At 33.3% G+C, this 72,089-nt stretch overlaps 8 protein-coding genes across 8 annotated transcripts; 5 read left to right on the plus strand and 3 right to left on the minus strand.

Annotated features, from left to right (window-relative positions):
• The first annotated feature begins 3,631 nt into the window (after positions 1–3,631).
• LOC115698841 (vascular-related unknown protein 1) lies at positions 3,632–5,050 on the plus strand. Its single transcript, XM_030626038.2, has 3 exons — positions 3,632–4,302; positions 4,469–4,543; positions 4,675–5,050. Exons 1-3 carry the CDS (start codon positions 3,889–3,891, stop codon positions 4,831–4,833), a joined length of 648 nt encoding a protein of 215 aa, XP_030481898.2. The 5' UTR covers positions 3,632–3,888; the 3' UTR covers positions 4,834–5,050.
• Positions 5,051–17,367: 12,317 nt separating this feature from the next.
• On the minus strand, positions 17,368–18,010 carry LOC115700261 (uncharacterized). Its single transcript, XM_030627829.2, has one exon. It carries the CDS (start codon positions 17,967–17,969, stop codon positions 17,379–17,381), a length of 591 nt encoding a protein of 196 aa, XP_030483689.2. The 5' UTR covers positions 17,970–18,010; the 3' UTR covers positions 17,368–17,378.
• Positions 18,011–28,630: 10,620 nt separating this feature from the next.
• LOC133030621 (uncharacterized) lies at positions 28,631–31,867 on the plus strand. The gene is made up of 3 exons (XM_061103420.1): positions 28,631–30,813; positions 30,955–31,045; positions 31,121–31,867. Exons 1-3 carry the CDS (start codon positions 28,631–28,633, stop codon positions 31,865–31,867), a joined length of 3,021 nt encoding a protein of 1,006 aa, XP_060959403.1.
• A 4,851-nt stretch (positions 31,868–36,718) lies between these two features.
• On the plus strand, positions 36,719–42,026 carry LOC115701240 (syntaxin-132). The gene is made up of 13 exons (XM_030628988.2): positions 36,719–37,029; positions 37,797–37,910; positions 38,143–38,199; positions 38,564–38,612; positions 38,883–38,971; positions 39,052–39,125; positions 39,227–39,269; positions 39,337–39,397; positions 39,552–39,577; positions 39,654–39,731; positions 39,812–39,892; positions 39,989–40,054; positions 41,618–42,026. The coding sequence occupies exons 1-13, from the start codon at positions 37,012–37,014 to the stop codon at positions 41,777–41,779; spliced, it is 918 nt and encodes a 305-aa protein (XP_030484848.1). The 5' UTR covers positions 36,719–37,011; the 3' UTR covers positions 41,780–42,026.
• A 2,489-nt stretch (positions 42,027–44,515) lies between these two features.
• On the minus strand, positions 44,516–47,132 carry LOC115699407 (UDP-N-acetylglucosamine diphosphorylase 2). Its single transcript, XM_030626798.2, has 3 exons — positions 46,897–47,132; positions 46,397–46,513; positions 44,516–46,267 (listed from the first exon to the last, which is right to left on the minus strand). The coding sequence occupies exon 3, from the start codon at positions 46,219–46,221 to the stop codon at positions 44,746–44,748; it is 1,476 nt and encodes a 491-aa protein (XP_030482658.1). The 5' UTR covers positions 46,222–46,267; positions 46,397–46,513; positions 46,897–47,132; the 3' UTR covers positions 44,516–44,745.
• A 6,686-nt stretch (positions 47,133–53,818) lies between these two features.
• On the minus strand, positions 53,819–55,745 carry LOC115700262 (peroxidase 27). The gene is made up of 4 exons (XM_030627830.2): positions 55,476–55,745; positions 55,153–55,341; positions 54,863–55,028; positions 53,819–54,763 (listed from the first exon to the last, which is right to left on the minus strand). Exons 1-4 carry the CDS (start codon positions 55,695–55,697, stop codon positions 54,357–54,359), a joined length of 984 nt encoding a protein of 327 aa, XP_030483690.1. The 5' UTR covers positions 55,698–55,745; the 3' UTR covers positions 53,819–54,356.
• A 5,884-nt stretch (positions 55,746–61,629) lies between these two features.
• LOC115700264 (uncharacterized) lies at positions 61,630–62,790 on the plus strand. Its single transcript, XM_030627831.2, has one exon. The coding sequence runs from the start codon at positions 61,808–61,810 to the stop codon at positions 62,594–62,596; it is 789 nt and encodes a 262-aa protein (XP_030483691.1). The 5' UTR covers positions 61,630–61,807; the 3' UTR covers positions 62,597–62,790.
• A 5,535-nt stretch (positions 62,791–68,325) lies between these two features.
• LOC115700565 (protein translation factor SUI1 homolog 1) lies at positions 68,326–70,584 on the plus strand. The gene is made up of 5 exons (XM_030628140.2): positions 68,326–68,536; positions 69,434–69,540; positions 69,649–69,854; positions 70,090–70,143; positions 70,240–70,584. Exons 2-5 carry the CDS (start codon positions 69,504–69,506, stop codon positions 70,282–70,284), a joined length of 342 nt encoding a protein of 113 aa, XP_030484000.1. The 5' UTR covers positions 68,326–68,536; positions 69,434–69,503; the 3' UTR covers positions 70,285–70,584.
• The last annotated feature ends 1,505 nt before the right edge of the window (positions 70,585–72,089 follow it).

Raw genomic sequence — 72,089 nt, forward strand, 5'->3', positions numbered from 1 at the left:
ATGGCGATGAGTGAATTCAAAAAGTTCTTGATGACTGTATGTTAGACGACTTGGGGTATATATGAAGGGCCGAGTTTCACCTTGGTCAATGAAAGACAAGGCATTTCACATGTCCAAGAACGGCTAGATCGATTTGTTTGCAATCAAGCTTGGTCTGAGTTGTATCCTTTAGTTCGAGTGTGCCATGGTGAGTTTCTTCGTTCTAATCATCATCCTATAATTACGAAACTTGAGAATGTTGTTGTACAGAATCTTGAGTGAGGTAAGCGGCAATTCTGGTTCGAACCTCATTGGCTTAAAGAAGAGGATTGTCGATCTATTGTGGTTGAGGCTTGGAAAAGATGTACGTTAGATGGGGTCGAATCAGTGGTACATTGTCTGGTTTGAACTTCGGGAGTCGCTTGATTACTGTGTAAATTGTCTTTCAACTTGGAATAAGCAAAGGTTTGGGTCTTTATCTAAGCAAGTTGTAGAAACGCAAAAGGAGATAGACAAACTCTTGAGTGCTAATGCCCTTGAGGTTCGAATGGATGAAGTGAAGGCTCTAGAACTTAAATTGGATGACCTTATGAATAGGGAGGAACTTTATTGGAAGCAGAGATCAAGATCAGAAGGGATGATGGCCGGTGATAGAAATACAAAATACTTTCATGACAAAGTAACGACGAGGAAGAAGAAAAATGCTATAACTGAGATTATGACAAAAATTGGCCATAAACTGTGTGTTGAGGATGAGATTTTTAGTGAAGTGGAGCGGTATTTTACAGATATTTTTCAAACAGCCAATCCGACAAATGAGAAAATCTAATGTGAAACTTGTTAAAATTTTGGTGGTCAATAATGAGCGTCTAATGGCACCATTCACTCAAGAAGATATTCACCAGGCTGTTAAGGTCGTTGGTGCCACAAAAGCTCTGCGACCAAACGAATATCATGCTTTCTTTTTCTAGAGATTTTGGGATATTGTGGGAGAAAGGGTTAGCCAAGTATGCCTTGTAATCTTAAATGAAGGAGCTTCGGTGCGATAGTTTAATAAGCCAAACGTGGTGTTGATACCAAAAGTACAAAAACCAAGATTGGTTAAAGAGTATCGACCTATTGCTTTGTGTAATGTAATGTATAAAATTTGCCAAAGTGCTATCACTGAGGATGAAGTGTTCTTCGCCCCCTCATATCATACGTGACAATATTATGGTCAGTTTTGAGCTACTTCACTCATTATTTAAAAGAAATAACGGGAGAAGGGGATTTATGGCACTCAAGCTTGACATGAGTAAAACATATGACCGAGTGGAATGGGGGTTCTCAGCCAGTATGATGCGATAATTTAGCTTTACTGAGGGTTGTGTTAGGGTTATCATGGACTGTGTGATGACCCCAGAGTAGACTTTCTTAATCAATGGGCACCCTAAAGGCCGAGTGATTCTGACAAGAGGGTTACGATAGGGATGTCCTTTATCTCCTTATTTATTTCTCTTTTATGCCGAATCTTTGTCTTCATTATTCTTCCTTGTAGAAGCCAGATCTGAACTGATGGGGTTTTGGTGCTTTAGATCAGGACCACGTGTTACACACTTGTTCTTTGAAGACGATAGCCTTGTGTTTGGTAGGGCTAATAGAGGTGATACTAAAACTATAAAGCGTATCCTTTTAACTTATGAGGCTGCCTCGATGTAGAAGATTAATTTTGAGAAGTTTGTTATCACTTTTAGTCTGAATGTGCAATAGGTGGATCGAGATGTGGTTTTGAGAGTTTTAAGGTTGACATCAGTGGCCACGCATGACAAGTACCTGGGATTACCTACGATGATTAGTAGAAACAAATAGCGGGCATTGGGAATCTGTGAAAAGGTTAGGAAGCGTGTGCGGGGATGGAATCAGAATTTCTTTTCAACTGGAGAAGTACTTATCAAATCTATTCTTCAAGATATTCCAACTTATATGATGAGCGTCTTTAAGCTTCCGAAGAAAACTTGTGAAAAATTAAAGTCAATTGTAAGACAATTCTAGCGGGGTTCAGCTGGAGATCAAAGGAAGATTCCTTGGGTGAAATGGGAAACAGTTTGTCAACCTAAGGTGATGGGTGGGCTTGGTTTTCAAAATTTTCAACTTTTTAATCAAGCTCTTTTGGCCAAGCAAGTTTGGAGATTATTTCTATATCCAATTCATTGCTACTTGTGTTTTGAAACATAAATATTTCCCAAATTGCTCTATCAATGAGGCCACGAAAAAAGTTGGTTCGTCTCATCTTTGGTTGAGTTTGATTTGGGGAATGGAATTGCTTAAGTGTGGGCTTTAGAGATCTATTTGAGATAGAACACAAGTTAGGGCTTTCAAGAAACCATGGCTCCTGCGACCGAGGTCTTTTCAGCAAATTACAAGGAGGATTACTAGTGATTGTCGGGTGAGTGAATTTATTCTTCCATCTGGTACTTGGGACGTGGGGAAGCTTCAATAGGTTTTTTTTGCCAATAGATGTGGACGTAATTCTATCTATTCCATTAGCGAGGGGTGAGGTAGAAGACAGTTGGTGTTGGCACTACGATAAAGATGGGGTTTATACTGTCAAAAGTGGCTACTCATTGGCCTTGTCACTCGAGGTTAAGAATGAAAATGTAGATTCATCCAGGATAACTCGTTGGTTGAATAGAGTATGCAATCTCAATCTGCCACCAAAGGTGAAAGTGTTTGTTTGGCGCATGTACTGTTTGGCTTAGCTAGTAGCAACACAACTTATCTCTTGGAAAGTTTGGGTACCTCTATTTTTCTGTTCTGGTTTGATTCTAGTGTGGCGTCGGTTGGGGGTGTGGTCGATGCTCCGTCGATGTGCATATGGGCCAGTGCAGGAAATTCTCCTATTACTCTTTGACAGGCTATCCCGTGAGGTTTTTGAATTAATGATCACAATCCTTTGGTGGTTGTGGTATGATAGGAACTCAGTATGATTTGCAACAAGCGGTCAAGATTGGATATTATTCTAGACTTAGCCAATAACCATCTGACATAGTTTAAGGAATATGCTAGGTGAGGTTTTCATTTGGATCTGGGCCTTGCATGTGAATCCAATTGTAAACCGAGCTACTCGATGAATACTACCTCCTCCTGAATCCTTTGCTCTAGCGACGGATGCTTCGGTGATTAATCCGGGCAACCTCTGCTACTAGTTTAGAAGACTATATTTGGACAGAAGCTTGTCCTCGGTTTTTAAGTTCTTCTATAACAACAAATTTATCTTAATAAATTTTACATTTCTTTCTGAAAAAAAATGTATCTCATTTTGACTCGTTAGGTGTATAGGTATTTGACATTTGAGACATTTACCTCTTAATCAATAAACTTTGCGGGGCAAAGAAAAATTATACCTCTTAATCAATAAAATTGTTTTCCGTTTTTCTTTCTCCTTAAAAAAATCCTACTTATTGTGGCTATGGGGAAGCATATAATGTTGGAATTGACTCATTTATTGTAATTAGTTGAAAGGTGAGAGTCCATCATATAGAAACGAGCTCTCTCTCTCTCTCTCTCTCTCTCTCTCTCTCTAAGTGTCGTGTTAAATCCCATTCGGAACCACAAAGGTCAACCCTTCTATGCATTATATTACTCTTTTTCATAATGAATATGTTTTTGTATTTTCTTTTATAAAATTGCACGTTCTCTCTCTCTCTCTCTCTCTCTCTCTCTCATATCAAATTTTAAAGCCTTAGTTTTCTTGTGGCCCCTACTTTCAGATTCTAATAATATTATGAATATGGGGTAGGTTTTGCTCTTTTTGATCTCCCTTCTTTGGTCTTCTATTTCAGTTATAAAACAACTACTCTCTTTAGAAAAACCCTCTCTCTAGTTTTCTCTTTCTTCATCATATATTTTCTTCTTCCTTCTTAATTTGATATGGAGAAATATAATAGCAACTCATCTTCTATGACCAAACCAATTAATTCCTCTCCTAATTCAGAATATTACAGTGAAGAGAGTGGTTGGACAGCTTATTTTCAAGATTTCTCCAACAACAACAACAACAATAATAATATTGATCATAAAAATGATGATGATGATGAAGAAGGGAGTTTGATCTCATATGGCTCTTCCTTGGTCTCTGATGCTGCTTCTTATGCTGCATGGAAAATCTCCAACCAAAGAGATCATCACAATCTTCAATTCCCAGCAGGGACCAACCCGTCCATCGCTGCCGGAGGATCCCGGCCGCCGCCCAAGAAGCTGACTTTTAAGAGAACAAGAACCAAAGTAATTTCTTCAGATGATTCTTTAGAAGATACTGCTAGTTCCCCAGTCAATAGTCCCAAGGTCATCAATTAACATTATATATCATATATTAATTTTCTTTTCTTTTATATCTTACAACGTTTACTATTTTACAAACAATTTTAATTTTTGTGCTGATTTATTTATTTGTGTGTTTTTCTTATTTAAATATATATATATAATAAATATACATGACATATTTAATTAGGTTGGTGATCTGAAACGGGCGATTGATATGAAAAACAAACACGCGGGTGATCATTTTCTTGAGAACAATTCTCTGGTAATTATTCTTACCTATGAAAAGAAAATAAAACAACGATTTTATTTATGTATAGTTTAATTGAGCTTTTTAATTATATAACTGATCTTTTAATTTGGTTCGTGTGTGGAATTAATAATATTTGTTCGTAGGGTAAAAGAGGTGGTACGTTAGAGTACTATTCAGAAATGCAGGGATCAGAAGAAAGGAGTGTAGTGGATTTCAATGAACCAATTAATGAGTGTATAGACTTAAAGAAAAGAGGGTTATGTTTGGTTCCCATGTCCATGTTAGTGAATTATCTTGGTTAATTGATTTTTGTTTATATATATATATATTAATTAACTCCAATATGTAGAATATACTTCTGTTTGTGTTCCATACAGTACACGCGCCTTTCCTTACGACAATGTACAAATTAAACATAAATTAAGGAGTTATCTTCCTTTTCCTGTTAATATGTTCCAATTAATTTTGTTTGTAATATGTTTCATTCTCATCAATTATAATTTAATGTAAATTAATTAATTAACTACTATGTATTGTCCTAACATTTTTTTTTGGCTCTATTTATGTTGTCTAATCAGTAGACAGTAACTACATAAATAAGAAGGCAAGATATAACAATGCATGTGAATGTCATTATCATAATTGACAGCGGTTATGTTATTATATATAAATTATTAATGTTAATTATATATTGTTTTATTATGTATAGATCGATCGGTTGAAATTAAACATAATTATAAACGAGCGAAAAGATCATGATGATCTCTCTCATATGTATCTATATAAACATACGCATCTATACATATACATACAAACATATATAAATATATCTTCTATACGTGTAAACCTAGACATCCTCCTTTCTAATCACGACGAATTATTCAATATTTATTGTAGTAGTATATTCATATAAATAAATAGTATAGGACTAGGTCTGTTAGATAACAAAGTCATTATTGGTTCATGAATTTGGAAAACAAAGAAGGTATATATATATATATATATATATATAATAAAGAGCATCTCGGAGTCTTTATTAGGTACTAAAAATCAAGAATTATAAAAGTTGATGCTGGCTGCGGAAACATTCTCCTTGAAATTAGTTGTTTTTCAAACCCTAAGCTAGCTTTGCATAATATTATATTTATATAAATGAAACAACATGTTAATGAAAAAGAAAAAAAAAAGGTTCGTAGTAAGTGGGAAGGAACTAATTTAATAACCAATAATGCCAGCCAATTACTACTTTATAATTAAACAAAAAAACATGTATTGTATTATACAAGTAAATGTTTGGTTATACATTGATCGATACAATTAATATTATATATGCAAACGGCCAGGGTTCAATAATTAGATTTCAAATTTGTAAATAAGGATGAAGTAGGTTTCTTAATTGGCACCCCTTGAGAGTATATACAATTTTTGTCACAAATAATAAATAAATAATTATTTAAAGCATTTAATTAATTAAGTAATGGAAAAGTAGCTAGATTGATGGGTTTGAATAATATTATTAATTCATCTCCAACCTCTTGCAGACCATTCAATCCCAAAAAAGAACTACTCAGAAAGGGCATGAATTGAAGACCCCTCCATGTGCAAGAGCATTTAAGTCAGGTGGTGTAGTACAGAGGAGTTTTTCTTCTTTCTCTATATATTTATTTGAGAAACATTCATAAATTTTATTTCTCTAATATTAATTTAGTAATTTTTATATTAATATATAATATCTTATTAATACTACTTGTTCTGTGAACCACATTCCCTCTAGGCCCTCTTGATTATTATTATTTAATTCCATCATTCTGATTCTCTATCTAATTGAATAATATTACAAAATAATATGAAGATACATATTCCTATTTTGTATGTTGTTCTTTTAATTATTATTAGTTGAAAATTAACGGCGAACCAAATTTTCTTGATGTAATAGTCACAACGGCCACAGATATTAATTATTACTCGTACGTATACTTTCATAATATATATATATATATAAATATATATATATATATATTGACGGAGGCCGTTATATTACACTCAAAAGAAAAAAACACACGGAGGCCGTTATTGAGTTAGGGGCTATAGCCCTCCAACAAAGAATTATCTATTTTTGTATATATTAAATATATGTAAAAATTAAATTACATAATAATTAGCAACACAAAATTTTTTCTTCACAATTAGGACTTCCACTTTGAAAACTCTTCCTCGGCCACTGTGTATACATAAATATATATACATTAAGAACAAAAAATAAAGTATATATTAATGCAATTATTTTATTTATTTTCGATAGAAGCTATTTATAATTTTGTTTACTTTTCATTTTTTGTTTTTCGGATTATGTACAAGAAAATGTGTTATTATACTACTAAATATCATTATTTAATGTTGAATCAAAGTATATAATGCCTGAAAGGTGTTTGAACTACTCCCAAACTTGGCCTTTATAAAATATAAAATATAGAAGAAAGAAGAACACTTTACCCTAATAAAAAGGTTCTGTCACTAGAAACTTATCAGCTAGCAAGTTTTTCTTTTATATCATTTTTTTCCTATATAAGTTTTTTTGCAGCATTAATGGTGCAGTAAATGTCGACAGGGCGAAAAATAATATTTACTAATATTTAATAAAAAAAAACTTAGAATAAATGTTATATAATAATGTCTGCAAAATTTAATCAGTATTATATATACATACATAGAACCAAAAAATAAATAAATTAATAAATAACACCTTTATAATTTTTTTTTAGAACTTGCCGGCCACTCGTTACTCGACATATTATTTATTATTTCCAAAAAAATATAATTATTAATTTTTACCTCCATTGAGATATATAAGTATAAATAATATAATATATATAATTATATATATATATATATATAAATGTTTATTCCATGAAACATCCCTGAACTCATTGTCATGTTCTGAAAAAAATTATCCAATAGTTCTGAATATAAATTACATGCTTTGTATGTAAAACCTTGAAGTCTTAATCATACATATCTAGCTAGCTAGGAAGAGATTAATTTGTACTATTGGGGACATTTTGATTAATTCATCAAATCAATATGGAAGTACTTGAATCTTTCATAGTTAGATTAGACATATGGATAATATAAGGAAATCGTTTAAATATTTTACTTTTTAATTGTATAATTAATTTGGATAAAAACACAGGCGCCATGCATGATAATGATAACCATTTGGGACATTATCCAATTGACAAGACAAAACCATTTAGCTTTAAATCGATTAACAACTAATGTTAGGTGGTCAATCACATACTTAACGACCTAATGATTTGATTTAAAACTTTGGGAGTATTATATATGTATTAATTTAGAGTATTTAATTAAAGGCCAAACTCAATTCAATTAATAAGTACTAGTAGCTCTTTCTTGTTATAATAGAAGTATAAGTCGGCAAAGTGGATTAATTAATATTTAATTATAAATATAGTAGAAGGGGAACTCTTGTTTGCTCTTTCAAAATAAAAATTGCCAAAATATATAATTTTTTTAAGGATATATTATAGTAATAAGTTTTTTTTTTTTTTTACTTCCTATTAATTATAGATATTAAACTTAAAGATAATCTCATTGTAAAGTGACGTAACTACTCTAGACTCCATCATTTGATTGGAAAAGGAAAAAAGTGACTTATTCTAAGCTGTAGTTTGATTAGATTTTTGAACTCTTAATATCATTAACTCATGTTATTATAGCTTTCTATGACTTAACTTCTTAATTTTCTAGCTATTAGTGGGGCCAGTAAACGAAGATATATATTAGATTAACGATTTGCGGGTGCAATTTTTATACGGCGACTGATTTTTTTTTAGATTTATTAGGTATTTGTTATCTGTCTTTTCAGCTGTATATGCCTTTTGCATGTAATTCAAAATGGTAAAACCGCAACATATGAGTTGCATATGCATTACAGATGGAAAACGAGGTTTCTTGGTTAGAAGAAATTCCTCATTGTTTAATAACCAGTTTATTGTTTGTCTCTCACAATTATTTTGGACTATATGTTTTGCAAAAATTATTAATTGGATCCTTTGTTTTGTTAAATGACAAAATTGATTCTATATCTTTCAAAATGGTAAACATATAAAATCTTGAGCTCAATTTTCAATATTTTTATTTTTTTTTAATATAACTAACTTTAAGATAATTTCTAATGCGAACAAATAAATAATAAAACGTAACAAGTTTTGTCATAATATCTCTAGATCAATTATTAAGTTTTATTTTGACAAAAAATCAATTCAGGGTCCTATTTGTACTATTTTAGAAAATATATAGTCCATAATTTTGTCATTTAACAAAACAGAGAGTCCAATTAGTAATTTTAGTAAAACACAAGATCCAAAACGGTATTTAACCATTGTTTGTATTAAGCAAAATTTAATTTATTAGGATAATGTGGTAGTTGAATATGAGAGAGGGCAATTCCAAAGATTCAATCCTTTTATACATTTGTTATATTTTTATGTTATTTTTACCAGCCTTAATTTGTAAAAATCTCATATTATTTTTATTTAGAGTTGTTTTGACAGATTCATTAGCTAAGACAATTGCGTTAAGCAATTATATATAACATAAAGTGTTTCAATCCTTATACCCAAAGATTCAAAAATCATCCTATACATTTGTTATATATTTTAACAGCTTTGTAAAATTAAAATCTCATTCTGATCTCTAGAGGTGTTTCACAGATTATATTAAGCAACAAATATTCGTAAAATTGTTTGAACCGATATGTAATAATAAACATTACAAACGCCAAAATATATTTATTTTTTATTTATTTTATTTTTGTATGAAAATATATTTATTTATTAAGAACATGTACTTTTTTTTTTGAGAATCTATTAAGAACATGTACTTGACTAAGTTATTATCAATGTATAATAAAAAAATAGAAATAAATATTCGGACAAAACAAATATAACAAATTTTATGTGTGGAATTTGTTTTTCTTCGAACGTAATCTATATATATATATATAACCTAACAAAGTTTATCGATCATGGCATGACTTGTCATTTTTGAAAATTCTGCAGTCCTTTCTAGCTTAGTCGTTACTTATATAATGAATGGTCCTTTTTCAAAGTAGTATACTTTGACGAAAGGATTATTTTGTATTAAATACTTTCTGTCCAACAAAATTTATGCACTTGTAGGAATCGTCAATCGATGCTGTAGTTTCTCTTTTTTTATTAACATTAACACCATCGGGAGAATGCAAAAATTAATTTATATTTAGTACTAATAATAGTTTTGTAATATTTTTTCACCATTTTTTTTTTTATCATGCTTCAATACATTGTAAATCTTGATTTAAAATGTAATATGTGATTTAATACTTATTTAATAATTTATTAAAAATATAAATAATAATAATCATACAATGGTAAATATAAAATTTAATAATAAAATAATATAAATTATAAAAGTCATTTAATACAAATAAGCATATTGCTAATTAGATTTTTATAATAAAATATTAAAAATGGTATAATAGTAATTATAAAATCATATCATTTATTGTGATATAAATTTTAGCTATATTGTGATCTAAATTTAAATCACTTTTTATTATGTGAGATATTTGCATCACAAATTGACATATTATTTATTAGAGTAAACTTTTAACAAAATATATAAATTATATTTTATATTTTTATATCATGTACATTTCTATTAAAGCTTTAAATACATTAACCATAAGATAGAGTAAAACTCTACCAAGGCAATATTAATTATTATTAACATCCAATAATGAATCAATGATAGGTGCACATTCACATTTCACATATTTAAATTGCACAATGACGTGGTATGTATGTATTTTATTAAAGAGTATTGTTTTTTTTTTTTTTTGGTACAAAGTATTGTTATTAAGTATATTAGTGGTACTCATTATTTTTTATAGGTGGCGCCCACAATTAGTTAGTAATATTATTTGAGTTATTTTCTTAAGTTATATAAAACTCGATACTCATTTAGAAGAATAATAATATATCTATAACACCGATGAATGTGCTAAGCATGAGCAGACCCACATAAAAGCAAGAAGGGTAGTTATCCCACTAAAAAAATAAAAATATATATGTATTTTAATTAATTATATTATATAATTATAATTAAAAGTGATAAATATAAAAATAATAGTTTTGCCATAAAGGGTTTAAATATTCCTGATAAAAATTTCTTTACATTAAATATTTAGTTTACTTTTGACTCCCCTCACAAAAAAATAGAAAAAAAACAGCACATATACTTCTTTCTTAATTTTTAGTCTCAGGTCTGCCACTACTAAGCACTAATTAACAATATCCTTTTAGTAATTCTTTTTATTAAACTACTCAAAAAAAAAAAAATATGTAAGATATATATATACGAGCGTTTAAGTCTTATATTATTATTATTATTATTATTATTATTATTACCCCTTGAACTTTGACATGTATCAAATCATGCCCCCTGAACGTTTAAGGTCGTTAAAAATGCTCCTGAAGTATTGAGATTGTTAGATTTAAAGACTTTTGTCTAATTTCATTCAATTTTACTACTTCGGTGATTGTTTATATATTAAATTATGCTCTCCAGACTTTGATATCTACCAAATCATGCCCCTCAAACTTTGACATGTACTAAATTATGGCGCCTGGACTTTCATCCATGTTAGACTTTTTTACTAAAATTAAAAAAAAGTTCTTATTAAATCCAACAATCTAAATAGTTCAAGGAGCATTTTCAACGAATTTAAAAGTTGAGGGGGCATGATTTGGTACATGTCAAAGTTTAGGGATAAAAATCCTAATTAGCCTTATTATTATTATTATTATTATTATTATTATTATTATTATTATTATTATTATTATTATTATTATTATTATTATTATTATTATTATTATTATTATTATTATTATTATTATTATTATTATTATTATGTGTATGTGTTTTTTAAGATGTGTGCTATATTATTGTGTACATTTTAGTGTTTAATAAGTTGTAACTATTATTTTTTATTTTTTAGGATAACTATTATTATTTTATATACTTATATATATAAAAAATTTGTTTGAAAGAGCTTAGCATATTTTTACAAGTACTCATGACCCTCTAACTAAAGGGAAATAAAAAAAAAAAAATTACTGCGTGATTGTCGCATAAAACCATATAAATTTGGCTTTAAAACACATTAACTATAATGTATACATATACGTGAAGTGAAAGAATAAAAATACATATATTTATTATATATTATGTTCATACGCAGCATTTGAAAATTGTAAAAATCATTCCACAGATTTCCATCTAATGATGGGGAGAATTATCAATGATTGTCATGTGCGAGCAGTTGAAAATTAAGCCTAAATATTATTATTATTATTATTATTATTATTATTATTATTATTATTATTATTATTAATTTATCTGGATTCTAATTGGTTTTTTTTTGACTTTAAACCAAACATGTTTCCTAGTGTGGTGTCCCGTGATGCGAAAACAATGTCTCATTGTTTTTTCTTTTATGTCCCGTGACTAGGAATGAGTGAAGAATGTACATAATTGATTAAACCTCCTAATTTCTTAATTCATTTCTTGCAAATTTATATACCTTTATCTAGGGCTACGACCATATTCGTCCCGTGAATCTACTTGCTTTAATTTTCATCAAATAATTTATATAAGTTGCTTTTATCACACACATTCAGTTTATCACTATATATATATATGTATATTATTTACTCATCTTTTGTATTTCCCTGCCGCTCCAACAACTCTACTCTTCATTAAATAAGGTTTCACTCAAAGAGGAAATCCATTAAACTAATGGCCGTATCTTATCATCATATATATGTGGATACATACATGTACATACACACATAAAATGTACAATATGTTTAGTAAGAAAAAGAGAGGAAATACGCTAGCGTGGGACGGCTGGCAATTAAGAATGACAAAATATTTGAAGTCCATGTTCAATAATTGCACCACGAAAATTTATAGAGGTAAATTAATACACATTATATTATAAGGTTGAGATGCGAATAAGTGTACTCAGTTTAGTCAGACTAAGATGTATGCATGATTCTCTCTCTTTACTCTTTACCCTAGAAACTAGAAAGAACATTGATGTGGTTAGATATCTATGTCTCGAGTCAACAATTATAATTTATTTGGTGTACATTTTTAATAATGGACATCCTCAAATTAATTTATATGGTCTTCCCTATAATAATAATAATAATAATAATAATAATAATAATAATAATAATAATTTATATGGTTTTGACTTTGTTTCTTTTTAATATTTGGTTTTAACTTTTTTTTTTAGGATAAATACCATTTTGAACCCTGTATTTTGCAAAAGTTACAGATTGGACTCTGTGTTTTGTTAAATGATAAAATGGACCCTGTATTTTCTAAAATAATAAAAATAGGACCCTGAGCTTAATTTTTGACAACTTTTTTTTTATTACAACCAACTTGAAGACAATGCTTAATACGAACAGATACAAAAAATATAAACAGTTTTGTCATAGCACTTTTAGATCGGATTATAATTAAACTTTATTTTGACAAAAAATCAATTCAGGGTCTTATTTGTACTATTTTAGAAAATACAGGGTCCATTTTGTCATTTAACAAAACACAGGGTCCAATTGGTAACTTTTGTAAAACAGAGGGTCCAAAATAGTATTTACCCTTTTTTTATTATTATTTTAATAAATTATAAAAGTTAATTAACGACATCTTTTTTATTAAAGACACGGCCAGGATTAAAATTAAAAAAACGAGTTAAATAATGAGCTGCCTAATTTACAAATCGTTTGATAAAAAAAATTAAAATGAAATCACAAAAAGATTGCAACATCACAATTAACCTTTAGAACATAAATGTTCTGTTTCATTCACCACTAAGAAGATACTAGTGGACACTGTTGCAGCAGGTTCATTCAACCTTGTACGTAGCTTGAGCACGTAACTAATGTGTAAGGTACATAATTGTACTACTAACAACTCCCAATTAGTCGCTAAGAACTTGTTATTCCTAACCACTAACAATAATTTAATGACGAGCCATCGAAGAATAAAGAGGAACCACGAATAATGAAACAAAATCATGTCACAAGAACAAGACTAATTATAGTAGAAAAATCGAATTGCAATAGCAAAACACAATCCTGAGCAAGCCGCACCTAAGCCCTAGGAAGGCTGGCGGGCCTAGCCAGAGAAAAAAGACAATCTCGGTCGATAGCTATAAATTTAGGAACGAGAAACTCTAATTTTTCTCCATATTATTAACCCTTGAGAGAGAGAGAGTTTTAAATGTTTCCTAATTTTTTTTTTCTCTTTTTTAAAATGAGAAAACCTATAATACACTTCTCTTTTAATCTTTTTATAGTATATATACATTTTTTGGTCCCACAAACAAATATTTCTAGCCTCCCAAATATATTACACTAAAGCATTTATACTTTACACATAAATTTACCCAGAATTTAGTAAGATTGGCTCTTTTAGTCCTCTTTAAACACACTTCAAGAGATCTATGTTTTGTCTGAAAACAAAGCTATCTGAAAATAACATCAGCCATCCTATTGCAATATCTGCAATTAAAAAAATATAATTGTGGTTCCTCTTAACAAAACAAACAGAAATCCTCTGTTAAGACTCTAAAACGAACCATTCGATCTCTAGTATGTAATCTTTGAAGACTTTTTTTTTTTATTTAAGCGCTTATATATTACAACCATGTTATGTAATCTTTGAAGACAAGCCAACCATATTATGAACTTGTATTTTGGATAACTATAGCGATTCCAAATATACTTAAACTACACATTAGGTAAGGATCATTTCGGCCAAAGCTTCAAACAAAGTTGAAAGATAATGTATTTTCTGCAAAACTCAATCAACTCTATTTTATATTTAATGATATTTTTGACCTTAAAAATCTTTTTCAAGTAACAGTTACTCCTGGTGGAGCATTATAACTCCACTAATCCTCATTTTTAAGATAAACTTAATTAGTGTATCCATCTCACCCACAAACAATCTTTATTTGAAGCAATGTCCCACAAATACCTACCCAAAGCACCAATATTTTATTGCTTATTGCTAATGCTCAAACCTCCCAAGTCTTTTGGTAAACATAGCTGATTCCAAGCAATAAGTCAGGAGCATCTGAAGTATAAGCACTTTTTCAGAAGAAAGTTATACAAATACTACTAGTCTATTTTAAAAATATATTTCAGAATAATTAGTAATTGTGCCTAATAAGTATGAATAGCCATCAAAACAGAGTTATATTAGTTAGAGTGCATAGCCCAACATATATAAGAGATGTGTCTAGAGCTCCACACGATAATTCTAGCAATCATCTTCTGATCAATGATATGGTATCACACTCTAATTTTGAATTTTTTAAGTAAATTGAGATTCTGAGATGCTTAAAAGGGACACTGCTTTTAATAAAACCTAATTAAGCTCTCCAAAATAAACTACTCATCCACCTTAGTCAAGCCCAAACAATAAACAGACATCTTATTCTTGTTAGCCTATAAACCAGAAGTAGAGTGATCAATTATGTTAATTTTTTTCTTTTTGTTTTTTTTTAAGAAATCAATAATGTCAAATGAATATACAAAAATTTAAAGTTATGGTTATATTTGTTTAATCTTTGTTTAAGAAAAAATATATGGATTTGAGATTGGATATTCATACAACAAATTTTTTTACTTTTAGTCACAACAAACCTTGTGACTAAAAGTAAAAAAAATTGTGACTAATTATAAATTATTATTTCTATGTTATGACTAAAAAGTCTGTGGCTAAAGGTATAGTCATAAAAATTATAATTATTGTGACTAAATGTATTTTTAGTCAAAATCAATATATTTTTAGTCACAATACTTGTTGTGACTAAAACTAAATTAGTGACAACTTGTAACTAAATACTATGTTATTTTACCAATAACATTTTGCTGTGGCTAAAAGTCACATTTAGTCACAAAAAAATAAAATGTTATGACTAAAAAATTATGACTAAAAGTAGCAGCTTTTTGTAGTGCCATTATATAACATTAATTAGCATATTCATAATTCACTGTTATAAAAACCTCTTTTTATGTCCATCAAAGTTGACTAGATAAGTTTTTCCGATCTATTTTGCGTTGGACATATTATTCAGGGACATAAAAGTGGTATTTTTCTATTCCAATATTGATGGACGTGATATTGGGACCCACAATGAGAACCCTTTTCTAGTCCAGTTTTGTTGAACATGTCTCAATTTTTTTTTTTTAAAAAAAAATACTAAATTATAAATAATTTAAATCAATAATATGAAATAATTTATATATTTTCAAAATAGCAAATTACAAAAATATTTTTAATTCTACCAATCATAATATCATTATTATAATTATTATTTGATGGAAACAAAAAAATTCAAACATGTTACAAAGAAGAATACCAATCACTATCAGTCTATCATTATAGTGCACATCCCCCGAAATATTATCCAGCTTTAGCTCCCATGAACAACAATTAACAAGGTCCCATTTTACGACATTATGAGCACAAAAATTATAATCTTTAGGAATAAAACTAAAATTAAAGCGAGTAAACTTAGAAAAAAAAAAGCTTTTAATGTTCAAAACACAAGCATAGATTTCCCACAACTCAGATAATTCTTTCAAACAATCAATAACAATTTTAGAGTCACCCTCCACAAATATCATTGTTAAACAACGCTATTACAAAAATGCATTTTTGCTTTAATTTTAAAGTGACACATTAAGAATTTGTGTCGGTTGGTAAAACTGACGTAATATCTCTAGATGCAAATAGTCTTATTTTTTGCTTCACTTGCTAGCTGAAGCAAAAACTTTTGTACTTCAATTGAGAACCGATGCATATAGTACAACACTATTGGCGTTATTTCTAAGCTCAAGTAAAAATTTTTGCTTCAAACTATAACTGACGCTAATTAATTTATTGCGTCAGTTGCAGTTTGACGCATATGTACACAAAAATATGTGTTCTTTCTACTTTTTGTGTTGGTTACAAAATAATGCATAGTTGTAGGTAAGAGAAAATTGCAGAGTTTTCCTTGCAAATTTCTCTATAATTTTCTCCACCTAAATTTTTAGATTTTAGAATTAATTTGTATAACAATATATTTTTATGCACTAACATTAAAGTTTGTAGTATAATAACAATGACAATTTTCATGTAACCAAAAAAAATTAATATAACTATAAAGTATACCACTAAAACTAATATAGCCAAAAGTAGCGATCAAAAAAGTTGTATCCTACACGTCATAACAAAAAAAATATATAACTATATCCTACATGTATCATAAAAAAAAGTAAAGTAATAACCATGTACTCATTCCTTCAATATATTAGACTTCACAAAAATTGACCATTCATCTCATATTTTGTTTATCTCATGATTGTTGTAAGATTGCTCACTGTCAAACTGTAAAACTAAAGATCGTACATCCTTATGACAGGCATCTTTTTCCGCTGGTAATCGTGTTTGCCAGTGTTTCGTCTCGCCATCAAAGGTTATAGCTTTTTCTGTATTGATAAATCTTAATTTTAGTCATAACAAATATTTGTGACACTAAAAGTAAAGTAAGAAAAAAAATATACTTATACATATAAATCTATCATTAAAAATAGTATTCCTTTATTACTCAAGAGTTTGTAGCTAAATAATATTAATTAAACAAAATATGGAAAAAAAATCTCATTTTCTTCCTATAGATACTATATATGAAGAAAAAAAAAAATATCTAACACTACAATTTGATTTTGGAGTTGCACGTAGTTTGGATATCTCTATCATTAATGTTAAACGAGATATTACAAGAGCTAAATGTTGTAGCATGCATCCTAAGAATCTTAAACAAAATCACTTTTCCATGCAAACTAGATGTGGACGTCAAATGCAAGCTTCCAGAAACGACGTCGTCCACAAAATTGGGATTGGATATTAATTTTCCCATCATAAAATCTGCAGAAGAAGTCATATTAACTTTGCCACGTGCAGGGACGAGGTTATGCTGTATTTGAGCTTCAGCAACAACGTCTCCATGGTAATAAACATAAGCTATGGCGTTGTTGAACTTAAAGCTTCCGTAGTTCTTTCGATTGTCGATTGTTATGATCACATCTATACTAACATTCAATGATGTTATATTTGGTGAGAAAGAGTTGTTAATGTCTTCGAAATGGGTAGATATTTCGGCCTCTCTTGGCTTGAAGACAGTGAGGCACAAGGCGGTGAACACGGCCCCGGTGATCAGAATCGAGGCCACCGCTGCCATGCAGCAGATTATGAGGCATCGGCTGCCGCTACGCCTGGAGGTACCAGTGGGTTTAGATTTCATGGTTGATGTTGATGAAGGTCTTTTCAGAATATTTGTGAAGACAAAATATGTAAATCATATAATAACTGATAAGGTTATCTAGCTTTATTGGGTGGTAGGGAGATCAGGTATATGAGATGGGTTTATAAAGAGGTTGTTATATAACATAACTATTGGTACAGATAATTACTTGTACGTATTAATTTGGTAGAATAGGCTTCCATATTTAATTGAAAATGTCCTTTGAAAACTATATTAGAGTTCATGAAAAATTATTTTTAGCGGTCTTTATATAATAATGATTTGATAGTATATTAACATTTGATATTCGATGATTTGGCTTAAAAGGAGTACTGTTGATCGAATAAGAAGGCAAGTTAGAAATTATTAAATAGTGTCATTATAGTGGAAAGCACGTGTAATTAATTAAGTTTGAAGATGGAGACTACAAATATATCATATAATTTTGAAGGTTGATTTGTTTCGTTATGTTTATTATCATATATATTAATTAACGTGTTCTCTGATTTTAATAGATAAAGTTACAAAATTAATATCGCATTTTATTTTGGGTAGTATTTTATTATTATTATTATTATTATTATTATTATTATTTTGGTGAGGAATGATATATTAATTGTTTAAATTATATATAAACACAAATTATGAAATTAGATCAGAGAGTACCGATTTATGTAGAGTTTAAGAATTTTTTATTTATAATAAGTTTGAATATATCGTAGTAATGTAGAAAGTTCACATGTGGCTAAGTTAGTTGGGTGTTGTGGTTCTGGTTGTTCTGTTATTTATGTTTGTTTGATTAACTAAAATTTATTTTCTGTTATATTATCAAGATAGCTTGGTATTGAATAGTTAGTTATGTGTAGTGAGTTGTCCAAGTTATTATTGAATGAGTTTGTTTGTAATCTCGGCTACTAAAAGTATTATACACTTTTGTAACTAATTCAATTCATTAAATACAATTGATTGTTCTCTCTTTTTCTTATTTTTGCTCTTATGAGCTAATATGGTATCAGAGCCGCCACTGTTGTGAGCTCCCGCTCCTTCTCCTTCTCCTTTCTCTTCTCGTTGTTCTGGTCTGTTTGTTGTTCATGGAACGTGGTGGAGGAGCCCAGACTTGAGGTGGAGGAGTACAGACTCAAAGAAATCGTGAATCTAAAAATACTTATAATGATTCGAACATGTTCTATGTTTTTGGTGAAAATTCACGATCGATTAACGCCAACGATCTCTTGAATCCATATTTTCTTTCCAATGGTGATAATCCAGGCGTTGTTCTTGTTCCGAAAATTCTCAAAGGTAGTGAGAATAGTATACCTGAAGAAGAGCAATGTTGATTGATCTGGTTGCTCAAAACAAGGTTAAATTCATCAATGGGAAGCTCCCTCAATCCAATGACGATCATGAAGATTATGATAACTGGTGCAGATGCAAGAACATTGTTATCTCTTAGATTCTACATGCCATTTTTGATGAAATTACAAATAGCATAATGTATCATGACAATGCAACTAAAATTTGGACAGAGTTACATGAGCAATTCAATGAGAAGAATGATCACTACTAGAAACTGGACATTTTATCCCACTTTTTATACTTAAAAAAATAAAAAGTGGGATAAAAACTATGTTGATAGTTTTTACCCCACTTTTGTATAAGGCACAAGGGCCATGTTTGGTTTAGCACTAAAAAAATAAAAAATTACAGTAAAAAAAAGTTAAAGATTGCTTTTTTACTCACTAGCCAAACACGCCCCTGATAGGTCTTTTATCACACTTTGGAGCAAGGGCCTTATTTGACTGATCACCAAAAAATCAAAATTTCACCCTTTTTTAACCCCTTTACGGTTTTATTTTAGGTCTGATATATTTTCTCACATATGTTCTCTCTCTTCCGCCACTCCTTCTCCTTCCTCTCCGCTTTTATATCTTCGTCCGGCAGCCAAGTAACTTTTTCTCGCGATGAACGACTAATGGAGTTCATATTTGAGCTCCACATCCTCCGAAACATTCAAGTATTGTTCCATCACGTTCTTTATTTTTATTTTTTTGGAAAAATAAATTTGTTCTTCGTATATTCTGGATCTCTATCATTCTCTCTTTTCTTAGGTGGACGGAGGTTGGAGGTTTGTGGCAGTTCGTTAACCACAGTGCTTCTGAGTTTGTGGCGTCGACTGCAGTCCGTGGTGATTCTCGACAGTGGTTCGTGGTTGTTGAGTGTTTGTGGTTTTTATTGTAGTCATGCTTATTTTGGGTTTTATTGTACTAATTTTGTATATGTTATATACGAAAAAAATTGTAAAGTAATGATTTTTTTTTTATCTGAAAAACATATGAATAAATATTGTAAAACAGGGATTGATAATAAGATTTAGGTCTGATTATTTTTTGTTATATTTTTTTATTATATTTTTTGATTATAAGAACCGAGATAAAAGGAGTTTTTTTTATATAAAAAGAGGCCTTTTATCCCGATTTACATAAAAACTGAGATAAAAAGATGTTTTTTTATCCAGGTTTCTATAAGATCTATTATCCCACTGGCATATATCCCAATTTTTATTTTAGCAAAATCTGGGATAAAAAGCTCTTTTTACTGTAGTGGATCCACTGATCTTTGAGGCTAAAAAAGACTATGCAGAGTCTTACTCAAGGATCAAACAGTGTCACTACTTATTACACTTGTTTAAAGGCCCTATGGGATCAGATCAGAGAGTATAGACCATAACCTGTTTGTACTTGTGGTGCTGCGAAAGTGATTCAAGAATATCAAGAGGAGGATCGATTGCTGGAATTCTTAGTTGGATTGAATGATTCTTATAGATTTGTTAGATCTCAAATCTTAATGTGTGATCCTCTTCCAAGGGTGAACAAAGCCTATGTTGTTGTTGTCCAAGAAGAAAGGCAGAGAGGATTGACTAATGGATTCAATGGTTCATCAAATATGGACAAATCATCATCGAGCAACTCTGGACAATTAGCTGGAGCTATTCAACCTTTTTGATCAAAGTACAATGTACACATTATTGAATGAATGGTCACACTATTGATAGGTGTTATAAACTTCACGACTATCTTCCTGGTCACAAGCTTCATGGAAAGTTTCCTAATCGAGATGCTAAGGGGCCTCTAGGGAAGTCTACTACTGTAAATTTCATAGGAATGGATGAAGGAAAATCAGAGATGCCAATGGAGAGAGATCTAATTTCTAGTCTATCAATTGAACAATGTCAGAAACGTATGGCCTTACTTGCTCATAAAACAACAAAAAACAATACACCTAATGTCCATGATGAACAACATGTGGTTTTTCATTTTTCTGGTAAGAATTCTTTTGCTCATAACACCAATTGGATCATTGATACAGGAGCCACACATCATGTGTGTCCTGATATTTCTTTATTTAAAAACACCTACATTAATTGATTCTAATCTAAAAACTATTCTCTTGCCTAATGGTTTACACACTAAAATTTCTTGTCTAGGAACAATTGTTTTAATACTAGATCTAATTCTTGAAGATGTTTTTTATGTTCCTTCTTTCAAATGCAATTTATTATCTATTAATTCTTTCAGAACCACAACTAATTGCACTTTCTTATTTTCTCATATATAGAAAATGTGTCATTCAGGATACTTTGAAGACCAAGGTGATTGGGATGGGTAGAAAATTTGGCAATCTATATTACCTGAATTGTAATCAGATGAGTAATAAACACCTAGTTTTTGTTTCTTCTTCTATTTTTGATTCTAAAGTTTCAATGAAACAGCTTGGCACTATAGATTGGGTCGTCCTTCTTGTGTAAAAACTCATCCTTTGAATAAAACTTTAAAGTTTCATGTTGATTCTAATTCCTTCTTTCATTGCTCCATTTGTCATTATGCTAAACAAATAAAATTTCCCTTTACATCTAATCACAATGTTGTTGAAAACTGTTTTGATCTAATTCATGTTGATATTTGGGGTCCATACAATACCATGGAAACTAAGGGATACAGGTACTTTATTACCATTATTGATGATTGTTCTAGGTATACCTGAGTCAATCTTATCAAACAAAAGTCTGATGCACAATTTGTTATACCCCAATTCACATAAAATTAGTTCAAAATTAGTTCAATAAAACCATTAAAGGAGTAAGGTTTGATAATGCTAAGGAGTTGTTCAAAGACTTGTTAAGTGAGCTTGGGACCATACATTATCACTCGTGTCCATAGACCTCAACAAAACTTTATTGTTGCGAGAAAACACCAACATTTACTCAATGTTGCTCAAGCTTTGCTATTCCAATCCTATGTTCCAATCGTTTATTGGGGAGATTGTATTGCTACAAAAACCTATCAGATTAGTAGAACACCTACACCAAACATAAAGAACAAGTCACCTTTTGATATCCTCTGCTCTAAACCACCTGCCTATGAACATTTAAAAGCTTTTGGATGTCTTGCATATGCTTCCACTTTGAGTCAATCAGATCTAAGTTTTCTCCTAGGTCTTTCCCTTGCATTTTTCTTAGATACCCTACTAGTATGAAAGCATACAAGCTGCTTGATTTAAACACCAATATAATTTTTAATTCTAGAGATGTCTACTTTTATAAACATATTTTCCTTTTTTTCATACGGGGTCTTTCTCCTACTTATGATTTTTTTTTTCTCTAAATTACCTCGTACAACAACTCTTCCAAATTCTCTTACAATAGCTCCTCAACATCTTAAAACTAATTATGATGAATCTAGTTCTTCTGATATGTCTAATTCTGATGTGCTAATTCTTCTTCTTCTCATAACAGATCAATGAGACAAGTTTCTAAACCATCCTACCTGAATGATTATCACTGCTATTTAGCCACTAATAACCATATTGTTTCTTCTCAGGCTTCTCTGGTTACTACTCACATTATCTCGGGTTCTTGGGTACCACAGGTTGTCCCCTGCACTCAGAGTTACGGTCCTAGCTATTTCAAGTCATTTTGAACCAAATTTTCCAGTCAAGCTCAAGGCATTCTAGGATGGGACAATACAATGGACACAAAAATAGAGGCTCTTAAGACAAACCAGACTTGGATTTCATTGCTTGAAGATTAGCATGTCATTAGTTCAAAATGGGTCTATAAGATCAAGTTTAATGTTGATGGGAGTGTAAAGATTTGAAGCTAGGTTGGTTGCCAAGGGTTACAACCTATAGGAGGGGATCAATTACACACAAATACCTTTGCACCAGTAACTAAATTGGTTACTACTAAGTTGGTTTTATCTCTTCCAGCAATCAAAGGTTAGCATCTGCACCAGCTAGATCTCAACAATGCTTTTCTATATGGTGATCTCCTTGAAGATGTGTATATGTCTCTACCTCAAGGGTATAGACCTAAGGGGGAGTTGCCACCAAATGTAGTTTGTAAATTACAAAAATCATTGTATGGATTGAAGCAAGCTTCAAGGCAATGGTTTGCTAAATTCTCAAGTGCTCTAACTAAGGAAGGTTTCCATCATTCAACCACAGACCATTCTCTATTCATCAAACACTTCAATGAAAGTTTTATTTTTCTACTGGTTTATGTGGATGATGTCAACCTAGCTAGCAATAATCTACATGAGCTCGAGGCTCTAAAGATCAAGTTACGTGCTCAATTTCAACTGAAAAGCTTAGGAAAGTTGAAGTATTTCTTAGGACTTAAAGTGGCCAGATCAGAGAAAGGGATTTTTGTTTCTTAAAGACCCTATTCCTTGTAATTATTTGAAGATCTTGGTTATCTTGGATGCAAATCTATGAATACACCAATGGAAGCTAACCTCAAACTTGGACAAGATGAGAAAGATAAGCTTGTTGATCCAATTTTGTACAGAAGAATTGTTGGAAAACTTCAAAACTTAACAATTATAAGATCAAACATTTCTTACTCAGTTAGCAAACTGAGCCAATTCTTGTCTACCCCTCGAGTCACTCAAGCTTGGGGAATCTTTGAAATGCCTAATTCCTTGCTGAGTCGATTATTGAAGCACAAATATTTTTCCAACAATAATTTCTTAGAGGCAAATGTGGGATATTTTCCTTCGTTAACATGGCAAGGCATTTGTTGGGAGAGAAAGATGTTAATCAAAGGACTTCGATACAAAATTGGAAATGGTTTTAAGGTGAATTGTGCTTTGGACCTTAGATACTTGGACATCATAACATTCAACCTCTTTCCTACTCAAGCCCGCCATCTTTAATAGTTACAAATCTCATTAGTGAGACAAAAATATGGGATGTAAACTTGTTACATTCGTACTTCACTTCCATAAGTGTTGACATGATTTTATCCATTCCCTTAAGTATCTTTCAATCACAGGATCAGCTCATTTGACATCATAGTACTTCTGGCATTTATTCGGTCAAATCAGGGTTCCATTTAATTGATGAATTGGCAGAAGCATATGACTCTTCGATATCCAAAACTTACCATACATGGTGGGAAAATTTCTAGGCATTAAATTTGCCACCTAATATTAAAATATTTGCTTGGAGAGTCATTCAAGATGCTCTACCAGTTGTTGCCGCTCTTCGCAAAAAGAAAATAATAGATTCAACAACTTTTTTATTATGTACACATGCTTGAAAATTAATTGGGCATGCCTTATTTACATGTAGAAATGCTAAGAAGGTGTGGAAAAACACAAATTTTACCATCGATATCACTTTGCTCAACAAATGTACATAGGTGATTATATTTTCCATCTATCATCTTTGCACTCGAAAGAGGATCTAGAGCTTATTATATGTACTATGTGGACTATTTGAACTTTAAAAAAATAAAGTCTACCATGGTAACAAGGGTCGATATGGCTCTAACATTGCTGCGTACGCAAACACATATTTGGAGACCTATACGTCAGCCAAAAATTTCCAATTCACTATTGTAGGAATTCTGACTTCCAGCATATATCTTTCACCTCCACCAGCTGCTACTGTTGGATTCAATGGGGAGAAAGAGAAGGGTCCGTGGAAGCCACCTGACCACCTTAGTTTAAAAATAAATGTCAATGTCGTGGTGAATACTGAGACAAAGGTGCAAGGCGTTGGAGCAATAGAACGTGATCACTTTGGAAAAGTAATTGCTGCCTTATCAAAGCCTTTACAAGGTTACTTCAAAAGTGATGAGATGGAAGGAAAAGCTCTTTTCCACAGCATCAATTGGGCACACCAACTTCAACTCCCCATTACTCATATTGAAACTGATACTATGAGAGTTTCATTGGCTCTTTTAACCACATCTATTGATTTATCTAATTTTTTAGATTTAATTTTAAATGTTTGCTGTCTTTTATCTTTTTCCCTAGAGTTATTATTTCTCATGTTCGTAGGAATGCTAATCAAGCTGCCTATGAACTGGCTAAATATGCTCTATAATTGAATATAGGTTGATAATAGATATTTGTAGGATGGGAGAAATTCTTCATCCTATTTTTACTATTATTGTAAATGACTTCTAATAATTTTTTTTAAAAAAAAAAAAATATTTAAAATTTAAATAATATTAAAAAAAAGGGCTAATATAGGAATTAAAAAAATAATCACACGAAGAGTACTAAATTGGTAGTTTTTGGAAATAGGGGTACTTATTAATTATTATTCAAAATGAAACTCTACTACAAAAGTTAGAATTCGCGACGGTCCTAAAAATATTTTTTTTGGGGACTGTCGCTTAAAAAATTCAGTAACTGTTTAAAACTGTCAGGAAAAATTAGTATTCCCGACGGTTTATAATAGTAATTATAGGAATAGGCGACAATTTTAATTGGAATTCGTAAAATTTATTGGGCCCTCATAGGCGACGGTTTTAAACCGCCGGGTATAAAAGCCCAACAAAAACTCGTTACCTACCACTACAACAAATAAACCCAATAGCGGCGGAGTTATTAGCGGCGGGCCCTCTCCGCCGCTAATAAGAGGGGTATTAGCGGCGGAGGGTGGGGTCCGCCGCTAATAGTTGGCCATTTTTTTTTTTGAATAGCATTAGCGGCGGGCAGTCCGCCGCAATTGCTCCGCCGCTAATACTAATAGCGGCGGGCCCGCCGCTATTGGTCCGCCGCTATTAGTATTAGCGGCGGAGCCCGCCGCTAATACTCCGCCGCTAATAAATGGGCGGGATAATTCCCGCTCATGTATTTCAAACTATTAGCGGCGGACTATTAGCGGCGGGGGTCCGCCGCTAATAGTATTTTTTTTTTTTTTTAATTTTAATACTATTAGCGGCGGACCCCCGCCGCTAATAGTTCGCCGCTATACATATTATAAATACCCCCATCAGCCCCACTTCTCCAATTTTTCTTTCCATTTCAAAATTCAAAACCCTTTAACCCCTCTTCCCCCCAAATGCGACCCTTCCCCACCATCAGCCCCACCCCGAAGCACCCCACTCGGCGCACCACCACCCCGGCGCACCACCATCCCGACGCACCAACAGTACATCCCCACGCACTCCCGACGCTTTTTAGTATGTTTTTTTTTTTTTAATCTTATAATCTGGGTATTTGTATTTGTATGCATATTGTAATCTTATAGTTTTAGGTTTTAGATTTGTATTTGTATGCACATTTTGATTTATAATCTGGGTATATATTTATGTTTAGATCAGATTTTTTTTGTTTTTGTGATAGATCTGTATATGTATATTGTGTATTTGGGTGTATAATTAATAATATGTGTATATGTATATATTGTTTGGGTATTAATTTTTTATTTTTTGTATATATATATTTTATTTATATATATTTATGTGAGTATTTATTATTTTATTTATTTATATATTAACTGTATATATATTTCTGTATATATATATTTATTTATATATGTATATTTTTATATATATATATATTAATTGATATATATTTTCTGTGTATTTATATAATTTATTTAAGTATTTATTATTTTATTTATTTATATATTAACTATATATATATATTCACTGTATATATATATATATTTTATGTTTTATTTGGGGATTAATATATTTTATTTGTATATTAATTGTTTTATATTTGTATATATTTTCACTGTATATATATATATTAATGAGATATATTTTTAAAATGTAATGTATTTTTTTTTGTATATTATATATATAATATATGTTTTTTATGTTTATATATATGTAAATTTAATATATGTAATTTTAGTGAGTGTATATACTAAATAAATATATTTTGTAAAATTTATATATTTATTTTATTGTTGTAATTTTTTTTACTTTTTTAATTTATTTGTTGGAATTAAAAGTATTTATTTTTGTTATTTTTGTTGTTATATTATAATTTTTATTTGATTTAATTTATTTTATCGGGTATGTTTAATATCTAGTATTATCATAATAAAATTAGGATAGTTAAAAAATTATTTGGTATAATTTTAGGTGTTAAGTTTTGTAATTTATTATTTTTTAAATAAAGAAAAATAAAAATAATGAAAAAAATTAAAAAAGTATAATATTACATAAAAATTTGAATATTGTAAATTAAAAAGTTAAATAAAAATAATTTTTTTAATTTTAATAAAAATTGTAATTAAATTATTAAATTTTTATGTAAGTTTTTAAGAAAAAATATGTTAATGGAAATTTATGTATTTTTAAGGTGGTAAAAATTAATTATTTTATATTTATTTTAATTTAGAAAATAAATTTATTTTTATATAAATGATAAATAATTCGAAAATTTAAAAATTAAAAATTTAAAATTTAGTAATTTAATGAATTTTTATAGTGTAATATGTAAAATGAATTTTTTTGTAATATAATTAGTTTAAATTTTGATAACTAATTTTAAGTTTTAAAAAATAATAATTCATTTAAAATTTAATTATTTTATATTTATTTAAATTTAGAAAATAAATTTATTTTTTTATGAATAATAAAAATAACACAAAAATTTAAAAATTAATAATAATAAAGAACAATAATAATTCATATTTATAATTATATTTAAAAATATATCATAAAATTTGTACTCATAAAATTTCATAAGACTTTACAAAAATTCAAAAATTAATAATAAAGAACAATAATAATTCATATTTATAATTATATTTAAAAATATATCATAAAATTTGTATTCATAAAATTTCATAAGACTTTACAAAAATTTAAAAATTAATAATAAAGAACAATAATAATTCATATTTATAATTATATTTAAAAAAATATATCATAACTTTTGTACTCATAAAATTTCATAAGACTTTACAAAAATTTAAAAATTAATAGTAAAGAACAATAATAATTCATATTTATAATTATATTTAAAAATATATCATAAAATTTGTACTCATAAAATTTCATAAGACTTTACAAAAATTTAAATATTTAATACTTCATTTGTCGTCGAAATTGTAGATGGCGACAATCGATACGTCTTGGACCAAAATCAGAAATCGTGGTTGCCATGAATTTTGGAATGGTCTACAAGCCTTTTTAGCAATGGCATCAGAACATAAGGATTGTAATGGACGAATACGATGTCCTTGTGTGAGATGTATAAATAGTAGGTTTGAAAAAATAGACAGGGTTAGAGCACACGTATTTGATCGAGGTTTTATGCAAGGATATGAGAAATGGATTTATCACGGGGAGCCTGAGGATGCCGTCGTTGATGTAGCGATTCTTAGATGTTGAATCAGAGGATGAAATGATTCCTATTTTAGAAGACTTCTTTCCCTCGACAACTGAGGAACCACAAGGAGAAGATGAACAACGAACCACAAACCCACAATTTGATGACTTATTTGAGGAAATTGAAGCTGAATTGTATCCCGGTTGTGATTGGATTTCATCTCTTAACTTTTTAGCAAAGCTATTGCATTTAAAAGTTAGGGAAAAAATTCCTAATAACATCTTTGAAGAATTATTGAAGCTTTTAAAGTTTGCGTTTCCGAAGGAAAATAATATTCCATCAACTTACTACGAGGCAAAAAAGAGATTGAAGAAATTAGGCTTGGGTTATGATAATATCGATGTCTGTTTGTATAATTGTTGCTTATTTTATAAGGAAAATGCATCTAAGGAGGCTTGTCCAGTTTGCGGAACTAGTCGTTGGGTTACTTCCAAGAACTGGAAAGGAAAAAAAGTTCCTTGCAAAGTCATGCGATACTTTCCGTTAACACCTCGACTTAAAAGATTATATAGTTCGAGGATTACAGCGAAAAGCATGATATGGCATCATACTGGAAAATCAAAAGATGATGGGGTGTTGCGACACCCGGTCGATGGTTTAGCTTGGAAAGACTTTGATGCAAAACATCCCGAGTTTGCAAGGGACCCAAGAAATGTTCGACTTGGGTTAGCTGCTGATGGATTTAATCCATTTGGCAACATGAGTCTTGCATACAGCATGTGGCCAGTGGTGTTGGCTAACTATAATCTACCACCTTGGTTATGTATGAAAGATAATTATTTTTTGCTCTCTACCCTAATTCCTGGTGCAAAATCTCCAGGTAAAGATATGGATATATTTTTAAGACCTTTGGTGGATGAATTAAAGGAGTTGTGGAATAATGGGGTAGCAACGGGAGATAGTTCGACCAACTCGATGTTCACCATGCGTGCTGCGCTTTTGTGGACAGTGAATGATTTTCCTGCTCGTAGTAGCTTGTCTGGGTGGAGTGTTCAAGGTTACAAAGCTTGCCCTACTTGTAATGAAGACACGACGTCCATTCGAGTGATCGGGAAGACATCATATGTTGGTCATCGAAGGTTCTTGCCAAGTAACCATGCAATGAGAAGGGATACTCGATTTGATGGTAAAGTTGAAAGAAGACCTCCTCCAAGACGATTTACTTGTGAAGAAATATTATCACAAGTTAATGCTCTCGAACCCCAAATTCCCGGACATCATGAAAATTTTGGGGGCGTGAAACGTAGAAGAGTTGCAGAAAATTGTAATTGGAGGAAAAAAAGTATTTTCTACGAGTTGGAGTATTGGAGCACGAATATTTTAAAACACAACATTGATGTGATGCATGTTGAGAAGAATGTGTGTGATAGTCTCCTAGGAACCATCTTGGATAATGATAAATCAAAGGACACAACCAATGCGCGCCATGATTTAAAGAAGATGGGTATTAGGGAATCGTTGTGGATTTATGAAGATGGGAATGGGAGGCTAATGAAACCGCATGCTCCTTATGTTTTGACTCGTGAGAAAAGACAACTTTTTTGTCAGTTTGTTAAAGGAATAAAGTTTCCCGATGGCTTCTGTTCAAATTTAAAGAGCAAAGTTTCTCCAGATGAGTCTAACATTATTGGGTTAAAATCCCACGATTGTCATGTCATTATGCAGCGAGTACTAGCGGTTGGTGTCCGTAAATTTCTACCTCGTGACACTGCAACAACTATTACTCAGCTGTGTAATTTTTTTCGACAGTTATGCTCTAGAACTCTAAATGTAAAAGATATGGAGGATGCTCAAAATAATTTAATTCTGTTATTGTGCAAGATGGAATTGATTTTTCCTCCAGCTTTTTTTAACATAATGATACACTTGGTATTGCATTTGCCTGAAGAAGCGATATTGGGTGGCCCGGTCTTTATGAGATGGATGTATCCTTTTGAAAGGTACATGAAAAAATTGAAGAATTATGTGGGAAATAAGGCACGTCCTGAAGGGTCAATTGCAGAAGGTTATGTTGCTGATGAGGCAGTAACCTTTTGTTCAATGTACTTTAAAGGGTGTGAAACAAGATTTAATCGGCTTGATCGAAATGAAGATGCGCCTTCTGTTTGTCGCTATCTCTCAGTTTTTAATTCTCAATCTCGTCCTTTAACTAGCGGACTTATCAAGCCTCTTGATCATATCAGTCGTGAAAAAGCTAAGTGATACATTCTTCAAAATTCTCCTGAAATCCAAGCTTACTTAGAGTAAGTTTGTTACATTTTTATAAATTATTTTATTAAATTTTTAGTTTTTATTTTCTATCTCCCTCTATCGTATCTTGACATTATCATACTTTACAGTGAACATTTGGACAAGATCAGGCATGAATATCCTAATGGTAATCACGATGTCTTGCATAGGCAAACTTTCCGTCTGTGGTTTCATAAGAAGGTATAACGACAAAATTGTAAAGTTTTAATTCAATCATTTATATTCCTCTCATATTAATACATTTTATGTATTTAGATATATGAGTTGCACAAGCTTGGAACTTTACAAAATGGTGATGAGTTACTCGCTCTCGCTTCCGGGTCCGATTACTTAGCAACATTTTACGAAGGTTGTGTAGTGAATGGTGTTCGATTTATTGCATCAAAGCGAGACCAAAAGCGGAAGACACAAAATAGTGGTGTTACTGTTGCTGGAACTGAAGGGTTTAATTATTACGGCACACTTGAAGATGTAATCACTATATCTTATACTGGTGCATATACAGTGTCATTGTTTGAATGTAAATTGTATAACACTAATCCATTAAGAAAGAAGACAATCACTGAAAATAATATAACTAGTATAAATACTCGTGGATATTGGTATCAAGATGAACCGTATATCCTTGCTAACCAGGCGAAGCAAGTTTTCTATCTTGAAGATCCACTCAGAGGTCGCGATTGGAAGGTTGTTGAAGATATTAGCCATCGACAAATTTGGGACATTACTGACAACGAAGATGAGACTGATGTAGATGTTGTTAGTGATTCTAACTCTGCCAATTTTGTGTTGACGGTTGATCTTGGAGAGTTGATTATGCAATCGAATGAACCTCCAGTAATTGTTGAATCATCCGATCAGTTAGTGGATTCTGAGATAGAGAATAATGAACTTGATGAAAATTATGTTGCTGAAGAAGTAGATGATTTACTAGTTGAACATGTGGAGGATGAAAATGTAAACTTAGTGAATGATGGAAATGATAGTGATTCTTCAGTGTAACTTTTATTTTGTAAACATTTGTTACTTAAATTTTTTACAATTAAAGGACTATTTTATTTCTTTCGCATTAACATTTGTGTGATATTTCAATTATGTGTTTCACATTTGTGAATTCTTACATTTTTTTCCGTCTTCAAAGTAAAGTAAAATGTCAGCTACGTTAGCGACATACCACGGTGGGGATGGTGATGGCAGGGATCCCCCTGATCCTTCTAGGGTACCGTCGTCTTGCGAAGCAGGTTTCATATTTTTTCAAATCTACAATTGTTCTGAATATAAATAGTGAATGTATGATTTACTAATAAAATTATTTTTCCCTCGAATATATATAGTTCCATCTCCGGTCAGAAAGGGTCGTGGGGTTGCCGCAAACGCTAATCTCGAAAAAAAAAGGGGAGATGCTGGTAAGCCCTTACCGGTGGAGGTAGATCTTGAAACAGGCAAAGTTGTTGGCACTGAAGCAAGCAATTATGTTCGATTTCTTGGCCAACAAGTAAGCATATTGTGCCCGGGTGGTCATCTAAATTTTTCTGATGTACCCCAACAATACAAGGATCAAGTGCTCAATCGAATTAGAGTGAGTGATTTTTAATTATTAAAAGTTGTAATAATTTTATGTCCTCATTTATAAATTAACGTAACTTTAAATTACTTTTATTACATAGTACTACTTTGATATCGATGGGAATCCCCATCGAGACCTACTTATGGGGACTTTATATTCGGTGATGGCGGAGCGGTATAGTGAGCGAAAGACACTCAGACACAAGCATTTCAAACAACATTACAAAAAACCAGAAGATTGGGACACAGTGCTCAAATTCCCCCCTGACTACTTGAATACCGAGACTTGGAAACCGGTTTGCGAATTGTTCGTTAGCGAGGCATTTTTGAATCGTTCAACTAAAAATAAATCGAATCGGCAACTAATGAAATATCCAACAACGCAAGGCACAAAATCGTTGGCGTCCATACGCCACGGAATGGTATGTATTAATTCTTTAATTGTTAAATGTTTCATAAAAAAAAATTCTTTAATAGTTAATAATATTTCTTTCTTATAATAAACTAATTTAATTGTTTATATTTGTATAGGGGGTCCTCCTGGAGAGCATGTAGTTGAAGCATGGAAGGAGATCCATGTGAAAAAACCGTCTGGAACTTTCGTTAATGAATTAGCTGCAAAAGATTATGTAAGTGATTAAAATGATTTATTATTAAAATTTATATTTTATATTAATTACATATTCTAATAATTTTGATTTAAATAGGAGGAACTGATCAAGGAGCTTGATAGGAAGCGGCGGAACGACAATCCCGCAGCGATGCGGGGCCCGAATCCGAATACGATGCGGTTATCAGTTTGACGTTATGGAAACAGTTCTAGGCCAAAGATCTGACTATCAAAGAGGCGTGGGTAAAAGGCTCAAGGGCAAAGGAAAGAAACCAATCCCTCAAACTCAATCAACGGTGCCTCCCCAACCAACTACTGAAATGATGAGCACTGTGGCAGATATATTCTCAGCTATGCGTGCCACTTGGGGGGGTAATTTGACGCCTGAACAACGTGCCCAAATATTTAACCCACGTTTTGACAATTTCATTCAAACGTATAGTCAGTCGCAGTCGCCTGGTGGTTCGTCTTCTCAGAGTCATGCCGCTCCTCCGGAACAGCAACAACAACCTCCTTCGCAACCACAATTTCAGCCTTCCTCGCAACAACAATTCCAAAATTTGTCACAGCAGCAATTTGAAATTTTTTTGCGGAAGAACCCCAATCTTTTCCTCGGCGGTTCCTCGGCGGCAAAGAATAACGGTGCGCTCCGCCAATGGGAAATCAGTTCTTATACCGAACACCGTCAGAGTCTCCTCCGCTCGGCTCAAACTTTGCTGATTTTGGATTATTTGGGAGTTCATCGCAGGAGAACCAATTTTTTTCAACTCCTATTTTCAACCAAGCTGAGCTCGGTAATTTAACGCTGGGTTTATCATCAGACCAAGCGTATGTGCCTTCTCCGCCACGGGCTTCGGGGACTCGTACCGAAAATAATCCAGATCAAGACTTCATAATTAGAGACTTGAATGAAGATGTTAATGAATAATTTATTTATGTTTTGTAATAATTTAGTTTAATTTTGAGATAATATTTTATTAGGATTAATATGTTAAAGTTAATTACTTTGGAGACAATTTTAAATTATTAATAAATTTTATTAAATTGTTTTAATTATATTAATTAGATTTATTTATTAAATATTCGTATAAATAATTAATTATTTATTTATATATAAGATTAATATATATTTATTATTATTTATTATTTATAAATATTTGTTATTTTTTTTTATTCTAATGGGTATTAGCGGCGGAGCCTGTTTTTGGCCGCTAATACTATTAATAGCGGCCAAGCAATAGCGGCGGACCAATAGCGGCCGAGGTCCGCCGCTATTATCCTTTAGCGGCTAGGAATGATACTAACCGCCGCTATTAGTGATAAATGTTGTAGTGTACTTCTCGCCACATTTTCCTCGTGTCCACCTACTTCTTTTCTATTTTCCACATGCCCACCTATTTCTTCTCCATTTCTCACACCCTAAAACGAAAATCTTAACTCTCCAAAACCCCATCCACGCATCCGCACCATCGCCCTCCTCTCTCGCCGTCTTCCTCCCTCTCTCGATCTCCTTTTCTTCTCGTCTCTCTTGTCCATCGATCTCCACCCACCCCTCCTCCCGTCGGTCTCCCTCTCCTCTCCGTAGAATACGTCGGACCACCACCACCTCCCGTTGGTGTCCCTCTCATCTCCGTCTCATACGTCGGATCACCACCACCTCCCGTCCGTCTCCCTCTCTCTCTTTCTCTCTCTCCGAGCTCGATATAAATACATTTATTTATATATATTTTATTTATTATATATATTTATTTTGTTATTGTATAAATTTAATATGTTTTAAAGTTAGTTGTTATTGTAATAAAATTAATTAGTTGTATTATTTTAATTTAAGTAAAATTATAAAACTAATGCGGGAAAAAAATGGGAGAAAATACAAATTTTTTTGCCATTAACGGCAAAAAATTTTGTATTTTTTTTCTTTTTGTTTTTACATTCCCAACGGTTTAAAACCGTCGCCAATAACATGGTATAGGCGACAGTTTTAAACTGTCAGGAAGTCAACATTAGCGACAGTTTATAACCGTCGCCTATTTTTCCCATTTTACGATGGTCGTATAGGCGACGGTTATAGAAACCGACAGGAATATTTTAAACGACTATTTAAAAACATCATAAAAAACCATTTTTGTAATAGTTAAAGTCGTGTATATGTATTTTGAGAAAATACAAGATTGCAAACGAGTATTTATTCTAATAATGAAAGTAATAATTGAAATTCGCTAGCTTGACGTCCTTACATTTGAGCTTTGATCAAATAATTATTATAAAATTAATTTATATAATAGATCAAAAATTTATAAAAATTACAAAAATACATTAACATAGAAAAAATTTATTTTTATTTATTGAAATTTTCTTATTTAAAAAAATTTCTCTGCAGTCAAAATAATAAATTGTTCTTTTATATAATTTATTTATAGTTGTATTTTACTTATTATGAGATTTTTTTTTCTGATTGTTTTAAGTTGTTTTATAGTTTATTTATAGTTGATTTATAATTGTCGTGAGTTTGATTTCTCGTTATTTTTAGTTGTTTTATTTTTTATTTTTTAGTGAGCAAAGTGTATTTATATAATTTTAAAACTTTATAAGTGTATATTTGTAATTAAAAATTGGAAAATTACCCCATATACTATTTTTTAAACTTTTTTTTTTTTTTTAAATTTACGGTTTGGGTTTCTAATGTGGTTGCAGCGCTAGTTGCAATAGGGATTTTCATACGATTTTTTGTTGCAATTTAGGTTGCAGCGCTAGTTGCAATAGGAGTTTCTATGTACAATTCCGTAAAAATGCAAAAAAAAAAAAAAAAAAAAAAACTGTTTTGAAGTGTAAAAATGAAAAAGTTTCTTAAAAATTTTAAGTCATAAAATTATAAATAAAAAATAATATTTTAAAAAATATCCCTTATTATAGAGGAAATTACATTGTAGACCTACTTTACTTTATTTGTTTTAATTTTTACCTTTATTTCTATATTCTTTAAAATATACCCACTTTATGATGTCCCATTATACCCCTTAAGTTAATGAAATATAATATGAAGATATTTTTAATTAATAAATGCTAAAAAAAGGTATTCCTCAACTTTTTCCCCTCTTATTTTTCTCAAAAAAAAAAAAAAAAAAAACTTTTCCCCCTCTTATAATATAAGTTAATAATACATGAAAATTGACCCAATCCTAAACTGAACAAGAAAAGTAAAATAAAACATGAGGAAATTACACTCTATACTTTTTTTATATTGTTCTCTTTTATTTTTATCTTTTTTTAAAAATCTATCATTTTTACCTCTTTTTTTAAACATTGTACCAATTTTGCCCCTGTCACTTCAAGATACTCTCCATGTGACTCTCTTATGTCAGGTATTTTGGGTACAATACATATAAAAAGAGGTATGTTTCAAATAAATATAAAATTAGAGGCAAATTTGGTTAATTGATTAATAAAAGAGGCATTTTTCAACTTACCCCATAAAACATTGCTTTTGAACAAATTTCAATTTATTTAAAAAAAAAAAAGAACAATGTCAATTTTTCTTTTGCTAGGGAACAAATTATTATTTTGAACATAGAAAATAAAATACGAAGAAAGTGTCATTATGTAACTTACCTAAGACGTAACGGAATAACGGAAGAGAATATTTGACTAATCAAAACAAAAAACCAGAGAGATAAGAGAAGAAAATTCAAAAAAAAAAAAAAAAATTAATAAGTAATAAACTTTGTGTTTAATTCGTGCCTAACGGCCATTGTAGAATGTACAACTACGTGGGCTGTCTATCTGTCGTTTCGGCTTTAGGCCATTTCGCCGGCCAACTAAAAGTCTAAAACAACACACTCTGCTCTCTATTACTATTCTTAATCAAAATTAACAAACATATTATCATATAATACAATCCGTAAAATCTTACAGTTTTAATAATTGACTCTCTTTTTGGGTTTCTTTTCTTTGTTCTTACCATCACTGCAACATGAACGATCTCCTTACGGTAATTTTGGTTTCAATTCAATCTCCTTTACATGTGTTTTTCTATGGTAATTTGAATTTAAGTGCTCATCATGTACAAAATTCAGTCTCTTGGGAAAACTTAATTATTTCCTATATTTGAACTTGTCCTCCGTCACAATTGGGTGGTGGGTTATATTTTTAACTGGGGTTTCTGCTTTGACTGTGACCATGAATTCTGATGATTTGTATGTGAAAAATTGAGCCTTTACTGGAACCCCCACTTCTGATATGAGATTAAAGTTTTAATTTTTTTTTTGGCTGGAACTGTTAAAATTTTAATTTAATGACTCGAGATATCAGATGGAGTTAAAGTTCTTATGATGGTCCGTGTAAGTTTCAGTGTTGGGGTTTCTGACATTTTAGACCAAATTTAATATAACTGACACACTGAGAAGAATCGTATCATGGATATTCTTTGGTCCCACAAAACATTTTAAACTGAAGCATATATAGTTCTGTAAAAAGAAATTTGGCAGCTAAACTGATTCTGCTTTGCAAGTTTATGCTCATCTTTTGTATGTAACAATGTTCAAATCAATGAATTCTCTTTCTTCTTTCTTTTTTTAGAAGGGGAATGTATTCTAATTAGTTCACCTGAAATTAATTTAGTTTTGATAAGCTGCATAATGTTGGTTTTTACTTTCTAGTGGCCTTCTTATTGGATGAAAAGTGTGATTGTAATTTTTCAGCTAAATTGTTATGTTTTTTTTTATTTTTTTTTTTTTTTGTAATTTTGCTTTGCTTTAGGATTCCTTCGTTTCTGATGCCAAAGGCCAGCCTTCTGGAGAAAATGATATAGAAATGGGGAGGCAAGTTCAACGGAACAATGCTGATATTGGAATGGAGACTTTCAATAAACAGGTCTTTCTTGCTCCTATTCATATCGTTTTTTTTAACAACCCTGTTCATATCGTTTTGTTCAGCTATTTTTCTCATTATTGAAAAAAAAACTTACGTAAAATAAATTGTGGGACATGGTTCTGTGAAAGAGCTAAACTACATATTTATGTCTGTGTAACATTGAGCTTTCTAATAAATTTCCTTTCCTTTTTGTTACACAAGCAGATCCTTAAATTTGTTTCTGTGATTGTAGATACAAGAGGTTGAGAAATTAGTGGACAAGCTCTCTGAGCTGCTTAAGAAGCTTAAGGTCAGCAAATTTTTATCAAAGGTTGTATGGTTAAGATTGACATTTTTACAAAATACAGTTAGTTTTGGGGTGATCTTTTAAAGTATATGGTTGTCTCTTTATGAGTAGTGATTTCCACATTCCTAATTATCTTGGAATTTGAGTAAAGCATCATATATGATCATAGTTAACTAATTAGCATTCAACATAGGAATTCTCCATACTGTTTATGGCCATAGTAACATATTGATCTAATTCAAGGCAGGAGTCCAAAATTATATTGCCCTTGAAAGGAAAAAAAATGCCCTTAAAATTATTGTCTTAGATAGTTGACATCAGTTAAAACTTCAGATTAAACCAAAGAGGGTCTTCATGTTTTCTACAGGATGCTAATGAGGACTCAAAATCTGTGACGAAAGCATCTGCAATGAAAGGTAATTAACTATAGGTTTAAAAGTAAGCATAAATTGAAATCACATCACATTGCTGTTTCAGACAAGTTGCATTATGTCAACTTGTACTTAGGTGGACATGCATTCCTTCTATGTTTTTGAGCATGTTATTCCTTTAAGAACTGATTATAGTTTCAATTACCTAACAAATCTATTTCTATCATTCAGAAATCTATCAATTTTGTTCTGTTTCAGAACATTTTGTCAATTGAGTTTTGGTTGCTAATTTGTTCAATGACTCCCATGTCTCAGCAATTAAAAAGCGTATGGAGAAAGAAATTGATGAAGTGTTACAGATCGCGCGCAATGTGAAAGGAAAACTAGAGTTGATAAACAAAGATGTAAATCTCTCATTCTTGGTTTGGTTCAAGAATAGTTAGCCTATTGTTATGTTTTAAATGATGCTCTATTTTTTCTCCAGAACTTATTTAATAGACAGAAGCCTGGATGTGAGAAAGGAACAGGTGTTGACAGAGCAAGGATGAATATGACAAAGTTCAGAAACAGTGAAATTTTTAATATTCTCAACAATTTATCATTAAGCTATTTTGTTTTAGGACAAGTTTGGCTAATGTATAATAGTTTTTGGATGGCAGTGCTTTGACAAAAAAGTTCAGGGATATAATGTCTGAGTTTCAGGTATATCTATACTTATGCTATGATGACTTGGTTTCCACTTTATTCTTAGTAGTGAATTATTTTTCAGACCCTCAGACAAAGAATACAAGATGAATATCGTGAGGTTGTGGAGAGAAGGGTTATGACAGGTTTGAATGTCTCAATCTACAAATTACAGCCCCTGAAATTGTAGATTCATATGACTAGTTAATGAATCTGTAAAAATAGTTGAATTCTGTCATGGTTTGATCATATTTGTACTAATCACGCTGTTTTTCTTTTTGTGTGATTGTGATTGTTCAGTTACAGGTACCAGACCAGATGAAGAGGTGAGCCAAAATCCTAATGAGAATTTAAATTTAAACTTGAATGTTATTGTAGTAACAATTTTAGTATCTTTATTAGACAATTGACAACCTCATAGAAACTGGAAACAGCGAGGAAATATTTCAGAAGGCAATTCAAGAATCAGGACGAGGACAGGTTCTGTTATTCTTTGAAACATCAATTTTTTACTAAAATTTGGAACTTTCTCTGACTCGCCAATGTCATTTTTTCTGTAGGTGCTAAACACTTTAGAAGAAATTCAGGAGAGGCATCACACAGTGAAAGAAATAGAGAGAAAGCTTCTTGATTTGCACCAGGTACAACTTGCTTACCATGAAATAAAAGGTTTAATTTTAGAACTAACTAACTGTTGAAAGTAAGCTGTCACAACTTAATTTCTCCCCATTCTTCAGGTCTACATTGACATGGCAGTCCTAGTTGAAGCTCAAGGAGCGGATATCGATAACATCGAGAATCAGGTTTGCTTATATGTGTGATTAGCATGTGGGGGTTTGCGTGTGTTGCGTGAATGTGTGTTGATGGGGATGTTATCCAGGTTAGAAACGCAGTTGATCATCTCCAAAGAGGGAACAGTGCACTTAAAAATGCTAAGAAACTCCAGAAAAAGTCTTGAAAATTGATGTGCATTGTCATTATCATTCTCTTAGTAATAATAGCTATTACAGTCGTAGGGGTCCTCCGACCATGGAAGAATGATAAGGGTACTTGAGTGTTTGTCCTTTGACCATATTTAGCAGTAACAAAGTTACAGGGGATTTAGTTGGCAAACGATAGGCTTTTTATTTACCTCTATTAGAAGTGTCATGTGTGATTACTTGGCTACCGTTTCACCCTTTCTTTTGTGAAGTTTGGTTTATGGGTTGGGTGATGGTGTGTCTTGTAGATTTGGAAATATCTCACAATTATCCTCAAAAAGTCATGAAGTGAAGGATAACTATATTTTGGGTTTCAACCATATATGTTTGCGTATATGTACATAAAGACATGAGTTAAGCACACAATGTAATGTTGTTTGCCCATGATTATGCACGTAAATGACTTTCTTTTCCTTTCATCCCAATTAGAAAGAAATTAAAATTCCCAAAATGTTAACTCACCCGAAAGTTTTTTTTTGAAAAAATGAAACTTAGTACCATGTACATACTTATACTCGTGTTTGTTGGCATTTAAGTTTTTTCGCTGTTTTGGGCTAGAGAGTAAGGAAAGCTCACCTTTTAACCCCTTATCAGAGTAGATGTTAGGTTTAAAGCTCACTCAATTATTCGGGTTAAGTTGAAGACCTATGCAAATAACCTGTCTTTTTTACAAGAAGACAATTTTTCTACTTATTCCTACCCATATAGTGATGGCATTAGCTTCAGTCCAAACGTTCCTCACAACCAAGCGTCAAGCCCGTGCTTTAAGTTTTACATGTTTGCATCCAAAATATACATCAAAACATGACACGGTGATGTAACACTTTTTTTTTTAAAAAAAAAAATAGTAATGTAATTGTTTTAAAAAACTGTTACTCTTTCTTTACGTAATATTATGTACACCGAAATCATGCACCAAAACATCACGCACAATCATGTCACTGTGTGTAATTTTTTTGTGTTTGGTGCAGATATTATGTATCATTCATAATTTACTCATGAGGATAAATAGTGTTGCACCACTTTTTTATAGAGGGTTTTTCAGCAATTGATTGGGCTGGCAGTGCCACTGTCTTCAGTGGGCTAGTTGTTTTGAGTTTAGGACCAAAAATGTGTAGGCCCATAACACTGAGACTAGCCCAAGTGCTTCCAGTATGAATTTTCATGAGAATGCAGTCGTGCACTATGTATCAGTATTGTCACTGAATTTACCAAGCTTTATTGATACACTTTTCTTTAATTGAATTTATCTACTTTAGTTACTTGTAGACTAACTTATATGCATCATAAAATCTAGAAAACTTTTTAATTTTCTTTTTGATCTTTGGATTATATAATGATTAGCATTTTTCAATGGTATATTGAGTTTCAACGTGATGTACACAGGTCACAAACGCAGTGGACCATGTAAGGTCAGGTACAGAAGCTCTACAAACAGCTAAGAGCTTACAGAAGAGGTCAAGAAAATGCATGATAATTGCCATTATATTGCTTCTGGTTATTGCTATCATCATTGTCTTGTCTATTTTGAAACCATGGTCCAAATGAAATATAACTAAAAAGACAGCACGCCCATCATCCCCTTCTGCAAGGTGCACTTGTTTATCTCTACATTTTCCCATTCAAACTTTGGATTACGAAGATAACTTTCTTTTCCTATATTTTTTTTACCTTGTATATCTTTGGAGTGAAGAGGTTGATTTCCTCTTTCCTGTATACTGTAGTAGATTTTGATACACAATAATAATTAATGAATAATATACTAGGCATAGTGCCTGCCTAGTGCTTTGAAGGAGCTCTTTGGACCTTTTCTTTTCACTATGCTATGAGCAACAAATCATATGTTACTTGAACTTACATGATTTTCGATTTAGAAGGAAAGCATCCCATTATGTGGCTGTGTTTTATGTACTAAAATTAAAATTTAATGTAATTCGAACTTAGTTTGATATGTGTAGACATAATTATTAAAACCTTCTGATAAACTGATAATTGATGTATGAACGTAATACGTTCCCATTGGAACCAAAAAAATCCTACCCTAATTGAAATAAGTTAAAACTAGGCAATGTCTCCCCACAAAATGAAAAGAGCTAAAGAACCCAAGAATCAATAACAGTGAATATGATCGCACTACTAGTACTATACATCGGTCTCATACTCACTCACTCTCTCTCTCTCTCTCTCTCTCTCTCTCTCTCTCTCTCTCTCTCTCTCTCTCTCTCTCTCTCCATTTTTTCCTCTTCAATCTCTCTCACACACATTACACAATGTCCGGTTTGGGTTACTCCTATGTTGTAATAATAATGAGTTCAACCAACTACAACCACAACATCTCGAATCAACTAAACCAATGACTGTCTATTTCAATATCCTATTTGGGGAACTCCACGGTTGTCAAAATTATGATAGCAATCACAGATTCAATATCTACTGCCACTGCAAGGGTCAAAACCCCAATAACTTCCTCCAGTACGTGTACATTTGCTGGATCAACTATCTTTGAATTTACTTTCAAGAGTAGACAGGGCCCCAAACCCAAGTCCTCAACCTAATAAAATATGGATTCCAGCTACTTGTGTATAAGAGTTTATTACGTTTCCCAGTTGTCTTAGAGTCAATGTTCTTAACACTGTTTCTGAGTGTAACACTTCACCTGCCCCGTTCATAACTAGCAATGAATTTCAAATAGCTCGCTACCATTTTGAGGGAGAGTACTAACATTCATTTTCACACGTTATATTTGGGAAGTTTAGTGAGATAAAAGAGTGCTTAGCTTTAGCACTATTCACTGCAAGTTATATCTTTTATCTCCTAGTCCTTTTAACATTATTTATTATCCAAAAGAGATGAAAGTTTATCTGTCTAATTGGAAATAGTGGTTTTAGAAGAAATAAGAAAAACTGTACTCCCTACCTTTTGTTGAAGCTATTGAATCTGTTACATAGTCACATTCACTTAGTCATAATCATATCCCCATTTAACAAAACTCAACTACTTAGTCTATTTTAGTATAAAATCCACCTTGAGTAATCACTAATCACAGTCAGAAAGAGACACTTAATTTCCACATAATAGATGACATTAATAAAGGTGAGATGGATCAGGAGAGTCTCAATCTAGATCTGATCTCAAAAAGAAAAGGAAAAAAAAATGAAAAAAATTCAATTTGGATATGCTAGGCCATATGATAACAAACATGAATCGTGGCATGTTCTTCTTTGAGTCTAACAGACTGCACAATGATGTAACATGTTACCATTCTTTGGCAACTATTTTCAGCAGAGTAGTTTTTTTTTTTTTTGCTTTAAACTTTCAGTAAAGTACTTGGTATGACTTGAATACACCAGTAATTACGAGTAATCGAAATTTTATGCTTTTTCTAAATCACTAATTCCGTAACCACATATTAAAATAGAAAGACAAGAGAAAACCCAAAGCATAAATATTTAAGGAATAATGGGTATTAAAAGGAAAATTTTATTTATGTTTGTTTTTAAAAGGATAAAGGTAAGGAATAGGGATCCTATGAATGTTATGAAGTATATTGCTATAATTTAGTTGTTACTAGCCAAAGGGTACTCCCTTTGGCTAGTTCTAGTATTTTATAGGGAGATCTAGTTGCTTAGTCTTGGTGGTTGGTTGAATCTATTCAGTTTGAATAGTTTTCTAATTAAAGTTTTATTCTGTTTTTTGATATTTTTTTAGGTGGAACTTCAGTATTATATTGAGTTGGGAGCGTTGTTAGAAGATGTTATAGCTTTATTGTCTAAATTTCCGGGGGCAGTTTTGTCCCATGGGGCTCGCTCTTAGATTTTAGCGGCCTATGGTTGGCAAAGCATGCTCTGCGGTTAGACGATGAGCTATCCTGGTTCGAGGAGGTTCCAGCGCCGGTGGCGGACGTGGGCGTCGTAAATTCATGAGTGATTTTAATCACTTTGTCAAAAAAAAAAAAAAAAATACTGACGATGTATGAGTAAAAAAAAGGAAATAATTATGCAGACATGTATGATGATTATACTATATAATGCATGCAATGATACATGAAAATTACACTGGCACATACATAGAAAAAACACAGTTAATGTTACATGTTCCAGCTACTACCAATAAAGGTCCAAATCATAACTAAATGCAATTAATCAACTCAACCGTTTAAGCCACTGATAACCCCAAACTAGATTATTAACATACATTTAAAGAAATGTATAATGATTAGCAAAAGGATTTATCATATTTGCTGAGTTTTATCATAGGAAAAGAGAATTCTATATTCTTTAGTTCTTTAAAAAAAAAGTATGGCTCTTTATTAATTATGAAGGCATCAAATTGCACATCACATATTATTAGAATTGAATCATGCCCAAAATATCCCAAGACCAATATTCACACACCAGTAAATCATATCCTAATTATTTCATCTCCGAACATATATGAGATAAACAAACTTAACTCACCCTAACTTGCGTTAAAACAGAGTTGACACAGACAAGAGATTGCATGGACTTATCTATTTAGAAAGTTATTTCACAAGGGGCATGAAAGGTTCTACCACGGCATATGGCTTCAAGGTTCTCTCCTGCATATGAACACAGCGCGGAAACCTCCACACCGGTGGCATATAAAGGCACGGAGTGTGTCAAGAATCCACCTGCAGCCACCACCCAACGGGAATGAAGCCGGAGAACAAGAAGCCTAGCACTGTCCGGAGTGTCAAAACTCGAGCCATTTGCATTTTTCACAGGCGCAAATTCTTCATCACGGAGTACCTCGAAAAGGGCAGTAGAGGGAGCATATGGGAATGCATCAAAGATGAACTGCTCTAGTTTATAACCAGTGGTGTGACCATGAATTGAAGGGACTTTCTTCTCAGCCAGATGATAAATACTGTCCTTCTCAAGGCCATTCGCCACTTGGTGGAGGAAATCAAGAGTAAACATGTGTAAACAAACGTTGCTCCAACAAAAACGAAGGCGCCCTGTTTCTTGGTTGATAGCAGAAGCCAAATTAGAATCCAATTCACTGTATTCAACCACAGTTAGAGGCCCTCCTTTACCTCTACGTACAAAGACACCGACTTTCTCTTGTGGGTAAGCCTTACGTACAACTTTTGCAGCTGCTGCCACACCTTTCTCAATGAAATAGCCCAAGAAAGTTGGGTCAGCTACGCGAACCAGCGCATTATCGACACCATAGCAATCCAAGTACTTGACTCCTTTGGTGGACATGTCTTCCATTAAGTTAGACGATTTAAGAGCTGAGTATACTCCTCCATTCCCATCTGGGGCCTCCGCTACTTTGTACGGACTCTCCATTATAAACCTACCATCTTTTGAAATACAAGGAATAGTGCCTTGTTGAAAGAAGGTAACTTGTTCTGGTTCAAGCCCAAAATACTTATGAAACTCGAAAAACTTTCGTGTGTCCTCATCTGTGAATGGACTTGTCATAATATACCAATGTATTATCACTGAATTACCAGTTGTTGAGGAAGCCGAATCATTTTTGGATTGTTCAGCTAATCTCTGGACACGTAGAATCCTCTCAGCTTGAAGCTGAAACAGAGATTTTCCAGAAGGAAGGCCAATGTTGAAGCAACCTTTTGGATCAGAACTCCCAAGCCTAGTTCCCTGCCCACCTGACAATAACAAAACAGCCAATTTCCCTTCTGAGATTGCTTTCAAACCCATCTTCCACCATCTTGCTTTGTCCTCAGGCCGCCGCTCCTCCACCGACGAAACGCTACCCTCAGGTACCGGCTCAATCGCCGCCGTCGGTAAGCTATGAGATTGAAGCGAGCACCGTATGATCCGATCAATCCTAGAAAGATCTAGACTTTCCATGTCTTTAACAAGGAGAAGACGTTCTTCAGGGGAAAGCTCATCCCAGAGTGCAAATGCATCTTCCTGGCCATAGTCCTTGAGTCTCTCTAGAAGAGCCTGAGGTGGTTGCTGTGACAATGGCGAAGCCTCCGCCATTGATTCACTCATCTTAATTTTCTTCCTCTCTCGAAATTTCTAAATCTTTTGTTTCTCTCTGTAGGAGAGTGATATCAAATGAGAAAGTTTATCACAGCTCATATAAAGACTCCAACAACAGACAGTAGTTGATGAGATGAAGACATAGAATCAAACTAGAGTAACTGCCTGTTCCACTTGAACTTACCTAAATGCCCTTCCTTTACTATTTTAAATTACTTTAATTTGCTCTTCTTTGGTTGTTCAATTCTAATTTCAATTCAATCACCCATCCTTGAAAGCTCAATCTCACCAAAATTATTTTCTGCATAAAGAAAAAAAGTACTTACAAGATGTCAAATTTTCTTAGCATGAGAACAGAATTTAGACACTTTTCCCACCCAAAAGAAGAAGAAGAAAAAAAAAAAAACAATTAAACTAATTGATAATGAACTCGTGCCTAATCTTCTTTATTTAGGGAAAAGGTATTTTTGTACACTTTTAATCAATGATGGTAATTAAGCTATCATTACTCGTTATTTATTTTACAATAATAGCAACGGATGATTAAATTTAGAGAAGCTGTAACTCTTTCTAGACATAATCTAGGTTGGACCATACGAGTTATTGACCATATATAGGGAAGGGTTTTATTTTAAAAGTAATATTAAAGTTCTAGGCAAGGTTGAATTTTTAGAGTTGACGAACCTGTGAAACATGGTGATCGACAAGAGTGGGAGAGGGAGAGGAGACTTAAAGTTCCACCGGCTCAACAAAAAAAAAATGTCAATATAGAAACTGAGTAAGTAGGCTAAGCACAAAGACTTTGTATATGAAAGGAAAAGCAGACTCGTGTAATACGCTTCGGACATATTCAATCTCTTCCTCTATGTAAAGTGTTAATTCTCCTTTTTTTTTTCTTTTTCTCGTCGTCCAGGCCCATTTTCTATGTATGGACTCAAAGCCAAGAATACTGTCCAAGTCAGTTAGAATGGGCATTCATAGTTGTTTCCTTAATTTCACCTTATTCATTTCTTTTTTTTTTTAGATATTTTTTTTTTCTTATTTAAAGAACTTAAACACTTTCATCTTGAGAAATACTGAAAGGAAGTGTCACTTTCTCACATCACTATTAATGTAATTAAATATAAATCTCATATAATTTAATTTAATAATTATTGTAAAATATCGTTAATTAATTATAAAGCGTTACTTTTAAGTGGTGCTAAGTGTCACGGGCTCACCTTTTTAGGCAGCGGAATACCCGTGCGGCACCTTGACTTCTCTAAGCCAAGGTCAGCCTTCCAACCATCCGAGTAACAATGGGCTCATTTTTCGCGAGGCCGTGTGCCTCGTGCACACTTCCGTCTCTCGAACAACTCCCGCCGAGTCATGCTCGCAAGCATCCATGAGTGCATTCATGCATCGAGGCTCTCTAGCCAAGATACTCGCACTATCCATAGGTTCCCACCATGGTAAGACAAATCCCAACACTGACGCTCACCTTGTCACTCGTGACCAAGGTAGCATGTGTGGCAAGATGCCAACACCAAGTCAACGTGCCAACGCCTCTATCATGCCCCATTCGATACTGTCCGAATAGTCTCTCTCTCGTCGCCCAAGGACTCCCATACGTCCATGGACCAATCCTCAAGGCGCCATGCCTCCACGCATGTTGGCAGGCCCTCAAGACAAGCCACCAAACTAGTTGCATACGTTAGACCTCTGTCCCTTTCCAACATGGTGCATCCGTCCCGTGCGCGTATGCAAACTAGCCCACGAATAACTACCCGTGTCATCTCGTGTTGAGACTCGTGGTCTAGGCGCTCCACGACGTCTCTTGGAGGATCTAGGCTACGTCTCGTGCAAGCGGCATACCGGCAAGCCAAGGGAAACGTACCATTGAACCTCTGGCGGCATTCTTCGACGCACTACCGGGTCGGCCCGATAATGTCCATGAGTACTCCAACTCATGGAGACATATGAGTCCCCTCGTGGTCCTCATATGCCCGCCCTACTAGTCCCCACTGGCTAGTAGTAGCTCATTTAGCACCAAGGTGCAAGGGGTGGTGGAGAGCTGACACCAGGGTACCCCCTTAAAGAGCATTCTGAGCTTTTAGCCTTCTACCAAGAACATAGATGATTTTTGCTCTGTAGACATATGGGAAGCACCATATACCAAATCACCTAGTTTCGCCAAACCGATTGCACCATTCTATTTGTAGACCCAAATAAATGGTGAATACCAAGTCCCGTCCCATTCCGGACAATATTGAAGATATTTACGAAAATGCCACTACATACAGACTAAGCATCAGCATGCCACCTGCATGCACCACAACATGCGCCACCACTTGACCACCACTTGGCCAAATTGTGGGCATCTCTTAGCTTGTAACGTGCCATCATAGACTGCACATAACATTCTCCCCCACTTCAACATGTCGATGCCCTCATCGACGGACCGCAGGCAAATCCTCCTGATCTCGACTCCTAAGCTTACCCCAAGCTTCTCCCAAATCCTAAGTCTGCACTTGTCCCCCTACCTCCGTAGAACCACCCTCTTGGTGATGATCTCGCACGCCCACTCTTGGACTTGATCAAAGACCTTGTGCCACTGTCGCTATTCAGATCCACCCATGGAGTAGCGCCTCTGCACTAGAATACTTCCCCCAACATGAACTCCTCTGAGTCCATCACAGCGTCCCTCCAGTCAACCAAGTAGCCCTTGCAACACTGACCCTGAAGCTACCACCTCCTCTGATTGCAGCTCACTTGCCAATCGTTCAATGCATACTCCTTTTGACACGGACTAAGTATGGTGCACCCCTCGGGGTGAGGTTCGCAAACCAACTGTTCCCAACGGCACCTACAAAACGCGCTTCCACTGAAGCCAAGTCCCTCTGGACAAGTCCCTTCAGAAACTACACACGCCAACTCTATGGCGCACCATCCTCCTGATGGCAATCGAGCAAGACACTCTCATCGCAGGATAAAGTTTGGTGTGTCCCACCTGGACGAGGCTCGCAAGCCAACTGCACCCAATGCAGCACCAAGTGCACTCTTGCACCCAATTTCTTCGCGAAGTTCACAACATTGGCCCTCCGGCCCAACCGCATATCCACGGCTTCATGCAAAGGTCCCACTGACCCACTGCATACTTGCTCTTCTGAGCACCTGCTTGTGTCGGCTCCCAAAATTGTGTCACAAGTTTATCTCCCAAAATCAGCCCTGCATCCTCTGATGACTCGCTAATTTTCGATGAACTTGATGACACCCAGTCTTACTCTTAAGACTTGAAGTCATCCCAATCCGCTATCTCCCATCGGCATATGTTCTCTGAACCATTCGGCTTACAGTGTCCCATACAACACCAGTGTTCCCATAAACACAAAACATGCCCATAACATGCCGCAAACTAGCTCAGTCTTGATCTCAGTCTACGCCCTTGCATATTGTCTATCTGCAGCTTGCAGTAATCATGCAAGTCTTCACCCTGAACAAACCATCTGTTGTAGTGTTTCCCTCTGGATTCACACACCAAAACTGAACAAGTACCCTGATTCTTCAAACACGTGAATTAGTGGGCTCCCCCACTTCAACTTGGGAAGAACTTCTCTCTAAGAGGAATACCTCTCAAGGTACAGCTCGCAAGCTAACCGCATACTCGCATACGGTTCCTCCACTCCACATTTCACTTTGATGAAGATGTTGAACTAATGCCTCGATCATTCTGACTCTTCGCCCCTCGACATTTCATTGTTGCCTTAGTACCCTAGTCCTGCTGACTTTTGCCTTAGGCCAACATTGCCATGGTGTTATCTTAGTACCTGAGTCCTGCAGACTTTCACTCTAGATAACTGGCTCTGCCTGTGTCCTGAGTCTTCTTGACTTTACATCCTGAACAACAATCAATCTCCATGATACTCATCTCGATGCTTGTAATGAATAACTAGTCTTGTTGAGTGAACCGTGAAGGTCTCTCCCCCATTTCATCTGTTGGCGTCCTCGATAACATGCCCACAGGCAAATGCCTGACCGCCCCAACTCTTCATGCAAACCATGTCATCTAAAAGTGCATCTCGCAGGATGTAACTCTCGAGTCAACTATCTCATTAGCACTCCTGTCAATTTCCACATGCATGCACTAACTTCCCACTCAACCATCCAACTGATTCACACTTGCATCACGTCCTTCTGGCTCCCACGGTATACTAAGTTCCAATGATGTAGCCCTCTGGCCATCATGCAAACTCTAGTACCCTTCTCAGCCCTGCTGGCTTTCTTGATGCCTTTATTCCACAACTCCGCATCTCTATCGATGTCTTTGTGTGACTTACGCCCTATGGCGATTTAACAAGCCAACACTTTCCACTCAACTGCCTCGGCGCTTCCATATGGATCAAATAAAACTCGCATGCGAACACCTCCAAGTACAACCATCCTCTGACGATTGCGGCCTCTGCCTGCCTTGGTCTCCATGTGCGTTCCTCTCGACACACAATGTAGCAACTGAAGCATTCCATGTCTGTCCCCATCTGAACCATCTCGGTTATCAACTCTCGACCTCTGTCGTGACTAACAAGAATCTGACGGTCCCTGCACTACTTCCACAATCCTGCCAGCAAGCTTCCTTTTCAACAAAAGCGCCTCCTGCGGCTTACAATGTCACTCAGGCAAACTTGGCCTAGTGTACCAAGCATACAACATGGACTATCCCCTCAACCTTGTCCTATGCCAACGAGTTTCAAACATTTTGTTGCGCCCCTCTACAGTTGCATGTGGTAGTTGTCTTTCTAGCATCCCTGAACTTGACTCGAAGCAACCATCCATGTCTCCTCTTTAGGATGTCCAGTATTCCCATGAAGAGAAGCAACCAAGTCTTAACTCCATCTCAGCCTACTGATCTTCTTTAAAAGACTAACTGGCTCAACGACGTCTTGTTCCAACATTCGAACCATCTCGATCCGTCCACACGCCTACATCCTCTCTAGGATAGGCCAACCAGGTTCACCTCCCACTGAGATGAACTTGGCTCTGATACCAATTGTCACGGGCTCACCTTTTTAGGCAGCGGAATACCCGTGCGGCACCTTGACTTCTCTAAGCCTAGGTCAGCCTTCCAACCATCCGAGTAACAATGGGCTCATTTTTTGCGCGGCCGTGTGCCTCGTGCACACTTCCGTCTCTCGAACAACTCCCGCCGAGTCATGCTCGCAAGCATCCATGAGTGCATTCATGCATCGAGGCTCTCTAGCCAAGATACTCGCACTATCCATAGGTTCCCACCATGGTAAGACAAATCCCAACACTGACGCTCACCTTGTCACTCGTGACCAAGGTAGCATGTGTGGAAAGATGCCAACACCAAGCCAACGTGCCAACGCCTCTATCATGCCCCATTCGATACTGTCCGAATAGTCTCTCTCTCGTCGCCCAAGGACTCCCATACGTCCATGGACCAATACTCAAGGCGCCATGCCTCCACGCATGTTGGCAGGCCCTCAAGACAAGCCACCAAACTAGTTGCATACGTTAGACCTCTGTCCCTTTCCAACATGGTGCATCCGTCCCGTGCGCGTATGCAAACTAGCCCACGAATGACTACCCGTGTCATCTCGTGTTGAGACTCGTGGTCTAGGCGCACCACGACGTCTCTTGGAGGATCTAGGCTACGTCTCGTGCAAGCGGCATACCGGCAAGCCAAGGGAAACGTACCATTGAACCTCTGGCGGCATTCTTCGACGCACTACCGAGTCGGCCCGATAATGTCCATGAGTACTCCAACTCATGGAGACATATGAGTCCCCTCGTGGTCCTCATATGCCCGCCCTACTAGTCCCCACTGGCTAGTAGTAGCTCACTTAGCACCAAGGTGCAAGGGGTGGTGGAGAGTTGACACCAGGGTACCCTCTTAAAGAGCATTCTGAGCTTTTAGCCTTCTACCAGGAACATAGATGATTTTTGCTCTGTAGACATATGGGAAGCACCATATACCAAATCACCTAGTTTCGCCAAACCGATTGCACCATTCTATTTGTAGACCCAAATAAATGGTGAATACCAAGTCCCGTCCCATTCCGGACAATATTGAAGATATTTACGAAAATACCACTACATACAGACTAAGCATCAGCATGCCACCTGCATGCACCACAACATGCGCCACCACTTGACCACCACTTGGCCAAATTGTGGGCATCTCTTAGCTTGTAACGTGCCATCATAGACTGCACGTAACACTAAGCACTACTGGTACCTTATACTTTGATCTTTGATACTTGAGAAACTTGCAGTCAAATCCCTTTAAGTTTCAATTTGTATACACATAACTCTCTTTTTTTTTGAGCAATTTGCGGCGAAATCCCCTTATGTTTTAATTTTTATACACTTAACCCCGTTATTTTTTTTTTGTGGCAAAACTCTCTTATGTTTTAATTTTTATACACTTAACCCCTTTATTTTAATTTTTTTTGTAGAAAACCCCCTTAAGTTTTAATTTTTATACACTTAACCCCTTATCTTTTTTTGGTGGCAGAAACCCTTTATTTTTTTTTTTTTTTGCAAATTTGACACACAAGTTAAATATCAATTGGATGACCACTGTATACACCTGTGTATATGTAACAGTAAAACAACGAGCGTGATCAACAACATATTTTGGCGATTCCATTGAGTTTGAATGTAGCTGATGATCGTTTTTTCTGGTCTAAGGAACATCATGGTTTCTACTCTGTGCGTAGTGCATACAAGTTGTTACAAGCTCAAAAAGGAAATCGGATTGCATATGATTCTTCTAGGTTTTGGCGCTAGCTTTGAAATTTGAAGGTACCACCGAAAGCTCTCAATTCGGTATGGTGGGCTGCTTCAAATTATTTTCTCATCTTGACTAAATTAAGTGGTAAGAGGGTCCCAGTTCAAATCATGTGTCTGGTTTGTCAAAGAGGTGAGGAAACTATTTTCCATGCGTTTATTTCTTGTTCATTCGTTGGTCAATGCTGGCAGAAGCTTTTGGCCGGGATTAGGTCAATTGTTGCTGCTGATTTTGTAGCTGGTTTGATTAAAAGATGTTGTAAGGACAAGTGTGGGAAGGCTATTATGTTGTGGTGGGGGTTACAGAAGGCTCGAAACAAGTTGGTTTGGAACCAAAAGTTTGCTACGGTGGATGGTGCTCTTATCTCATCTATAAGTTGTCTTGTGTAATGGAAGTTAGCCCAAACTAGAGGTTTAGAGGCTTCTTTTTCAGTTTTTGAAGCTAGTGATGGAGTTGAATTTTAGGTTAAGCCGTAGGAGAATACAATCAAGGTAATTATTGATGCTGCCATTTTCCGTGATCGAGTTGCATTTGGTTATGGCATAGTCGCTCGAGACTCTCAAGGATAGCTAGTGATGGCTAAATCGGACAGTTTGGCTGGTATATTTGGCTGAAGCAATTGGTATAAAAGAAGAGCTAAGCTGGATTAAAACTCAATCATAGAGGAAAGTAGAGTTGTAGTTAGATTGCTTGGTAGCATTCCAAGCTATTCAAAATTCATTACCTATGTTTTCTTCTTTTGGAGTTATTATAAAAAATTATCGTAAACTTCTTGTGTCCTCAAATAATGTTTTCTTAGTTTTTATTAAACGATATGCTAATATAGTTTTTTATTGTCTTGTTGGAGCATCTTATTCTTTTCCAAATCAAGTGTTCAACATAGGTGATATTTTTGTTGAGGTATAATCTTATCTTTTGGCTGATTTAACAAATTAATAAAAGTTTTATATTTGCTTTAAAAAAAATGGGAACCTCGTTTTTCCTTTTTTTTTTTTATTCATTTCACATCAAATTTTGATAAAGAAAATGCAAAATAAAATCCCAATGATTCTAATTCACTTGCAAATATATGTAATGAGTAAAGAAATACATATTCGCATTCAAGATATTACATCCACTCATTTTTTTTTATGGTTCACAAAATCTTTCTTCCGTTTACATTAAATCATTCATGACTTGTTTACATTAAATCATACAAGATTTACTTATTCTTAACCATATGTTATTCTTACTTTTTACATCTTGCCACCCATTGTTGCAGCAATTATACTTTGAAACATCAAATATTCCAAAATATTTCACTCATATAAACTTGCTTATTAAATTAAAAAATTGTTGACACATGATACATCAATCAATTAACAAAAGCACAATGCTTCCTAATTTGACCAGCATTTCCAGTAAGAACTCCAATGTTGCCCATCTTTACCATAGATTCAGCAAAATCCTTAGCAAAAGTAGAGCCTTGTGTGGTTGCCTGTAATTTGACATAGGCCTTAGTCTTAGGATCATTAAGGAGAGCTGAATCAGATTGAAATAAGCCCCTTCTTTTGTCTACAAGAGTGTAGTAATCTTCATCGAATGTTTTGTAGCTGCCAGGGTCCATTTCCACTGTTGTGCTAAAATCAGTTGGCCCACATTTTTTCCTTAAGTTTGCAGCATAGTTAGGATCCAATGAGGGGTCTGCATCTCCTCTTCCAGTGAAATTGTACAACCGATTGTTGAAGGCAGCACATGCAGCCCTTCCAATGGTGTGTCCTCCTAAAATCCAGAAACAGATATTTGGAGTTAGATACTACTATAAGGAAACAAATATGTTTGTACACACAATATATATAGATGAAACTTGGGGCTTAGTACCTGACAAAACAACCAAGTCTTTGGCATTTAAACCCTTTACGGCAAACATGGCTTTAAGAGTTGTTATGTTAGCAAAAGGAGGAGGTAAGTTGGTTAAAGCCTCCAAGGCTACTGACACTTTTCCGTCTCTTCGGCCTGTTGGAACATTCCAATATGGTCCATTGATCTGAAAGGGAGGAGATATAAGTTAAAAATGGAGCACTTGTGCTTGCTTGATATTATCTTTTGTTAAATAAGACTTTGTTTGATTAAATTGAAAAGTACTCTTTGTTAAATGATGCAATTATTACCATGGATACAGCATCTCTTGCTACCAAAGTCAAGATATCAGCACATGATACAACACCAGGGCATATCTTCTCCACTTCTGATTTTGCAAAATCAATGATATTGAACCCTGTTAGGCTCAAATTGGGAATGGCTGCTTTCTCTGCTTGGTTGTTACTTGTTGAGTTCAATAGAACAGAACCATCACATCCCTGCACATACAACTTATTAGTAGAGAGTAGTATTCATGACATGTTGGCTTATGGCTTTTTAATACTAAACCATGCAACGACCATGAAGTCAAATAGTATTGAAACAAAAAATATGCTATTTATGAAAATCGTACCCTGACAAAACAATCATGAAAATGCATCCTCAAGAGAGCTGCAGCAAGAGTTGGAAATCGAGAGATGTACTTAGATGTTGTCTTCTTGATGACATTTTCTGCTGTTGGGCAAGTATGCTGGTAGAAGCCAATTTTCAAGCCTTGTGCAGTGGCCCTTTCAAAGATAGAGGCAACAAGCAGAAGTTGAAGAAAGACAAGTAAGGATAGCTTGGCAGTCTCCATTGTTTGTTATAGCAAATATGTAATGTTATGCTTTGTTTATTCACAAATATGGTAAGGAACATAATGCCTTGTTTTATAGCTATGCTTATGCCTTATGACTAATTCATCTACAAAATTATCTTATTTGAATATCCATTACAGATTGTTTTAGCTCAAATTAATAGTTCTATAGTATGCTAACATGCTGGCAGTTGTTGGCATTGGCATAACAGTTGACATCTCTTTTTCTTTTGTTTTTTATTTTTGAACCAACAGTTGACATATTAGATTGACACATTTTAAAATTGCATTACACTAATATTTTGGCTTTTTATGAATTTCTACTTTCTTCAAAGCCCTGATTTTCCTCTTTTTCTTTCTTATTTTCAATTATTTTAACATGTTAATTAGTCTCTGTTTTGTTCTATTAAATTTTAATTGTCAACATATTATTGGAAGGAAACACACACAAAATCATGAAACTAATAATTTCGCATATGCTTGTTAAATAAAATAAAAAAAACTCGAATGCTTGCTCAAAATAATAATAATAATAATAATTTTGAATATGACAAGTGGATATAAAAATGAAAAATTATAACAGCGAAATGTAGTAGGATTTATGGAAAACAATGGCCCAAATAAGTGTGGCTCACACGATGATAGTATTAATATTATAAGGGCCAATATGTAAAATGGCCCTAAATTTAACAATTAAGTTAATAAATATTTCTTTTTATAAAAAATTAACAAAATGTCTATTCTGTTAAAAGTTCGATGATGAAATTATAATTATAACTTTGAATAATTAAGTGCTTGGTATAGTTATTTTGAACAATAGTATATCGTTTTTATGTGCAATAGTATATTAAAAAAAACTGAAAGGTAGTATATTAGTTTAAGATTGTGGTATATTATTTTAATGTGTTATGGTATATAATGAACGAAACACGGAAATTAAAAAATATGGAATACTAGTTTAAGTTTAAGGTATAGTTATATTTCACTAGAAAATATTATCTTTATATTCATTAGTATATCATGAAGGAAAGAAGAAAAAAAATATGTAGAATATTAAATTAAGTTTTTGGTATGTATATATTTTTTCCACTATACTGGTGGTATATTAATTTTTTACTATAGTATTTATGCTTATGATTGTAAAATATAGTTTTTATATGCTATTGTATATTGTTGAAAAAAAATCATTTAATAGTATATTCGTTTAAGTTTATGGTATATTCATATTGGTCTAAGGTATATCATTTATATGTGATATGGTATATCGTGAAGGATAGAAAGAAAAAAAAAACTATTAAATATTTATTTAAGTTTTTAGTATTTTTTTTTTATTTTGTACGGTATATCTTTATTATGTGCTATGATATATTAATAAATAAATAGAGTGGTATATTATTTTTAGGCTAATTAGGATTTTTGCCCCCTGAACTTTGACATGTACCAAATCATGCCCCCTGAACTTTTAAGGTCATTGAAAATGCCCCCTGAACTATTGAGATTGTTGGATTTAAGGACTTTTTTCTCATTAAGGTCGTGGCATCCACCGAGTCCACAAACAACGAAAAATCGTGGCTTGCATGGCCTCATAGGATTTGTATGGATGAAAACCAAAAGTTAAACTCAAGAAAAAAATAAAATAAAACAAAACAAAGCCAAACATGGTCGAAAAAAATCTTTTGCATAGTTTGTAGGCGCCCATGTGTGCATAGAGTCGTGACATCCACCGAGTCCACAAGCAACGGAAAACCGTGGCATGCATGGCCACATAGGATTTATATGGATGAAAACCAATTCTTAAACTCAAGAAAACAAGAAAACAAAACAAAGCCAAACATGGTCGAAAAAAAAATCTTTTGCATGGTTTTTAGGCGCCCATGTGTGCATAGGATCGTGGCATCCACCGAGTATACAGGCAACAGAAAATTTAGGCTTCCATGGCCACATAGGATTTGACTGGATGAAAACCAAAAGTTAAACTCAAGAAAACTAGAAAACAAAACAAAACAAAGGCAAACAAGGTTAAAAAAGATCTTCTGCATGGACTGTTGGCGCCCATGTGTGTATAGGGTCGTGGCATCCACCGAGTCCACAGGCAACGAAAAATTGGGGCTTGCATGGCTACATAGGAATTGTTTGGATGAAAACAAAAAGTTAAACTCAAGAAAACAAAGTAACAAAAGAAAACAAAGCCAAACTTGGTCAAAAAAGATCTTTTGCCTAGACCGTTGACGCACATGTGTGCATAGGGCCGTGGCATCCACCGAGTCCACAAGCAACAAAAAACCCTGGCTTGCATGGATACATAGGATTTGTTTGGATGAAAACCAAAAGTTAAACTCAAGAAAACAAGAAAAAAAAACAAAATAAAGCCGAACTTGGTCATAAAAGATCTTTTTCATGGATCGCTGGCGCCCATGTGTGCATAGGGTCGTGGTATCCACTGAGTTCACAAGCAACGAAAATTTTTGGCTTGTATGGACACATAGGATTTGTTTGGATGAAAACTAAAAGTTAAACTCAAGAAAACAAGAAAAAAAAAAATAAAACAAAGCCAAACTTGGTCATAAAAGATCTTTTGCATGGATCGCTGGCGCCCATGTGTGCATAGGGTGGTGGCATCCACCGAGTCCACAAGCAACAGAAAATCGTGGCTTGCATGGCCACATAAGATTTTTATGGATGAAAACCAAAAGTTAAACTCAAGAAAACAATAAAACAAAATAAAACAAAGTCAAACATGGTCGAAAAAAATGCATTCGTGTTTTTCACTGTGGTGCTTTCTAGAGGATAAAGTCCATTTAATTTTTTTCCTCTCATCACCACCATTGAACCTCTACAAACTTTCATGATTTCTTTCTCAATTTTAACAAGAAATCCTTGATCATCTAACATACCAACATAGATCAAATTTCTTTTGAGATCAGGTACTAGTCGGGCGTCTTTTAACACATTTTCAACACCATCATAAGTTTCAACCTTATGGTTCCAATTCCCATCATGTTACAAGACTTGTTATCTCTAAGATACACAGTCCCATAGTTTCCAGATGTAAATTCTTCGAACCAAGATTTATTTGGTGTCATATGGAATAAACACCCAGAATCTAAGATCCATTAGATTCAAATTCTCAGAGGTTACTAGCAAAGCACTAGCTGAGTCATAACCGTCACTACTCACTGTTGCATCTCCTTCAGATATCTTGAATCACACTTCTTATGCCTCTCCACACACGCCTTTTTGAGATGCCCTATTTTCTTACAAATCCAGCATCTAAGATTTTTCTAGTCATCAGACTGTGATTTGGATCTTGATTTTACTTTTGAACCATTGTGACTTTCTCTTTTCTCACTTCTACCCCTTGTATACAATCCATCACCACTTTCGGAATTCTTTGACTCACTCCTCTGGTTTAGCTCTTTCAAATTCAAGGCTGACTGCACATCATCGAGTGTGATCGACTCTCTTCCATACAACATTATATCTTTGATGTGAGCAAAATACTTTGGTAAGGAACTGAGCAACAAAAAGGCTTGATCTTCATCTTCATTGGTGACACCAATGTTTTTAAGATCGAGAATCAACTTGTTAAACTCATCAATTCGCTCTCCAACAGATTTGTCTTCCATCATCTTGAATGAATACAAGGTCTATTTCACATATAATCTATTCACCAATAATTTAGTCATATACAAACTTTCAAGTTTCAGCCACACACCTGTGGCTAAATCTTCTTTTGCAACCTTTCACAGAATTTTATCTCCAAGATTCAAAATGATCGCACTATGAGCCTTTGCAAGAGTCTCTTTCTTGTCTTTTTGAGACATCGAATCAGGAAAAGACTTCTCTCCTAGAAGAGCCTCATACAACCCTTGGTGAACCAACAAAGCCTTCATCTTCATCCTCCATAATCCAAAGTCATTCATACCAGTAAACTTTTCAACATCGTATTTCGCGGCAGCCATGATTACAAACCTTGCTCTGATATCAGTTTATTATGCGAAATGGAAACAATCAATAACTTACGATTCAATTTACAGTACCAACAAACATGCAACACAATCAAGAAACAATATATCAAGAGATCTCAAGATTCAAATAATGAAATAAGTATTAAAATAGAAAAGAATAATACCAAGTTTAACGAGTTTAAGCCATGTGCAATGCTCTACATCTCAGTTGCAACAACACCAGCCATATCTATATTGATATCAGTGTTTACAAGGTTACAAGAATCTTCACAAACTTCTCAGAGATTACAAGAAGAAGTTTCTCTCTCTAGTTCAGAATATCTCTCTCAACCTTACACTATCACGAGTTTCACTCAAGCAAATCTAGTCTGATTCTCCATAGGTTATAAAGATTTACAACTATAAATAGATTTTTATTGTTGCCAAAAATATCTCCTAAATCATCCTGACACATTTAGATTGTCTTAAATGATCCAACTCATCACCAGCAACAAAAACCACATCATCTTGAAATGCGCACTTTTAGTATGAACAATCTGGAAGCTCTATAAGCACACAAGCCTTTTGGATATGTACAAGACTTCATTCCCGGATGAACCTTCAAGACTGACAGTATGTTGTCCAGAAGTGTACTCCCAGATTAATAAAAAGCTATCCGGGAGAGACATTCCATGCACGGTACAAGCTTATCTGGAAGTACCTTCCGAATTCTACAACACCTTCCGCCCAGGATTTTTCAAATCCACACTAAGCTTCTAGTATCTTCTCTCTAGATTCACAGCTTCCAATTCTGAATGACAAAACTTGTAACCATAACATAGAAGAGATTATGAGGGTTCTAATGGCATGATGTGTGTCTAATCATCATAGCCACACATGAGGGATTTGTAATTAGAAGCACGAATTCTCGAGTGACTGTACAACCATTGTATATTGATTGTACTTAGTTCTATCTCTATTGCTTCAGCTCAATAAAGAAACTCAAAGCCTGTTATGGCTGTTTTGGCCGGAAGTAGGCTAGATGAAGTAATTCATCCTTGTTCGAACCTCCTTAAGTTTGTTTGTGCTCTTATTAGTTTTGTTTACTCTGTCCAAGTTTGATTTCTATCATTGTTTTTCATAACGAGTTTATAACTTCTCTCTTTGTCTTTCTTGTTTGATTTTGTTCTTGCCCAATTATGTTTCACAACACCTAGAAACTAAAATTTCCCAATAAAAATACATGCTTATAGTTTTTTGGGTAAATGCCATTTTGGACCCTCTGTTTTACAAAAGTTACCAATTGGACCCTGTGTTTTGTTAAATGACAAAATGGACCCTGTATTGTTTAAAATAGTACAAATAGGACCCTGAATTGATTTTTTGTCAAAATAAAGTTTAATTATAATCCGATTTAAAAGTGCTATATGACAAAACTGTTTACATTTTTTGTATCTGTTCGTATTAAGCATTGTCTTCAAGTTGGTTGTATTAAAAAAAAAAAGTTATCAAAAATTAAGCTCAGAGTCCTATTTTTACTATTTTAGAAAATACAGGGTCCATTTTGTCATTTAACAAAATACAGGGTCCAATCTGTAACTTTTGCAAAACACAGTGTCCAAAATGGTATTTATCCTATTTCCTAGTTATATTTGATTTGAACAATTCTGTTATTTAAGAGTCAAAATTCATTACAAAAACCCCAAAAGGTTAGAGAATTGACCTTTCATATTGTGTAGTATTAGGAAAGGGACAAAACCAAAAAGTTTAAGGGCACTTATTTTGCTATATATCAAGTCGGTACATAGAGATAAAGTCAAAAAGTTGAAGCACAGATATTATTATGTTTTGATGCCAAAAAGTTTCAATGGTACATAGTACTCATAACTGAATTTTGTTGTTTTGGTATTTGCTGCATGTGAACAGAAGTTACAGAATTGTGCATGATTCTTACATGCTTTGAAACTCAGAATGAAGCATAACAATGTCATTAGCCACTTATTTGACATGATTCTTATTTCTAATCATAACAAGACGAATAGGAAAAATATCCAATATCTCATAATAACTAGCCATTGAAAAATATTTTATTATTGTCGCTATTATATATAGTGCTCTTTATAGATTCAGCTGTGGCATAAAAGAAACAAATTAAATACAGTCATGAAAGTTGTTATTTGTATATTGCAACATGAAGTTGAGATTGAAGTGGAACACGAAGAGCAAATTATTGAAATCAAGAGGAAGATAGAACAACACTTGGGCATTGCGATGAGTTCACAAACTCTTTCCATATTTGGATGGGAGTTATTTGATGAACTGTACATGAAAGATTATCCAATGATCAGTGAAGGAACAAGAATTGATCTCACCATACAAGGCATTCACCAAAATCATCATCTTATTCTAGGCCAACCCAATAAAATTCAAATACTTGTAAAGCTTTCATCTAAACAACATCATCACATGGAAGTGGAAAGAACAGAAATGGTTCATAGTCTCAAAGAGAAAATCCACATCATTGATGGAACACCTATGAAAAGAATGTCACTTTTCTTTTCAGGAACAGAGTTAGATGACGATTATCGAAATCTAAGCGAGTATGGAGTATGCGAGTTTTCTGAGATTATTGTGACGCACAAGGCTGCGAATCGCTTAGGAGATGGTGGTGGTGGTGAGCTACCGTCAAGAAAATTGAGCATAGTAGTACAAACTTCATCTAGTTTGCTTAATGGTGCATGTATTCCTTTGAAGTTGAGTGACTCAAGTACTGTTAATGACTTGAGGGAACTGCTTTTGAGTGGGAAAATTCTTCCTTTGGATGATTACCTGTTCATACACAAACAAAGGATCATGCGTGATTGTTCTAGCTTAAGGTGGCATGGAGTTGAAGATGGTGACTTCTTATATGTATTTAAGGGAACTGTCAGTCGTGGTGAATCTTCATTCTAATTGTTATTACAGCTATAGTGAATGTTAGACATAGGCAATTGTAGAAGAAGATTGTTATATGCACTAATCTCAATTAGTCAATTACACTATGATATTATTTAGTTTTAATTCTAAAGTTCACTCTTATAATTAATATTATTACTGCAATAGTGGAAATGTTCTTTTCCAAGTGAAATAAACAATGATTATTGCTATTGTTTATAACATCAAAAGTATTAAATTTGACAATAATAACTACCTAATAGCTATTATTTGAGAATAATATGTAAAATTATTTATGTTTCATCCTATAAATAACAATTAATCTCATACAAAGAGGGAATGAATCATAAATAACATTTCCCTATTATTACTTTCTTATAATATGGAATTACAACATTTTTCATTCAAACTCCAATCATATTGATATATCAAAAAGATATATGTATCATTAATTAAGAGATTAAACTCACTTAACTATACATTGCCAAACACATAAACAAATATAAGAACATATTAAATAAAGTATGTTATTAGTGAAAAGAAAAGGGGTTTTCATCGGGAGGAGCAACAACGAGATAAATATGGGAGCCATCATGGATTCCATGATCAGCAAGGGTGACCCTGCTACCAGCTGCTTCGACATATTCGTCGTTGATCGGACGGTTGTGATTGCCATCATTGGAAAGGAGAGTCAAGATCAGACGGTCATAAGGGAGATTCTCTTGGGCAGCGATTTGGCGCTTTAGGTCGCTAACAGTGTCATCGCTCCCCACTTCAATGTAGAATAGAGTTCCAGTCAAGATCTCCACAACCAACTTCATTTTTATTTCACATAATTATTAAGAAACAATCAATTCAACAAATTGTTATATATAGGACTCATCAACATACTAAATGTTCACATTTGCGGCATTCTAGCATGTTAGTTGGTTTTTTTTTTTTAAAAAAAATGTCCATAATGAAGTATATGAGTATGACATACATAAGGTGTGCAATAGATTGGTCATCTAATTAAATCCGCACTATTTTGCTCGCATTCGATCCGCATTAAGTGCAGATTTTATTTTTTGGATCCAATCTAATTCGTACAATAGTTCAAATCCAATCTAATCCGCAAAACTACAGATTGAATTGATTATTTTGGATTAGTTACTTGTTAATATTAAATTATTGATATTTATGAAAAAAAAATATTTTTTTTCACATACAAATTATAGTTATTTTATATGTCCAACAACATATCAAAATAAATAAAATAACAAATAACATATTCAAAGGAAGAAAAAAATTGTATCTATAAAAAAAATGTTTAATTTTATTTTAAATTATATGTAGAAAAAAATTATATATAAGAATATAATATATATTTAGTAGTTTTGAAATATAATTGTTTTATATGTATTAGACTTTTAAATTACTATTTTCTTTATATTAATATGTTATTCGCATATATAATTTTTTAATTTTTTTTTATAAATATGTGTGGATTGGATTGGATCGGTTACTTTTACATGTTAATCAATATTCAATCCGCACAAGTACGGATATCCGTACTTTGCGGATTGGATTGTGCGGATTGGATTAGATCGGCTATTTTATGAACACCCTTAGTCTGCAATTGAGATTTGGTTAGTTACTCGTTCTTTCTAGGAAAATATATATACGGGATAAGAAAATAAATATATTAATAAAAATACTCCTAAAAATTATTAAAAGGTTTTTTCAATATTATACTGAAAATTAATCTTATTTATAAAAATATCTTCAAGAAAATCATTTGTACAAATACCGATATGCTACGTTAGCATACATACCGAAATTCAAAATAATTACTGAAAATGGAAATTTTTCATTTTCAAAAATTTTTGTTTTTTAGGAGATTTAAAAAAAGTAACCATTTAATTTCTTTTGATATGAAGAAAATATCAATGAGTTGCTTTTAAAGGGTTAATTGCAGCAAAACCCTCAATAGTTTCATTTTACTTACAATTAACCCCCTAAACTACAATTCTGTTAGCAAATTACAACTTCCATCCAAATTTAGCTGTAAACTGCCATGTTAGATTGTCCACGTGGACACAGTATATATATGGCACAATTTTATTAGCCCACGTATTATATTAAAAAAATTAAAATTAAAAATAAAAGAAGATAAATTTTTTTTCAACCATAACATATTTTTCTGAAGAAAAAAAATTAATATTTTTCTTTTATTCTTCTTCTTCAGTCCACCACCACCACAACCGAAACCACTATCATCCGTAGCCACCGTAAACACCACCACCCACCACTACCGAAACCACCGCCATCCATAACCATCGTAACACACCACCACCCACTACTACCGAAACTACCACTACAACCTATTTTTTAAATCCATATCACACAACAAAATTAAACACTTAAACCAAACTTAAACCAAATTTAAACAAATTCAAATCCAACAAACTAATAAACACACACAAATATATACACAAAATCTCAGTCCCAAAACTCAAATCTGAACACCCTAAATTTATTTTCCCCACAACAATTATCTTTTCTCATATCTGAAAACAAAGAACACAATAATACCCAAATAGGGATGTCTATACACAGATCTTGATGATTGCAAAATATATTATAGAAATCCCTAGATCTAAAGAGAGAGAAAGAGAGAGGGGAGATCGGGCAAATAGAGAGAGAGAGAGAGAGAGAGAGATAGGGGATCGAGATTTACTTGGCTCGGTGGTCCTCGACAACGGCTCCTGGCTCGGTGGTCCTCGACAATGGCTCCTGGCTCGGTGGTCCTCAACGATGGCGAAAACACCTGGATCAGTGGTCTGTGGTCCTCAACGACGGCGACGGAACCTGGGTGGTCCTGAGATTACTTGAGTATTATCGAGAGAGAAAGAGAAGATGGCTGAGAGAGAGAGAGGGGATCGAGATTACCTGGGTCAGTGGTCCTCGGCAACGATGACACCTGGCTCGGTGGTCCTCAGCGCTGGCAGATGATGGTGGTCTTGGGCTGGCTACCTGCATAATCGAGAGAGAGAAAGAGAAGAGGGTATTTGAGAAAATGAAAAAGAAAATAAAGGAAAAGAAAAAAAAAAGAAAGAAAAAGAGAAAAAAAAAACAAAAAAGTTTTTTTTAATGATTTTTTTATTTTAATTTTTTTAATATAATTATTTACGTGGGCCAATAAAATTGTGTCACGTGTATATTATGTCCACGTGGACAATCCAACCTAACAGTTAACAGCTAAATTTGGATGGAAGTTGTAATTTGCTAACAGAATTGTAGTTTTGGGGGTTTTACTGCTAAAATTTGGATTTTAGGGGTTAATTGCAAGTAAAATGAAACTATTGAGGGTTTTGCCACAATTAACCCTTTATTAAAAAATTATTTTAGAATTTTACACATATATAAATAATAAAATAATTATTTTAATATGTAAAAATATATATTTTTCTCTCCAAAAAAATACATTTTTGTTTTTTTTATACATATTGTTAATAAAAAATAATAAAATTTTAAACCTAATAGTATTCAACATATCAAGAAATTTTAAATTTTATTTCATGTAATTTTTTTAAGATTGCTAGAGCATGTAACACAACTGCCTATAACGTGGCTAAGTAGACTTTAATACAAGATGTACCTGGTTTTGTTAAGTGGAGTTGGCTCCCATATCACACTCTTTGTAGAGACTTTATAGTCTAATTTTTTGTTTTATATGTGACCACTTCTTTTCAATATATATATAAATATATAATTAAAATAAACAAATATAGTGTACAAAAAAGATGGACAAAACTCATCCAACTAAGTTTTTAATCCACCTTGAATAGATGCATAACTAATTCATAAGATAACATGGACTAGTGACACTTCAGGAAAACTAGATAGCAAACTTGAAATATCAAAAAATGATAAATCAAAAACAAGATAATACTTGGAGAAAGCATTCAATGCACTAAGCAAACAAAGACTTCGAAAGAAAATGGAGGCAGTGTGGTCTTAATAAATCTTTCCTCCAACTCTAGCATTAAGCAAAGTGCAACATAATGAACAACCTAAAAAACACAAAAAAAAAAAAAAAAAAAAAATAGAGGTAAAAATATACTTTTTCTTACATAAAAATAATAAGAAATAAAAAATTAAAAAGTAAAATTTTAATATAATAATTGAAAGTGGAACAAAAACTTAGCTCAACATTAAATTATTCTTAAAAAATCTTTTAAAATTGTCACATCTCTATAAACTTACAAAAATATAAGTTAAGAAAACGCAACATGAACAAAATAAAAATATTAAAATATGAAAGAAAACTATTTTTTTTTTTTGAAATAAAGTATGTTATTAACTCAAATTAAACCAGCTGTTACAGGATCACTAATAAATCTAGGACAAGCATCTGCCCACATATGACCTCCATTAAAACTAGTAACAGACTTAGCTAATGCGTGGACCACACCATTCGCATCTCGCGAAATGGCACAACAAGAACCACCACCAACAACAGCTAAAAAAGAAATAATCTCCTCAACAATTGGTTTAAACAAAAGAATATTATCAGGAAAATTAATCCAAGAACACACCACAGAAGAATCCGTCTCCACACGCGTCAAAGAGAACCCCAAACGAGCCACCCGCTTCAATCCCTCACGTAAAGCCAGGAGTTCCGCCACCGCCACCTAAAAGTCCCCAATTGTACCCCCTGCCCATGCCGCCCACACATTTTGAAAAGACACTAATTGCAAAAGAGCTAATGAAAAAATATAACTGTCATATTTTATATTATATTACTTGATGGATAAAAATATTTAGCAACTTAAAAAAACTACAATTGACCGTACGTAACATATATTAGTTCTCTATTTCACTTATAAAAATAAATTTTAAATAAAAATTAACAAATGAAAAAAGAAATACAAATGACAAATTTTTTTTTTTTTTGCTCAAACAAGTGACCAACTTAAAAAATAAAATGAAAGATGAACAATATGAAGAATATTTCGATATTTAATAAAAACATTATGTTGAATTTATGGGCTATGCTAAGTATGCTAAGTATTTTTTTTTTTAAAAAAAAAAAAACTAAAAATAAAATGTATTATAACTTTTAATCTTTACAATAAATAGCGTTTTATATAATTTAGAGAGTATTATTTTAAAAATAAAAATAAATATTTAATATAAAATGGTAAAAATATATACAATAGTAATTTAAAAATAATTTAAAAAAAAAATAATATCTAAAAAATTTCAAAAAAAAAAAAAATACATAATTATAATTTGAAAAGAAAATTAAAAGCTACCTAAAGTTTTAAAAATTAAATACTTAATTATTATTTATAATTGAAGATAACTACGGAATATGTTTCTATTCTGGTGTCACTTCAACAAGGAGTAGTAAAATTTTTCATTAATCATTTTTCTTTTCAAACCGACATATAATTAGATTAATTTTTTTTTTTTTACAATTTTCCAATAAGATTTTGACTCAGTATGATATTGAATAAATTCGTGATGTTTCTACAAAATCTGAACAATTTTACTAAATTTATACAAAAAAAATGTTTTTTTTTTTAAAAAAAAAAGAGTAAAAAGAATTTGTACTAATCAACCTATGCATAAGTGCATGAGAAATTAAAATTTATGCTAATCAACCGATATTTAATAAAATAAATTCTGTTTTTTTAAAAAATAAAAAAGAAATAAATAAAATTATTTCTAATAAAATAAATCAATTAAAAGAAAAAAAAAATAATAATGAAAGGCCTAATTAATTTTTTTTTTAACAAAAGATAGGTGTTTTATGTGGTTGGGAATAGGAATATCTTTTATTTTTGGTAACTCGCTATATAAAGTCTCCCCTAATTTTTATCCCTTCTTCATTCTCTCTCTCGCTCGTTCGCTCCCTCGCTCGCTCGCTCCCTTCCTCGCTTAGATTCTCTATTTTCTGCATCGTATTAGGTATTGTTCTCTTCTTACTCTTTCGTCGTAAGATCGGATTTTGCTATAATATTAATGTTCTTTATTTTTTATTAATTTGATTTTCACTCTTTCAATCTGTGTTTTGGATACCATCTTTAGGGTTTTTTTTTTTCTGTCGGTGTTGGTTGTTCTTTTCTTTTAGGACTCTTTAGGTGTTTGATTATATTCGTTCAGATTATGAATCTAAGAATTGGATTGCAGATCGAAATTTACGGTTAACATAAATATTTTTCTTTTTGATAAATAAATAAATAAATGTCTTATGCAATTTTGGGGAACATGAGCAAGATGGGTTGAATATGTTGGGCTTCTTTTTTTAATGGAAACAAAAACTAGGTTTTCAATGGTGTAACTTTAAATGATCCACAATTGAAGTGTGGCTAAATGAACTAAATACTAAAATTCTTGCTTTCAAAAAAAAAATATAATACTAAAATTCTTAATTATTTATTTGCATTTATTTATCTGAGTTATTAGAATCTATTAAGATTCCACTCTTCCTTTTGCTTTTCGCGAAGTGTCTGGTGTTCGATTCCTATGTAGGATTTCCTGCCTTCTATAGGTAAAGGTTAATTTTTGGTTGCGAAAACAAGTATATGAAAAAGAAATATCTTAGGTTTATGAGATTATTTATATTGCCTTTATTTTATTTAATAAGGTGAGGAATTTTATGAATGGATCTTTTCTATAATTGATAGTGTATGTATAAGAACATGAAGTGAAAGTAGTCCACCTCAGTTATCTTACTTTTAGCGTTGATGAATCTCATATTGCTTATCTGCAATGTTTTATAAGAAAGGATCACTAATTTTTAAGTTATAAATGTAAAATAATAGCTGTATTGTTCACTTTTTAGCTTTGTCATTTGTTGAGCAGATTTCATTTGCTTAAATACCAAAGCAATTTTGTTGGTTACTTGCTCTTCTACATTCAACAGTCAACTTTCATGTCTGAATTAGAACACCAGGTTCCATCTGCATTTGGTAGGTTCTACTTCTCCATAGCTTTTTTTTTTCTCTTTTTTTGTGATATTGATTATATGTATTTACCCAGAGCAATCAATTTTTCTTATTTTGTTTGTGGTTGGGCAGACCCCTTTGCTGATGCTAGTGCTGATGACTCGGGTGCTGGGTCTAAAGAGTACGTGCATGTGCGTGTCCAGCAGCGTAATGGTCGGAAGAGTCTAACAACTGTTCAAGGTTTGAAGAAGGACTACAGCTATAACAAGATACTTAAGGACCTTAAGAAAGAGTTCTGCTGTAATGGTACTGTTGTCCAGGACCCGGAGTTAGGCCAGGTACGTTTCTGACACCGAGCAAATTGGATACATCTTTATGGTCCATGTTCATTGTATAGGTTCTGCTTCAATATCGAAGTTTAAAATAAGATGAAATAAAATAGGAAACAAGGTTTTGTTTTGGGTTGCCCTAGAACCTAAATACAATAGAAGCTATGTGAAACTTTGAACTTTGTTTTTGATATTTTAGTGTTGGAAACAAACCATTGAATTTTCTTGTTGCATTTGTTCACAGGTCATTCAGCTTCAGGGTGACCAGAGAAAGAATGTTTCTACCTTCCTTGTGCAGGTAATGATAATGAAAGTGCATGTCTTTAGATTAAAATTCCTCTATATGTACCTCTGTGTATGGCCTATCTCATCTTATTTTTTTTCTTCTGAACAGGCTGGCATTGTGAAGAAGGAGCATATCAAGATTCATGGTTTTTAAGTCAGCAATAGCAAGTTGCTACATGTAGTCTTACACCACCTGAAGACACAATAGTAGCCAGTAGTAGTGTTACTGCCTCAATTATAATCTGTTATCTGAAAACAAAAGATTGTGTTTGTTAGTTCTTCTGCTTTATGTGGAAGGGTTATATGTTACTCCAAGACATAGTTTGTTACTGCTAATCTTGTTATGAAAAGTTATCTGAAAACGTGAGATTGTGATTGTTATTTATATTTATTATGTGTTACTCCAAGACTTAGTTTGTTACTGCTAATCTTATCATGAAAAGTTATCTGAAAACGTGAGATTGTGATTGTTCTTTATATTTATACTTATTATGTGCTATTCCAATGAAAAGTCATCTGAAAACGTGAGATTGTGATTGTTAGATCTTCTGCCTTATGCTGAAGGGGTATTTATTACCCGTTTTCAATACATATTTATTCATAGCTACTTCATTGATCTGTACGGTTATTTATATTTTAGCTGGCTGTACCTTTTATCTCTTCTCATTTTATTTTTTGGCTGAGTTAGCTGGCCGCTCTGTGTTGAACATGGCTAAATATGATACAAAATCCAATTACCGAACAGTGAATTAAAAACAAAGTAGATAAGGAGGTGTTCATAAAAATTGATACTGACTAGACTGTAACTAAATTTTTAGTTCAAATTCATCATTCAATTTGGTGGTCGGGTGGTCGGCTCTGTTATAGTTTTTTTGACACGGCAGTGTTTCGGTTTTTGAAAAAAAAAAAATTGTTAAATTGAAAATTGTACTGGTATAATTTTTAAACGGTCAATCAAAAATTGGTGAAATTGATTATAACTAACTGAATTTCACCAAATTGAAATTCACCAAACTACTTGAGGCTAGTTCAAGTAGCCATAGGTGAGTGTGTGTTGGAGGTCTTGGGTTCAAGTCTCAGGTAAAACATGGCCATGACCCATAGTTTTATGTAGTAACATTTGCTTTTCTTAAAAGGGAAATTTGCGGCAAAAGTCCCCAAAAAGTTCACGTTGATGCAGATTAGTCCTCAAGCTCCAAAAATAGCGGCAATAGTCCTCAAGGTCACACTTGTTATTTGTCCGTTAGTCATTTTTTTTAAAATTGTCACGTGTCGAAATATTATTGGTCCTAATTATTATTTTTTTTTTCTTTTTCTCTTTTTTTTTTTTCCTTTTCTTTCCTTTCTTCTTCGTCTTCTTCTTCTTCTTTTTCTTCTCACTGCCAGAAGCCACCTGCCCCCAACCCCAAACCAGCACCATCACCACCGTCTTCTTCTTCTTCTCACTGCCAGAAACAACCAACCACCAACCCCCAACCCCAAACCAACACCACCACTACCGTCTTCTTCTTCTTCTCACTGCCAGAAACAACCATCCACCAACCCCCAACCCCAAACCAGCACCACCACCTCACGATGATAAGACATCGTCGATTGTAATGGCCAACAAAGACAAAGAGCGAGATCGCGAGCTTCTTATTCCCGTCGCTGACTCTCCTCACGATGAGCCTTCTTCTTCATCCTCGTCTCATCACCCCGGTCGCGAGGTAATTTTCACTCATTTGGATTTCAGTTGCACGATTGATCGATTTGATTTGATTTATTTTTTCAGTTCTGTTTGGATTGCCGACAAATTTCGTGGGATTGCAGGGAAAATTAAGGTTTTGTAGTTTTTTTTTTTTTTTTTCGTGGATTTGGTAATGATTAGTGAGAAGAAGAAGAAGACGGTGGTGGTGTTGCCGATTTGGGGTTGGGGGTTAGTGGTTGGTTGTTTCTGGCAGTGAGAAGAAGAAGACGGTG

This window comes from Cannabis sativa, chromosome 8 (genome assembly GCF_029168945.1).
Source record: "Cannabis sativa cultivar Pink pepper isolate KNU-18-1 chromosome 8, ASM2916894v1, whole genome shotgun sequence".
Taxonomy (NCBI): domain Eukaryota; kingdom Viridiplantae; phylum Streptophyta; class Magnoliopsida; order Rosales; family Cannabaceae; genus Cannabis; species Cannabis sativa.

Coding starts and splice junctions, on each gene's coding strand:
- LOC115698841 (XM_030626038.2), top strand. CDS start 3,889: ATGGAGAAATATAATAGCAACTCATCTTCTATGACCAAACCAATTAAT. Junction 4,303..4,468: donor CCCCAGTCAATAGTCCCAAG/GTCATCAATTAA, acceptor ATATTTAATTAG/GTTGGTGATCTGAAACGGGC. Junction 4,544..4,674: donor TTCTTGAGAACAATTCTCTG/GTAATTATTCTT, acceptor ATTTGTTCGTAG/GGTAAAAGAGGTGGTACGTT.
- LOC115700261 (XM_030627829.2), bottom strand. CDS start 17,969: ATGAAATCTAAACCCACTGGTACCTCCAGGCGTAGCGGCAGCCGATGC.
- LOC133030621 (XM_061103420.1), top strand. CDS start 28,631: ATGATTCCTATTTTAGAAGACTTCTTTCCCTCGACAACTGAGGAACCA. Junction 30,814..30,954: donor ATCAGTCGTGAAAAAGCTAA/GTGATACATTCT, acceptor CATACTTTACAG/TGAACATTTGGACAAGATCA. Junction 31,046..31,120: donor GTCTGTGGTTTCATAAGAAG/GTATAACGACAA, acceptor TTATGTATTTAG/ATATATGAGTTGCACAAGCT.
- LOC115701240 (XM_030628988.2), top strand. Junction 37,911..38,142: donor TGGAGACTTTCAATAAACAG/GTCTTTCTTGCT, acceptor CTGTGATTGTAG/ATACAAGAGGTTGAGAAATT. Junction 39,126..39,226: donor GCAAGGATGAATATGACAAA/GTTCAGAAACAG, acceptor TTTGGATGGCAG/TGCTTTGACAAAAAAGTTCA.
- LOC115699407 (XM_030626798.2), bottom strand. CDS start 46,221: ATGAGTGAATCAATGGCGGAGGCTTCGCCATTGTCACAGCAACCACCT.
- LOC115700262 (XM_030627830.2), bottom strand. CDS start 55,697: ATGGAGACTGCCAAGCTATCCTTACTTGTCTTTCTTCAACTTCTGCTT. Junction 55,342..55,475: donor TTCATGATTGTTTTGTCAGG/GTACGATTTTCA, acceptor TTGTATGTGCAG/GGATGTGATGGTTCTGTTCT. Junction 54,764..54,862: donor AGACTTGGTTGTTTTGTCAG/GTACTAAGCCCC, acceptor TCTGGATTTTAG/GAGGACACACCATTGGAAGG.
- LOC115700264 (XM_030627831.2), top strand. CDS start 61,808: ATGAAAGTTGTTATTTGTATATTGCAACATGAAGTTGAGATTGAAGTG.
- LOC115700565 (XM_030628140.2), top strand. CDS start 69,504: ATGTCTGAATTAGAACACCAGGTTCCATCTGCATTTG. Junction 69,541..69,648: donor CCAGGTTCCATCTGCATTTG/GTAGGTTCTACT, acceptor GTGGTTGGGCAG/ACCCCTTTGCTGATGCTAGT. Junction 69,855..70,089: donor AGGACCCGGAGTTAGGCCAG/GTACGTTTCTGA, acceptor ATTTGTTCACAG/GTCATTCAGCTTCAGGGTGA.